Genomic DNA, 72,089 nt, shown 5'->3' on the forward strand with positions numbered 1-72,089 from the left:
GTGTTTGTCGGGAATGGAGGTTGTGGAACAGCCGTGTTAGTTCGAATGTATTGGTTGAACCAATCATTCATCACGCTATAGAAAGCTTGTCTAGCTTCATCATTCGGGTTACTCGCATTAGGTTGAGAGTCCACCGGCGCTGTCCCTTGTGCGGGAGCAGGCGCTACACTCTCAAGATCATCAGCTACCGCTCGGTCGGGATTGGGATCCATTACTATAAATAAACACATTTGCAAATGTCAGAAATCACCACACTATCAATTAATCACATAAAATGGCATGTATAGCTAGACCCCAACACATTACGGTAGTCCTAGAATCGACTAAACCGTAGCTCTGATACCAATCAAATGTAACACCCCGAACCCGAGACCGTCACCGGGGTCGAATACGAGGTGCTGACAGACTTTTAAAAATTTTTCCAGACACTGCCCAGTCTGAGTACTAGTCGCTTCAAAATTCATATCTTGAGTTTCACAACTTGAAAATCAGTTTTGTGATTTTTCCCTGAAACTAGACTCATGTCCCCACCTATATATTTTTTCTAGAATTTTTGGTCGAGCCAATTAGTACAGTTTATTGGTCAAAGTCTCCCATGTTACAGGGGTCGACTACACTGACCTCTTCCCATTACGACTTGGATATCTCTCTGCACAGAGCTTCAATACTGATGCCGTTTGTTTCTATGAAAACTAGACTCAGAGAGGAAACCATGCATATATGGTATGACCCCTAATTATCTCTGGTCAATTTATAGTGAATTTCCAAAGGCGGAACAGAGAATCCAGAAACTGTTCTGGCCCCGTTCCACAAGAACCCGAATATCTCTTACTGTACTGTTCATATGATTGTTTCGTTACTTCCATATGAAAGTAGGTTCATCAAGGTTCGATTACATAATTTATTCACTATTTAATTCCACTCCTACGAATTTATGTGATTTTTCAATTCTACACCACAGTTGCTGTCAAAATCTGTTTTCAAGGTAAACTTTACCTATTTTGTGGTTACCATGGACCAACTAGGGTTTTGCCATACATAGGTCCACATGTGATCATATTTAGCCATTCCAATGGCTGATCATTAGCCCAACACTTCCATTTCAATCCATAGTCACATCGTGAAACCATATATATACATACATAAACACAAATGGTCTAATGCCATACTCCACTTCTACAAGCCATTTTCGCATGGCTTTACACACATACATCACAAAAGAACTTAAACAACAGGGGGTAGTCCTATACATGCCATATCCAGAGTTCAACTAAAGAGTACCAAAAGAGCTTGATAGTGTAGATGACTTCGACTTCGCTGATCCCGAATCCGATAGCTAACGAACAAAATCTATAAAACAGAGAGCCAAAGCAACCGGGTAAGCATTTTAAGCTTAGTAAGTCTCAAGTAATGAAATCGGCTTTAACTACAGTATTACATTCACATAGCTAACTAAGTCACTTTAATAACACACATTTTCATAATCATACTTCATCAACATATATACACAAGGTATCAACCTTTCTAAAAGCCGAAAAATTCGTTAGCCGATCACACGAATACTATTTAAAATGAATCGACTTTTCCAATGCACATGCAAACATACCGTATCGTTCGGGTTGGTCGAGCATATTTATTAAATTAGTTACAGCACAAAACGCTCACATTCAAACCCAAGTTTCTTCGGTATTTAACCGAATACAGCCGCAAACATATTTGCCTTCGGGTCTTAACCCGGACATATGAACTCGCATAATTGCCTTCGGGTCTTAGCCCGGATATATCATCCCGCATAATTGCCTTCGGGTCATAGCCCGGATATATCAACTCGCATAATTGCCTTCGGGTCTTAGCCCGGATATGTCAACTCGCATAATTGCCTTCGGGTCATAACCCGGATATATCAACTCGCATAATTGCCTTCGGGTCTTAGCCCGGATATGTCAACTCGCATAATTGCCTTCGGGTCATAACCCGGATATATCAACTCGCATAATTGCCTTCGGGTCTTAGCCCGGATATGTCAACTCGCATAATTGCCTTCGGGTCTTAGCCCGGATATAATCCAATGTTCATGCACACATATGTCAATAATCATAACACATCCATATCATTTCTTCGTTACTAAGGCTCAAACACAAAACATTTATTAAACCTTTCAAATTTCGGCTCAGTAGCCGCACACAAAGAGCATAATTTCAATTGGCTTTATAACATAGTCTCTAAGCACATTCGACTATCCGTCATAGTATGACTATTCATTTCAATATAATTCAAGTAGGGTCATTACTCGAAGACTTACCTCAAATGTCGTCGAACGACTTCAACGGCTATTCAATTACTTTTTCCTTCCCTTTATCGGATCTAGTTCCCCTTTGCTCTTGAGCTCCTAATAGCTAAAGATGAATGCCGAATTGCTCTAGGTAAGTTTTCCCCTTCCTTTTTTTCTCCTTGTTTCGGCTTGAGGGAGGTATGAGAAGAAGATGAACACCATCCTCCTTCTTCTCTTTTATTTAATTCCTTTTATTTCAATTATTAAATCATATGCTAATACAAAATTATTTTAATTTTTGAATTAGTGGAGCATATTCCTTCCTTGGCCGGCCACTATATTTAACATGGGTAAATTGACATGCAAAACCACTCCTTTCAATGCATGTACTATTAGACCATTGTAATTAGCCTCTCACTTTCCAACAAAGTTTCATATAAGTCCATATAACAAAATTCACATAAAGATGATCAAATTAATGCATGAAACTTTCACACATGCATTTACTCACATTATAAACACAGAATATAGCTTTTAATTATTTATAAGACTCGGTTTAGCAGTCCCGAAACCACTTCCCGACTAGGGTCAGTTTTGGGCTGTCACATAACATTTCAAATTAATCCCTCAAATAGAGAGATTAAGCTATCCCGGTTTCAAAAATACCAAGATTACTAAAAATCGGGACAAGAAAACTTACCCAATTAGGCCTTGAAAGCTTTTTTTCTCTCTCTTAGGGTTTCCATGTATTTTTTTAAGGTTGAAGATGATAAAATAAGATGATATAATTCCTTTCATCTTTTAATTAATTAATATTTTGCTATTTCCAATTTAGTCATTGCCCTTTTTCTATAATTTCATGGATGAGTCACCATAAAATTCTACATACTTTTATTAATGGTTTAATTACTATATAAGGATCTTAAGTTTTGAATTCCATAGCTATTTGATCCTTATAGCTACTAGAATTCAACTTTCGCGTTTTATGCAATTTAGTTTGTCTCGTAATTAAACACTTAATCGATAAAATTTTCATATCAAAATTTTCACACATCATTTCTAACATATCACGGGCCATATGATAAAATAAAAATAAAATATATTTTGGGGTGGATTTGTAGTCTCGAAACCACTATTCTGATTTCACTAAAAAATGGGTTGTTACAATACAAGTTACACATAAGCATATTGTCACATTACATTGAGTACAATAATGACTGATTTATATGCTATGTTTGACTAAATATATTGGCAACATGCATGGTGGATCCATTGGATATAGTTGGCATACCATAGGACATGTGGGTACTCACCTTTATTTGTGACATTATGAGCATATGGCTCTAAGTGGATTGATTTTTTTGGAGTAGATAAGGGAGTGTTTAGCATGAATCTCCACTCAATGGGTTATTTGAGGCACGCTATAAGGGAGTTTGTGCTTTGGCCCACTCAACTTGGTGGACTATATTTGATATTTGTGGGAATTCGAAGATCCATTTATCCAATGTGTGATCACCCTATTAAGCCATCGGAAGTGTCTGCCAATATATTTATGTGTGATTGTTGCTATATAAATTGATGATTGAAAGCCATGAATAATTGATTTTTGGTAGTGAAAATGCTTATGGAAATTAAATTGACATGTTTAATTATTTGGTTGACAATTGGTGAATTATTGATTGTGAATTAAGCATGAATTGGACATTAATTTTCTAGTCGTTTTTATTAACATTCACTGAGCTTTTTAAAGCTCACACCCTCACAATTCGTGTAGATAATCGTCAGGATTGAGGAGCTGATGAGTCGAGCAAGAGAGTTCTAAGAGATTTAGGCTTGGTAGAGACTTTATTATACATTTTAGAGACTGTAATCATGCATTGTGGAACTCCTAAAAATTAGGTTGATTTTGGTTGTAATTGGACTTTGGATATTTGACATTTATTTTGGATGGTTTTATGATAATTTTGAGGCATGTTTGAGTTTAGCTATTGAATGATTTATGGTGTATTGTTGCTTGATAACACGGTGTGTGAAGCATGAAATTTATACTAACGATTGTTTAAACAAAGCTTCCATGGAGTGGTTTACTAGTAACTAAGGTACCCACTTGTATGGTTTATTCGGTGCTTGATGTGCATGAAATTAATTTCCTAATTCTATTTAATTTAGGCTTAATTGATGTCAATGAATTCAATTGAAGTTGTGTGTATATGTATGTTAGTTAATCATAGTTAAATCGGGTTAAATTGGCCATTTAAATAAGCAAAACTGATTTTTAAAATAAGTTTTCCACAAAAATAGGTGTGATGATTTTCAAACAGGCGTGTGCCTATCCACACATGCGTGTGAGGGGCTACACACAGGCATGTAGGTAAGTGACACGGGCGAGTGGAAACTACACTTATCATACACGAGTGTGTGGGATTTCCACACAGGCGTGTGCGATCTACGTAAAATTTTTTTCCAGTGCAAACACGTTCATTCAATGACACACAATCTGGGAACACGACCATGTGGATTTTTGGGGGTTTGAATTTTTATCTTTTTAAATTGGTATTCTAATTTGTTTATGTTACAATTTAGTCCTGAAAATTGATTAGCCTAATTAAAGCCCTAGATGATAAGGAAACTTGGTAAAATTGTAGGATTAGTCTTGTAATAGGTAAAATTTGATAAAAACACACTTAATTAGTAACCTGAAATAGGTCCTGATAGTTTGTAATTGTTACAATTTAGTCCATAATAGTAAAACTTGAATTAGACATAGCAAACAAACTCAATTTAAGCTGAATTTTTTAGGTTTGCATATTTTTGACTAAAAGAAGGTCAATAAATGTTTAGATTTAAAATTGGGTTAGTTTTACCATAGGTGGTAAAATGAAAAAAATGCCCTTAGGTTAAATTACCTTGAAAAAGTTTAAAATTGGCTCGTAATTTGCTTCCGCATTAATAAATAACTAATATTTAGATAAGATTGAGGTGTTATAAGGTCAGGGTGTTTCTTGGGTGGTCGTTAGCCAAGGAGTCACTTAGGTGGCTGATGTAATGCTTCGAATTCGGATCGGTCTATCCTGATTGGGTTTGAGGTTTCACAATTCATGCATGCATAAATATGCACTATCAATAGAATTTACATGTTATAAAAGTTTACATTATATTATTTATTTTTATGTCCATTCACAAGTACTACATAACCATATACCTATATATGAATATATATTACATATATACCTATTTAGAGACCTTTTTCACATCAACTTTAGTATACATTAAAAGTCCCAAATACATTTATGTATATTAGATAATACAAAACCTATAACAACATATGATCGCAGTGATTCGTAACAAGTAATAAATTTTTATAATGAAGATCAAACCTAGACTATCTATTACCACGACGAAAAGGCAAGTGCACCTATCGAATAATAGTATAGTAACGGCAAGATCGGGATATCGTGCCCAAGGGAACCTAAAGTACTAGTAATAACTATCTTTTTATTATCTAGCCTACGAATAAAAGGGGTTTGTTTTAATTAAATAATTATCTAAACTAATTAACTAATTTAATCAAAGCAAAGAGAAAGTTTGGAAAAAGAGTTGACGAAAAGCAATTGATAAATACGACACCCAAGGAGGAATCCACCTAGATTTCACTTATTATCTGACTCTGAACCGGATGATTTATTCACTTGACTTGATCTGTGAGACTCCCTAATCTATGTTATTATCCCTATTCAAGACTAATAATGTCTAACCCCTAGATTGAATAACCGAGACTTTTCTCTAATTAACACTCTAGGGTTGCATTAGCTCGATCTGTGGACTCCCATATTAGGTTTCACCCTAATCTAGAAAAATCTCGTAACCTCATTTCTAGGTGCCCGATTAACTCCGCTTAATTATGCCAAATCTACTCTTAGGCAGGGTCTATTCCTCCTCTGCATAAGCACATCAAATCATGAATTAATACCCGGAATATTAACTCAAGCATTAAGAACACATAATTAAGAACAAATCAAGTATTTATCATACAGTTCAGATAATAATAACAAGATCCATCATAGGTTTTATCCCCCTTAAGTATCTAAGGGGTTTTAGTTCATAATAAAATAAGAGTACATCTCAAAAGTATGAAAATAACAAAACATAAAGAAAACTCTAAAATCCCTGAAGGAATTCTGAGAGAGATCTTCAGTCTTGGAGTAGCACCGGCTTTTAAGATGGATAATCTGGCTTCTATCAAGTAATTTCTAGCATGTGGTTTTGTGTTCCAGAAAGGTTCTGGAGAGAGAGCCCCTTTCTCGGTCATACTTAGGGTGTTTATATAGGCTTTGGGTTGGCTTTCTTGCCCCCTAAGTATCCTTTTTCCGTGTAAAATACAACTCCTTGAAAAAGGGACACGCCCGTGTGCCACGACCGTATGACGTGGTTGTCAGACCGTGTTTAATCCGTTAAATTTCCACGGCTGTGTGGGCTCAATGGCTAGGCTGTGTGAGTCGTGTAAACCTTGGTCGACACCCTCGAATGGCACGGGCGTATGAGCTGCCCGTGTGGCAAGGATTAGGTCGTATGGTCTTCTCGATTTGGTCTGTTTTGTCCCTTTTTAGCTCGTTCTGGGCTCCTTTTGACTCTTGGTGCTCTCCTGAGTACAAAACATGAAATAACTGGATTAAGAGCACCAAAATCCACAAATCTAATAGTAAACATCCATAAATATGCTAAGTATTTGGGGTAAAAACATGTATAATTTGGCGTTTATCAAATACCCCCACACTTAAGCATTTTCTTGTCCTCAAGCAAAATTCTCACTTACTGCTAGAATTCATTCTTTTCAATCACATAATCATTACTAATAATGTTACAAACTATTCCACAGAAATTTATACAGTGAGAATTTAACTATAGGGGCATTAAAAGCCTCAAACAATCTAAATCGGATATCTCGATAATAAAATTATAGGTAAGCTCATTCCTTTAAGTAATTAAGTTTAGTCCTAAATACACAAGAGATGACATCCTCACTAAAGATTCACTCAAATCACTCAAAGTGTTTAAGGGTGAAGATTCAGCACTCGATTGTCTAACATGAAAAGTTATTACCATAGGCTTGCATGAAAATCAAATCTCCACCACTTGTAAATGATATGAGACACTAATCAAAAGGTCTTTGCATGGTTGTAATGGGGTTTAGGTTAGAGGTATGGATACAGGTTGAAGAACAGGGGTTAGAATCGAGATAATTTCAATATGTTACCCCACTATCAAAAACTTAATCACTGAATCACAAACAAATAGCTAGAACTATTTTACATGAGTTCATGACAACTTTAGCTTGCGGAGAATTACACACACATTTTTTTTAAGAACAAATCAAGTTAATACAGTACAGAAATTATACTTAATGATTCAGTAATAAAAAATGGTGAACACAGTGAGGTAACAATATTAAATTCAATCTCGATAAAAAGGGTCAAATTAAGTAAGAGGATTTCAACAATAATGGGTTAATGGGTTAATGACGAGGGTTAATCAATGAAAAAGGGTTAGTAGGCTCAACGGGGGTTCACTAAGGGTTTAATTATGTAAGAAGGATTTTTATGGAGTAAGTGGGTTAAATCCTAAGTGCCTTTATCATCTCAGTATATCAAATCATACATGTGATCTTGACATGTATAATCGAAGCAAGTTCTAGAATAACAGTGTGACAGCCCTAAATTGACCCTAGTCAGGAAGTGGTTTCGGGACCACAAAACCGAGTTATGAAAATAATTAATTGTTATATTCTATGCTTATTATGTGTGTACATGCATATGTGGAAATTTCATTCCCTAATTTTGCCAATTGTATGAGGAATTATTAAATAGGGATCAACATGAGACATGGTGAAATATGATAGGCTAATTTTAAAGGGCTTATTAGTGCATGTCAACACAAAGGTGGACTTGCATGTCAAATTTGCCCAATTCCCTTATAGTGGCCGGCCAAGATGGATTGATGATGGGAAATTTATTTGTTGAATTAGATATTATAATAGGAAATTGGGTTATTGGAGACATAATGAATTAAAGAAAGAATAAAAAAAAAAGAGAAAGGAAGCCACTATCATATCATCTTCTCCATTGTCGAAACTGGAGAAAGAAGAAAAAGAGAAAAGCTTGGCTAAGGTTCGGCCATTGGGAGTTAGATTAAGGTTAGTCTTTTGTTTAGTTTTTGATAATTTTCACATTTTTGATATCATTGCTTTGTGTTCTTTAAAACCCATGGTTCAATTTTGTGAATTGATGATGATTTTGTGTTTTGCCATTGATGAGTGCTTGAGCTTTTTGATAGTTGTTGATGAAAAATGAAAGATATGTTAAAGATTAATATGTTTTGTGTTGAAGTTTTTGGTGATTTTGAGTAGTTAGGGCTAAATTACAAAAATAATTTTTGAAGGACTCAAAGGTGAAATAAATGAAATGTATGGACTTATATGGGTACTAGGAAGATTCGGTCCTTAAGGAGTGTGACCAAATTTTGTGTATTTTGTGTTTTGTGGAATAAAGACTAAATTGTGAAAGTGCGAAATATTAGGGGTAAAAATGTAATTTACCCATTTATGCGTTATTAGACTAAATTGAATGAAAATATGTTAAAATGAGATTTATTTGAATATGTTAAGATCAAGAAACCAAGAAATTGGATTTAGATCGGGGAAAATCGAAAGTAGTTGAGTAGCCGATCAATTAGTCGACGACATCCGAAGAAAGTTTATAAGCAATTAGATATTAAAATTTCGGAATAAATGTTAGTTATATATGCTGAAATGGAAATATGATAAATGTATATATAGCTGAATGTGATATGTGTGAATTATATGTTAAATTAAGGCTTGGTAAGCTAGCTATTAAGGTGAAATGCTAATGTTAGTATTTGATTTGGTAATAATCTGTTTGGGGACAGCAGCAGTAAGGTGATTTTGGAAAATCGCCATAATTTGTAGGAGTTGAATTAGAAGCTGAGTGAATTATGTCATTAAAGCTTGAAGAGTCTATTTTCTTACAAAAGAAACTATAAAAACAAAAGAGTTACCGATCTTGAGATATTTGAAGTATTGTGGGGCTGAGTCAAAATGACTACTAGATTCCCTGTTCTGTTTTTAGAAAATCATTATAAATTGTACAAAAATGATTATAAGATAAAATTTATATGCTTAGACTCCTTAATGAGTCTAGTTTCAAATGAGATCAAATAAAACACATTTTGAATTCTGTAAAATGAGAAATTTGATTCGTAGTGAAGAGTGGTCAGAATAGTCAAACAGTGAAACAGGGGAAACTTTAAGAAAAATCTGGTATTGATTGGCCAAGCCTAAAATTCTAAAAATTTTATGGATGGAAGATATACGAGTCTATATGCAGGGAAAATTAACGGAAAGTGATTTGGAGTTTAGTAGCTCCAGTTATAAATAATTTAGTCACTGCTGCTCAGGAAAACAGCTCGTAGTGAATATGTGATTTTGTTGTAAACATTAATGAAAATTTGCCAATGAATTATTTATTGATTATTATAAAGCTTACTATAATCTATGTGTGTGAAAGTCGGATCAATATATATATTATTCTGAAAGTAATACTTGAATAGTCGATTAATGACTATTTTAAATTTTGTTGAACTTAAGCTCAAGAGCAAAGGGGAACTAGATCCGATAAAGGGAAGGAAAAAGTAATTGAATAGCCATTGAAGTCGTTCGACAACATCTGAGGTAAGTCTTCGAGTAATGACCCTACTTGAATTATATTGAAATGATTAGTCATACTATGATGGATAGTCGAATGTGCATAGAGACTATGTTATAAAGCCAATTGAAATCATGCTCTTTGTGTGTGGCTATTGAGCCGAAATTGGAAAGGTTTAATAAATGCTTTGTGTTTGAGCCTTAGTAACGAAAGTGAAATATGGATGTGTCATGATTGTTGATATATGTGTGCATGAGCATTTGAATGATATCCGGGCTAAGACCCGAAGGCATTTGTGCGATTTGATATATCCGGGATAAGACCCGAAGGCATTTGTGCGAATTGATATATCCGGGATAAGACCTGAAGGCATTTGTGCGAATTGATATATCCGGGCTAAGACCCGAAGGCATTTGTGCGAATTGATATATCCGGGCTAAGACCCGAAGGCATTTGTGCGAATTGATATATCCGGGCTAAGACCCGAAGGCATTTGTGCGATTTGATATATCCGGGATAAGACCCGAAGGCATTTGTGCGAATTGATATATCCGGGATAAGACCCGAAGGCATTTGTGCGAACTGATATATCCGGGCTAAGACCCAACGGCGTTTGTGCGAATTGATATATCCGGGCTAAGACCCGAAGGCAATTGTGCAAGTTGATATATCCGGGCTAAGACCCGAAGGCATTCGTGCGAGTTGCTATACCCGGGTTAAGACCCGAAGGCAATTGAGCTTGTGGTTATATCCGGCTAAATTCCGAAGAAACTTGGGTTTGAATGTGAGCGTTTTGTGCTGCAATAAATTCAATTAATACGCTCGATAAACCGAAACGATAAGGTATGTTTGCATGTGCTTCGAAAAAAAAAAGTCGATTCGCTTTAAATAATATTCGTTCAATCGACTAACGAATTTTCGGCTTTTAGATAGGTTGATACCTTGTGTGTGTATATGTTGATGAAGTGTGAAGTAAGTATGCTTATGAGAATGTGAATTAATAAAGTGATTTATTTAGCTATGTGAATGCAATACTTTAGTCAAAGCCGATTTCATTACTTGAAACTTACTAAGCTTTAAAATGCTTACCCCGTTGCTTTGGCTCTCTGTTTTATAGATATTGTTCGTTAGCTATCGGATTCGGGATCATCGAAGTCGAAGTCATCCACACTATCAAAGCTCTTTTGGTACTCTTTTAGTTGAACTCTGGATATGGCATGTATAGGACTACCCATTTGTTGTGGGTCGTGGACCCTTTGGACTTGTATAAATTTTGGATAGCCATGCGAAAATGGCTTATATGTGTTTGAGTATAATGTTATAATCATTTGGTGTGGATATGCTTGACAAGGATTGGCCACGGGATGGTTAATCACTTTCATAAATTGTGCTATTTATGCAAAAAGGGCTAGTTGAATCATGGAAACCATGAAATAGGTAAAGTCTACCTTAAAGGCAGATGCTGACAGCAGCAGTGATGTAGATTTGGAAAATCACTAAAAATAGTAGGAATGGAATTAAATTGTGAATAAATTATGTAAACAAACCTTGATGAATATACTTTCATAGGAAAGTAACGAAACAATCATACGGACAGTATGTTAAGAGATATTCAGGTTCTCGTGAGACAGGGCCAGAACGGTTTCTGGATTCCCTATTCCGACTTTGGAAATTCATTATAAATTAACCATAGATAATTAGGAGTCATACCATATATTTATAGATTCTTCTCTGAGTCTAGTTTCTATAGAAACAAACGGAATCAGTATTGGAGCCCTGTACAAGGAGATATCCAAGTCGTAATGCGCAAAGGTCAGGGTAGTCGATCCCTGTAACATGGGAGACTTTGACTAATAAACTGTACTAATTGGCCCGACCAAAAATTCTAGAAAAAAATATGTAGATGGGCATATGAGTCTATTTTCAGGGAAAAATCACGAAACGGATTTTCGAGTTGTGAAACTCAAGGTATGATTTTTAAAGCGACTAGTACGCAGATTGGCAGTGTTGGGAAATATTTTTTATAAGGGGTTTAAAGTCTGTTAACACCTCGTGTTCGACTCCGGTGTCGGTCTCGGGTTCGGGGTGTTACATTTGATTGGTATCAGAGCTACGGTTTAGTCGATTCTAAGACTACCGTAATGCGTTGGGTCTAGCTATACATGCCATTTTATGTGATTATCTGATAGTGTGGTGATTTCTGACATTTGCAAATGTGTTTAATTATAGTAATGGATCCCGATCCCGACCGAGTGGTAGCTGATGATCTTGAGAGTGTAGCGCCTGCTCCCGCACAAGGGACAGTGCCGGCGGACTCTCAACCGAATGCTAGTAACCCGAATGATGAAGCTAGACAAGCTTTCTATAGCGTGATGAATGATTGGTTTAACCAATACATTCGAACTAATACGGCTGTTCCACAACCTCCATTCCCGACTAATACAACCCCCGCACCTACAATACCTCTGGTAACTGACCAAATAAGGTCAAATAAGCCCCCAGTTGACAAAATCCGAAAACATGGGGCTACTGAATTTAAGGCTACGGATAGCGACGATGTCGAGCGAGCTTGTAAAGCCGAAGAGTTTAGAATAGAAAAACAAAAAGTTGATGTGAGAACTGGAGAGTTTCGTAAAAGATCCTCGGGAAGGTCTCTTCAACAGGCATCGAAGAAATTTCGAGATGATGTGGGTCGGTCTAGAGGCACTTCGGGCCTTTTTAGACGAGATCGTGATCGACCCCCTGTGGGTACCCAAGGCACTTCGATCGCCAGTGTTGGGAATGAACGTCGAGACAGAACAGAATGTCGATATTGTGGTAAATGGCATTCGGGGAGTTGTAGATTCCATGACCGCTCCTGTTACAAGTGTGGATCAGTTGACCACTTCATTAAAGATTGCCCGAGGATGTCTGAACAGAATGTAAATCAGAGTGAGAAACCGGGTGCTACCACTGCTCGAGGTAGACCATCTAGAAATACGGGCAATGCTAGTGGTGGTCAGAGAGGATCTAGAGATGCTACGACCAGATCCGAGGCTCGTGCGCCTGCTGGAGCTTATGCTATACGTGCCCGCGAGGATGCTTCTTCGCCTGATGTTATTACCGGTACTTTTACTCTCTTTGATACTAATGTAATTGCTTTGATTGACCCCGGTTCTACTCATTCTTACATACGTGAAACTTTAGCATCCAGTAAGACTTTACCTATTGAGTCTACTAAGTTCGTAATTCGGGTGTCAAATCCCTTGAGTCGTTACGTGCTTGTCGACAAAGTGTGTAAGAAATGTCCCCTAGTAATCCGAGGTTCCTGTTTTCCGGCGGACTTGGATGGGTTGCCAGCTGTAATATCCTCAATGTTGGCACAAAAATATGTAAGAAAAGGTTGCCAAGCATACCTTGCGTATGTACTTGATGACAAAGAATTAGAAAAGAAACCCGAATCTATGCCGGTGGTTTGTGAATACCTGGATGTTTTTCCTGAAGAATTACTGGGTTTACCACCTGTTCGGGAGGTAGAGTTTGGTATTGAGCTTGTACCTGGAACTACGCCGATTTCGATAGCTCTGTATCGTATGGCACCAACCGAGTAAAAAGAGTTGAAGGCTCAGTTGCAAGAATTGACGGATAGAGGTTTTGCTCGACCAAGTTTCTCACCTTGGGGTGCACCAGTATTGTTCGTGAAAAAGAAGGACGGAACCATGAGGTTGTGCATTGACTATCGTCAACTGAATAAAGTGACGATAAAGAACAAATATCCGTTGCCGCGCATCGATGATTTGTTCGACCAACTGAAGGGAGCCTCAGTGTCCTCAAAAATAGATTTGAGATCGGGCTATTATCAGTTGCGAATTCGAGATTCGGACATACCCAAAACTGCCTTCAGAACGAGATATGGTCACTACGAATTCTTAGTGATGCCGTTTGGGCTCACTAATGCCCCTGCGGTATTTATGGATTTGATGAATCGGATCTTCAGACCATATTTGGATCGGTTCGTAGTTGTGTTCATTGATGACATCCTGGTCTATTCAAGACATGAGACCGAACATGCCGAGCATCTGAGGCTAGTGTTACAAATTTTGTGGGATAAGCAGTTATATGTTAAGTTCAGTAAGTGTGAGTTCTGGTTAAGAGAGGTTAGCTTCTTGGGTCATGTGATATCCGCATCGGGTATTCGAGTTGACCCGAACAAAATCTCAGCCATACTTAACTGGAAACCTCCGAGAAATATTACTGAGGTTCGGAGCTTTTTGGGACTCGCAAGTTATTACCGACGATTTGTCAAAGGTTTCTCGATGATAGCCACACAAATGACGAAGCTACTTCAAAAGGATGTTAAGTTCGAATGGACGGAGAAATGTCAGAAAAGTTTCGATCAACTGAAAACTCATTTGACTGAAGCTTCAATTTTAGTGCAACCCGAATCAGGCAAAGAGTTTGTCATTTATAGTGACGCATCCCTACTTGGGTTGGGTTGCGTATTGATGCAAGAAGGTCGAGTTGTGGCCTATGCGTCAAGACAATTGAAGCCACACGAGATCAATTATCCAACCCATGATCTCGAACTAGCTGCCATCGTATTTGCTTTGAAAATATGGCGACATTATTTGTTTGGTGAGAAGTGCCATGTATTTTCGGATCACAAAAGTCTCAAATATTTGATGACCCAGCGAGACTTGAATCTGCGACAAAGGCGTTGGCTTGAGTTGTTGAAAGATTATGAGCTGGTCATTAATTATCACCCGGGAAAGGCTAATGTGGTTGCGGACGCCTTAAGCCGGAAATCACTATTTTCTTTGCGAGCGATGAATGTACACTTGTCTGTTCTACCCGACAATGTGTTAGTAGCTGAATTAAAAGCCAAACCATTATTGATTCATCAAATTCGTGAAGCTCAGAAAGTCGATGATGAATTGGTTGCAAAACGGGCTGAGTGTGTTCCGAACAAGGAATCGGAGTTTCAAATCGATGATGATGATTGTTTGAGGTTCAGAAGTCGTTTGTGTGTTCCAAGGAATTCGGAACTCATTTCGATGATTCTGAACGAAGCCCTATTGTAGCCGAATGTCAATTCACCCGGGGAGTACGAAAATGTACAACGATTTGAAACGTCGATTTTGGTGGCATGGTATGAAACGAGACATCTCCAATTTTGTTTCGAGATGTTTAATATGTCAACAATTGAAAGTCTGAAGGTAGCCACAGATCGTCAAAAGTCGTATGCGGATTTGAAAAGAAAAGACATTGAATATCAGGTTGGAGATAAAGTGTTTCTTAAAGTTTCGCCTTGGAAAAAGGTACTCAGATTTGGCCGTAAGGGCAAATTGAGTCCGAGGTTCATTGGGCCGTATGAAATATCCGAAAGAATTGGTCCAGTGGCATATAGATTGATTTTACCCCCCTGAACTTGAAAGGATTCACAACGTTTTTCATGTTTCGATGCTTCGACGTTATAGATCCGATCCGTCACATGTGATTAATCCCTCGGAAGTTGAAATTCAATCTGACTTGAGTTATGAAGAAGAACCGATTCGTATCCTAGCTCGTGAAGTGAAAGAGTTGCAAAACAGAAGGGTTCCGTTAGTTAAGGTGTTATGGCTCAAACACGGGATCGGGGAAGCTACTTGGGAAACCGAGAGCTTGATGAAAGAACGATACCCAAACCTATTTATCGGTAAGATTTTCGGGGACGAAAATTTCTTAAGTGGGGGAGAGTTGTGACAGCCCTAAATTGACCCTAGTCGGGAAGTGGTTTCGGGACCACAAAACCGAGTTATGAAAATAATTAATTGTTATATTCTATGCTTATTATGTGTGTACATGCATATGTGGAAATTTCATTCCCTAATTTTGCCAATTGTATGAGGAATTATTAAATAGGGATCAACATGAGACATGGTGAAATATGATAGGCTAATTTTAAAGGGCTTATTAGTGCATGTCAACACAAAGGTGGACTTGCATGTCAAATTTGCCCAATTCCCTTATAGTGGCCGGCCAAGATGGATTGATGATGGGCAATTTATTTGTTGAATTAGATATTATAATAGGAAATTGGGTTATTGGAGACATAATGAATTAAAGAAAGAATAAAAAAAAAAGAGAAAGGAAGCCACTATCATATCATCTTCTCCATTGTCGAAACTGGAGAAAGAAGAAAAAGAGAAAAGCTTGGCTAAGGTTCGGCCATTGGGAGTTAGATTAAGGTTAGTCTTTTGTTTGGTTTTTGATAATTTTCACATTTTTGATATCATTGCTTTGTGTTCTTTAAAACCCATGGTTCAATTTTGTGAATTGATGATGATTTTGTGTTTTGCCATTGATGAGTGCTTGAGCTTTTTGATAGTTGTTGATGAAAAATGAAAGATATGTTAAAGATTAATATGTTTTGTGTTGAAGTTTTTGGTGATTTTGAGTAGTTAGGGCTAAATTACAAAAATAATTTTTTGAAGGACTCAAAGGTGAAATAAATGAAATGTATGGACTTATATGGGTACTAGGAAGATTCGGCCCTTAAGGAGTGTGACCAAATTTTGTGTATTTTGTGTTTTGTGGAATAAAGACTAAATTGTGAAAGTGCGAAATATTAGGGGTAAAAATGTAATTTACCCATTTATGCGTTATTAGACTAAATTGAATGAAAATATGTTAAAATGAGATTTATTTGAATATGTTAAGATCAAGAAACCAAGAAATTGGATTTAGATCGGGGAAAATCGAAAGTAGTTGAGTAGCCGATCAATTAGTCGACGACATCCGAAGAAAGTTTATAAGCAATTAGATATTAAAATTTCGGAATAAATGTTAGTTATATATGCTGAAATGGAAATATGATAAATGTATATATAGCTGAATGTGATATGTGTGAATTATATGTTAAATTAAGGCTTGGTAAGCTAGCTATTAAGGTGAAATGCTAATGTTAGTATTTGATTTGGTAATAATCTGTTTGGGGACAGCAGCAGTAAGGTGATTTTGGAAAATCGCCATAATTTGTAGGAGTTGAATTAGAAGCTGAGTGAATTATGTCATTAAAGCTTGAAGAGTCTATTTTCTTACAAAAGAAACTATAAAAACAAAAGAGTTACCGATCTTGAGATATTTGAAGTATTGTGGGGCTGAGTCAAAATGACTACTAGATTCCCTGTTCTGTTTTTAGAAAATCATTATAAATTGTAAAAAAATGATTATAAGATAAAATTTATATGCTTAGACTCCTTAATGAGTCTAGTTTCAAATGAGATCAAATACAACACATTTTGAATTCTGTAAAATGAGAAATTTGATTCGTAGTGAAGAGTGGTCAGAATAGTCAAACAGTGAAACAGGGGAAACTTTAAGAAAAATCTGGTATTGATTGGCCAAGCCTAAAATTCTGAAAATTTTATGGATGGAAGATATACGAGTCTATATGCAGGGAAAATTAATGGAAAGTGATTTGGAGTTTAGTAGCTCCAGTTATAAACAATTTAGTAACTGCTGCTCAGGAAAACAGCTCGTAGTGAATATGTGATTTTGTTGTAAACATTAATGAAAATTTGCCAATGAATTATTTATTGATTATTATAAAGCTTACTATAATCTATGTGTGTGAAAGTCGGATCAATATATATATTATTCTGAAAGTAATACTTGAATAGTCGATTAATGACTATTTTAAATTTTGTTGAACTTAAGCTCAAGAGCAAAGGGGAACTAGATCCGATAAAGGGAAGGAAAAAGTAATTGAATAGCCATTGAAGTCGTTCGACAACATCTGAGGTAAGTCTTCGAGTAATGACCCTACTTGAATTTTATTGAAATGATTAGTCATACTATGATGGATAGTCGAATGTGCATAGAGACTATGTTATAAAGCCAATTGAAATCATGCTCTTTGTGTGTGGCTATTGAGCCGAAATTGGAAAGGTTTAATAAATGCTTTGTGTTTGAGCCTTAGTAACGAAAGTGAAATATGGATGTGTCATGATTGTTGATATATGTGTGCATGAGCATTTGAATGATATCCGGGCTAAGACCCGAAGGCATTTGTGCGATTTGATATATCCGGGATAAGACCCGAAGGCATTTGTGCGAATTGATATATCCGGGCTAAGACCTGAAGGCATTTGTGCGAATTGATATATCCGGGATAAGACCCGAAGGCATTTGTGCGAATTGATATATCCGGGCTAAGACCCGAAGGCATTTGTGCGAATTGATATATCCGGGCTAAGACCCGAAGGCATTTGTGCGAATTGATATATCCGGGCTAAGACCCGAAGGCATTTGTGCGAATTGATATATCCGGGCTAAGACCTGAAGGCATTTGTGCGAATTGATATATCCGGGCTAAGACCCGAAGGCATTTGTGCGATTTGATATATCCGGGATAAGACCCGAAGGCATTTGTGCGAATTGATATATCCGGGATAAGACCCGAAGGCATTTGTGCGAACTGATATATCCGGGCTAAGACCCGACGGCGTTTGTGCGAATTGATATATTCGGGCTAAGACCCGAAGGCAATTGTGCAAGTTGATATATCCGGGCTAAGACCCGAAGGCATTCGTGCGAGTTGCTATACCCGGGTTAAGACCCGAAGGCAATTGAGCTTGTGGTTATATCCGGCTAAATTCCGAAGAAACTTGGGTTTGAATGTGAGCGTTTTGTGCTGCAATAAATTCAATTAATACGCTCGATAAACCGAAACGATAAGGTATGTTTGCATGTGCTTCGAAAAAAAAAGTCGATTCGCTTTAAATAATATTCGTTCAATCGACTAACGAATTTTCGGCTTTTAGATAGGTTGATACCTTGTGTGTGTATATGTTGATGAAGTGTGAAGTAAGTATGCTTATGAGAATGTGAATTAATAAAGTGATTTATTTAGCTATGTGAATGCAATACTTTAGTCAAAGCCGATTTCATTACTTGAAACTTACTAAGCTTTAAAATGCTTACCCCGTTGCTTTGGCTCTCTGTTTTATAGATATTGTTCGTTAGCTATCGGATTCGGGATCATCGAAGTCGAAGTCATCCACACTATCAAAGCTCTTTTGGTACTCTTTTAGTTGAACTCTGGATATGGCATGTATAGGACTACCCGTTTGTTGTGGGTCGTGGACCCTTTGGACTTGTATAAATTTTGGATAGCCATGCGAAAATGGCTTATATGTGTTTGAGTATAATGTTATAATCATTTGGTGTGGATATGCTTGACAAGGATTGGCCACGGGATGGTTAATCACTTTCATAAATTGTGCTATTTATGCAAAAAGGGCTAGTTGAATCATGGAAACCATGAAATAGGTAAAGTCTACCTTAAAGGCAGATGCTGACAGCAGCAGTGATGTAGATTTGGAAAATCACTAAAAATAGTAGGAATGGAATTAAATTGTGAATAAATTATTTAAACAAACCTTGATGAATCTAATTTCATACGAAAGTAACAAAAAAATCATACGGACAGTATGTTAAGAGATATTCAGGTTCTCGTGAGACAGGGCCAGAACGGTTTCTGGATTCCCTGTTCCAACTTTGGAAATTCATTATAAATTAACCAGAGATAATTAGGAGTCATACCATATATTTATAGATTCCTCTCTGAGTCTAGTTTCTATAGAAACAAACGGCATCAGTATTGGAGCCCTGTACAAGGAGATATCCAAGTCGTAATGCGCAAAGGTCAGGGTAGTCGATCCCTGTAACATGGGAGACTTTGACTAATAAACTGTACTAATTGGCCCGACCAAAAATTCTAGAAAAAAATATTTAGATGGGTATATGAGTCTAGTTTCAGGGAAAAATCACGAAACTTATTTTCGAGTTGTGAAACTCAAGATATGATTTTTAAAGCGACTAGTACGCAGATTGGCAGTGTTGGGAAATATTTTTTATAAGGGGTTTAAAGTCTGTTAACACCTCGTGTTCGACTCCGGTGTCGGTCTCGGGTTCGGGGTGTTACAAACAGTTCAATGTTGACACACTCAAACCACAAAAGAAGTGAGCAAGAAAGAAAGCTATATGTTCAAAAGGATAAAAAATCTCAGAAAAATTTGGGTTTTTGATGTCATTCCTGTATACTTAAGATTTCAAGATAATACCTCAATTCAGGAAAATAACCTAAAAATTTTAGTTCTCAAATTATCAACTTATCATCTTGATTCTCTAATGTCCTATAATCAAATAATCATGCATAATTCCCTTGGTCTAATTCATGACATATAAATAATAATTATAGATCAATCAAAATTCATTCGATCAGGATTATGAGAACATCACTTAAACACAAGACCAAATTCAGGGATTTGAGAATAATGCAAAAAGTTAGGTTTCATGTTCAGCCCCCCACACTTAAGATGTACATTGCCCTCAATGTAGAAAGATAGACTATTCAACATAAAGAAAATCATAAGAGGGAGAGAGGTGAAACTCCCTGTTAGAAGGATGTGGAGCTTGATTCTGAGGATGGAGTGTTTGGGGAAAATGGTAACGGCCACTGTTCTTGGCTAGATGAAGAAATTGAGTCATTGAACATGGCACTCATTAGGTATTGTTCCCTATTTATTTCCTCATTGCGTAAAATATTCCTAGCAGCTTTGCTTGGAAGTCTATAGAATCATTAAGAGCTTATTAAGAGTTGGTGTGGAAGAGAGTGTAGTGGAAGTACTTGTTAGAAATACCAGAAAATGGAAAATAAAAATTTACTAATATAGATATGTCTTTCAAAATAAGAATAAAATAAGTAAAATAAAATAAGAATAAGAATAAATAAAAATAAAATAGGAGGATTCAATGATCCTTGTCGGTGGGGCTCTCAAGTGGTGCTGCTGGAGTGGCATTGGAAGTACTGGCACAGCTGCTGCATCATGGCCTGCATATCGTCCATCTGTCCATCCCGTCGCTGATCTCGCTCATGGACCATCTCGAACTATGTAGTACAATACTACTCGAAGTGGGTGAGTCGGTCAGAAAGATGTGCCAATGAAGCAGCCGCAGGAACTGGTCATTCCCTAGGTGGCGCAGTCGAAGGCTCCTCGTGCTGTGGGGGAACATCATCAGGCTCAAGATCCTCCTTGTCAATGGCATGCGAGAGACGGTACTGAGGAGGATCGGTCCTACATCGGCACTCTATCATCCACATATGTAACATAGTCGTGATGCCCTGTGGGGACATCTGACCTATCAGGGTAAGCGCTGATGACTGAGCCACGGTGTTGAGGAGGCTGAAGTGTCTGGCAAGGTGCGTCACGTAGGGGCCGATGGAGATCACTCCCTTCCGATACCACTCGGTCTGATGGCGAATGGCGAAAGCAATGAAATATGCCAAGTAGGTCACGTGTGCTTTCGCCATGCACCATAGATAGTAGGCGTCGTGGGTGTTGACGATGCCGGTGCGCTCTCTCTTCCTGGTCAATGTGTGAGCCAATATGGCAAGGAGATAACGGAGAGAGGGGGGAGAGCTGAGGCCTTCGAATGGCTGGGGTCGTAAGTGGAAGAGAGTGGTGCCAAAGCCTTCCAGCACAAGGAGGGGGAGATGTGGATATTGCGTGGTAGTGCATTCATGTCCTCCTCCTCCATAAACTCATCGGTGTAAAGTCCCAGAGCAACTCCAAACTCTGGGACACTCATCGCACGAACTAGACCGCCTAATCAGAAGTGAATGGTGCCTGGGTCATCATTGTTCGTCATCACCACTTGTAAATGAAAAGTAGAGCATAATTCTAAGGTTAGCTCTAAATAAGTGGGCTTGGTAATAGTGAAGAATCGTTCCCATGGGTCTTGTAACACCCCTATCCCGTATCCGTCGCCGGAATAGGTAAAGGGGCATTACCGGACTTGAAACTCATATCAGAACAATAAAATTTTTTCATTTTCTTGAAGTAAAGATCATTCAATTGGATAATTGCTAGACACAACCAGGGATAAAATTTAAAAAAAAACTTATAAAAGTAAACATTCAAAAGATGTCATATTCGCATAGCTTATATACATTAACCAAAATATCCTCCCACTACTAGTCCATTCTATACATGCCATAAGATAATCCAAAACATAGCAGTACCAAATAGTGGATAGTGATAGTGTGACTAGTTGTTGACGATCCCCGAGCCTGTAGCTTCCAAATGAGATCTATAAAACAGAGGAAACAAAGTAAACGGAGTAAGCATTACAATGCTTAGTAAGTTTTAAGCAGTGTCAACAGATAACAATCAAATTATAACATAGTTGTTCGTATTTTTATTTCACTCTTCCTTCGGGCATACCATCCCTTTACCGAATATGCACATCTCATCATATATAATAGGCAGATAAATTCTCACTTGATAGTGATCTCTTATAAACATAGGTACATTACATATTTTCACCTAACTTTCCATATTGACCAAATGCACAATAATCATAGAACAGTCTTATTGCTTTACTCACATATGCATCACATAACGACCTTGTGATTTAGTCCAAATCAAGCTTAAATATAATCTCAAAATACATACCTGACCAACTTAACGTATTGAACGTATTTATTACCAATTGTTACTGTGAAGTCGTATAATCTTATGCTTTGCTCGAATCTTCAGCGAAACCTTTAGCTCGAATAGTCCCCACACGTAGTTATCGGGTCTTACCCAGACAAAATCTCCACACGTAGTCATCGGGTCTTACCCGGACATAATCTCCACACGTAGTCATCGGGTCTTACCCGGAATATATTTCCAAGTTTCATGTACATTTAATCTCATGTTACACCATGCACATCGACTGTCATCTTTGTAATTCATTTGCCTCATCAAATATCTAATAATACACACCTTTCACATTTGGTCATTCGGCCACAATATACACACATCTCCTACATATTTCACATTAGCCATTCGGCTTTACCAAATATACATATCTCATACATATTTCACACTAGCCATTCAGCTTTACCACATATACATATCTCATACATATTTCACACTAGCCATTCGGCTTTACCACATATACATATCTCATATATATTTCACATTAGCCATTCGGCTTTACCACATATATATATCTCATACATATTTCATATTAGCCATTCGGCTTTACCACATATACATATCTCATACATATTTCACACTAGCCATTTGGCTTTACCACACATATATATATTTATCTTGTACATCAATTTCAGCAATAGCTTATAAGCAACTCAAATAGTTTCATCAATGTTTACAACAAAATCACATATTCACTACAAGCTGTTTTCCTGAGGAATAGTCACTAAATTATTTATAACTGGAGCTACAAAACTCGCCGTTAATTTTCCATAAATATAGACTCATATATCTTCCATCCATAAAATTTTCAGAATTTTAGGTTTGGCCAATCAATACCATATTTTTCTTAAAGTTTCCCCTGTTTCACTGTTTGACTAATCTGACCAGTCTTCACTATGAATCAAATTTCTCATTGTACAGAATTCAAAATATGTTCTATTTGATTTAATTTGAAACTAGACTCATTAAGGAGTCTAAGCATATAAATTTTATCTTATAACCATTTTTGTACAAATTATAATGATTTTCTAAAAACAGAACAGGGGATTTCGGAGTCATTCTGACACTATCTCACACAACTTTAAATATCTCTTTATAGGAAATATCTTTGCTTACACGGTCTCTTTTATAATAAACTAGACTAATTAAGCTTTGATTACATATTTTATTCAGCCTATAATTCCACATCAACAATTTATAGTGATTTTCTAAAATCACGTTACTGCTGCTGTCCTAAGCAAATTATTACAATTTGCTCTTAAATTTCCAAGTCTAAAAACTTATGAACTTACCATTTGAGTTTAAGACATATCATGACCACGTCATATCTTATTAAATAACTCATTATGTCCTATTATGATTGAATTTACTCAACGTTTAATCACTTAAAACTTACCTCGGAAGTGGTCGACGACTAGATATCCACGGCTATTCGTTTACTTTCTCTTTTCCCCTATCCGACTTTGATCCTCTTTGCTCTTAAGCTTAAGTAAAACAATAGATTTGCTTAAGTACTTAACTAATATTATTCACTTAACAATCACATTTTGCAACCACATATCATTTAATCTATATCTAAAACAATAGATTTCAATATGTATCATATTTAATAAAACATGGCATGACTCGATTTCATGCTTATTTAATTTATATCTAATTCACATTCACAAGCAAGGAGTCACTTAATTTATCATGCTTCCTTATACATGAATTTAATCATATTGCCGAATGTCCTTATGTGTACATGGTACATACATAAGGCATATATATATATATACCTATATATGACCATTATAATTTAAACATTTAATAATAATCGGCAAGCTTTATTTCAACTATTTAAGGTGCAAACATCAATTAACAAACAAACATTATCAACCCATTTTTATTACACGTTTTCCCCAACTTAACACCCCCAAATTATCAAACTTTAACAAGTTTAAAACTCATCTAATGACCATTTATAAACTAAGGCATCAACCATTCAAATTCAACTCATCACAACATGGCCGAATACACATTTCTCCTACTTCCATTCTAAATAAAAGTTTATCAAGCTTCCATCTTCATTTAACTATGTACCTTTTAGAACTCTCAATACTTTACACCCTTTAACAAATTATAATAAATTTCCAAATGCATCTTTGACAATTTAAACCACACAACTCAAATTCTTACAATTTAAGCTTAGAAATTTCTATTCATGTAAATTTTAGCAACATGGAGTCCATTAAACACTCCAAAATTCCATTTGAACAACAATTTTTCAACATTCTAGCATAATTTCAATTTGGACAGCAAGCATTATTTAACATTCAGGCTGTTTTATTAGACCATCCGAATAGCTTAATTAACACCAATTTATAGCCCCTTGAACAATGAATTAAACCTATTCGATTAGCAACAAAAACTAATATTTAACAACCATTGTTTTCTTTTATTTCAAACATGCAGCAGACCAATTCCTCCACAAATTACAGCACATTCAAATCAGCATTTACATGCTGGAACAATTTGTTTTCAAGCTGCAGTTTCCAGCAGTCATTTATGCATTTAATTGTCAAATTGTTACGTCACTACTAACAACTGAAACTTAGTAAGAATAACATAATATTTTAGCTATTAGACTCAATTTATCAACCCCTAATCGGCATGAAAATAGAACCATTAATTTGTTCAAATTTTGGACAGCATAACGAAGGCACAAAATTGGACAGAAGTAATTTTTACAACTAATCAAAGAGCTTTTCTTTTCTACAACCCGCATTCATGCCTTCCAACCACAATCCATCATCATTTTTCTTTACAACAAAGTTAAAGATAGAGGGGAGCTTAGAAAGCTTACCAACTTAGGATACAACTCTTAAACAAGCTAAATCCTTAGTTTTCTTCAACATGCAAACTGTCTCCATTTTTCTTTTTGTTGCAGCCCTCTTCTTCTTCTTCGATGGATTACCGAGTTACTTGAAATTTCAGCTACCTAACTAGCTAAAATCATAGTTTTTCCTCCTTCTAGCCATCTTCTAAGCCAAAATTTAAAGAAACCCAACTTTTTTCTTTCTCCCTCAAGTCACGGCAATGGAGGAGCAAGGGTGAGACAACTTTGGTTTCTCCTCCCATTAACTAGTATTTTATTATTTCTCACACAACATTTTAACACAAAATGTTTATAATATGTTTTAACCCATAGCATGGCCGGCCACTACCTAACATTTTGGGTAATTTGACATGCAAGTACAAGCATTTCCTAACATGCATTAATAGATCCTTATAGATTAACCTATCACATTTCAAAAGTGTCACACATAAGTCCTATTTAATAAAATTCACTTTCAATTAACAAAATTCAAACATGCAATTTTCACACATGCATATATACATATAATAAGCATTAAGTATGACAGTTAATTATTTTTATGACTCGATTTTGTGGTCCCGAAACCACTTTCCGACTAGGGTCACATTAGGGGTGTCACAGGTCTGTAGACAGGAGGGCACGGATGGCATCAGCGAGCTGGACTTGCTCTATGGCAGCCCAGTCGATGCAACAACCTGTGGTGATGGGTCATGCACGTAGTATTTGAAATAGCTCCTCCTACGAAGCTTGTAGAAATTCAAGGAATGGGTGCCGAACTTCGACTGTAGCTCGTACCGATGAAGAACCCTATCCCCTAAGTCTTTTTGAGGAAGGGATCACGGCCTTCTTACCCCTTGATGATGACATAATATACCAAGGGCTATTGTAAGGCAGTGCACGGGCATGTGATGACGGGCACGGGAGTGTGACGTACAGAGGAAACCGCGTGGTGGGAAAAATAGAGGGTATAAGGAGGGGAAACTGGGGATGAATGCAAGTGGAGCGACTTTGAGGGTGGTTTGGGGGTTGGGGAAGTGAGAATCTACGGAATGGTAGCCGACATAGGGAGTAGAGGTTGGGGGAGGGTAGATTTCGACTAGGTTTTTGAAAGGAGGAAGAAGATGAACAGTGGTTTGTTTATATAGGGGAGGGGCACACGGCCTAGGGCCACACCCTTAAGCTGTACGGGTAGCCCGTATTTTTTGAATTTTTTCAAATGTGGTCGTGCCCTGCTACTATCACACGCCCGTGTGTCTTGGGCGTGTGTGGCACACGGCCATGTCGCACGGCCGTGCCTAGCATTGTTCGCTTCTCCTACGCTCGTGTGTTATGGTACCACGCCCGTGTATTGTTGTACACGGCTGAATGGCACGGGCGTGTCGCACGCTCGTGTCAAAGAAATAGAATCGAGCCTTGTCCCTAGCACGCCCATGCTTTTCTATCCCACGCTCGTGTTATTCCTATCAAGTTCACCCACGGCCATGTAGCACGGTCGTGGGGATTTATCGCACCCTGTGTTTTGGGGAAATCATGTCCTGCTTCAACACAGCCGTCTCACACGGCAGTGTCTCTTCCCCTGTTTGGATACGGCTTCCGCACGCCAGTGTGCCTGGCCGTGTGTGCTGAAAAACTTTGCAATTCAAAGATAAAGTTGATGATTTGAAGTGTTAGAAATTAATTAAAAATAAAGAAATCAAAATATGTTAGTGCTCGGGTTGCCTCTCGAGAAGCGCTTATTTATAGTCTAAGCTCTACTTACCTCTCCGTTGATTTATCATGGTGGTTTGTGGAGTTCACTCCTCGTTCCTGCTGTTAATCTTAAAATAAGCTTTTAATCGGGTGTTGTTTACCTTAAAAGTGCCGAACTTGGGATGACTCACCTATACCTTACGAAATGGAAAAATACTAAGTACCGTAAGAGGGATTTCCTCATTCAGTGTGGTAGTGACAATGTGAGGATTGATGGCATCTAGTAAGACTTTATCGCCTACTGTAAGTTGATTAGGAGAGGTATCGAGCTTGTTTTGGCATAGTTTCAGTTTATCATGTGTTCTCGGTTTGTGTTCTCGCCATTCATCTAGCTCCTCTATCTATAGCCTTCGTTCTTCATGGACGTCTTTGTTCTTTTCATGATAGTAGTGCATTGTCTCTGTTGTCTTGGTTTGAAAAGGTTCCTGTAAGGATGATTGACTATTAGTTTTATCATCGAGAGGTTTTATAGCATTATCCTGAGTCTTAGGGGTTTTGACTAAGTCGCGTGCTTGGAGTGCTACTGCATCGTCACCTGCACGAAGTGCAGCTCCCCGTGCCTACATTAATAATGGTTCTGGCAGTTGCTAAAAAGGTTCATCCTAAAATTAAAGGTACCTCATTATCCTCATCCATATCTAAGATCACAAAGTCTACTGGGTAAATAAATTTATCAATTTTAACGAGAACATCTTCAATAATACCAGTAGGAAATCGAATTGTTTTGTCAGCCAATTGTATGCTCATCCTAGTCTATTTGGGTTTACCGAGACCTAGTCGTTTAAAAATTTTATACGGCATAACATTTATACTTGCCCTTAGATTAGCTAAAGCATTATTCATAGAAAAACTACCAATTAAGCAAGAAATTGTAAAACTCCCTGGATCTTTCAATTTGTTAGGTAGGTTATTCTTCAAAATAGCTGAGCAGACTGCATTTTGTTCCACATGCGATGTAGCGTCTAATTTCCTTTTATTAGCCAGAAGTTCCTTTAAGAATTTTGCTGAGTTGGGCATCTGCGAAAGAACTTCAATAAAAGGTAAGTTAATATGTAATTTCTTTAAGAGTTTGACAAACTTACCGAATTTTTCTTCTATTCTGTCTTTCATCATTGCTTTAGGATATGGCACACGAGGTTCATAATTTGTACTTACCTGTTTAGGATCATCATCATTTATCTCTTCTCGATCTTTGTTCATCGCGTTGTCTTGTTGTAATTCTGGCTCAGGTGTAATGAATCCTTCCTTATCTTGGGCACTAATTGCATTGAGGTGTTCCCTTGGATTAGGTTCTGTATTACTTGGTAAGCTACCTTGTGGTCGCTCGGAGATTAGTTTGGATAGCTGGCCTATCTGAGTTTCAAGTCTTTGGATCAATGCTTGTTGATTCTTAAGTGCTGTCTTGGTATTTTGGAAATGGGTTTCTGACACTGACATGAATTTTGAAAGCATCTCTTCAAGGTTCTACTTCTTCTCTTGTTGATAAGGTGGCTATTGAAAGCCCTAAGGATTTTGTGGCTTTTGATTCCCTTAACCTCCCCAGGAAAAATTTGGGTGGTTCCTCCAACCTGTATTATAGGTATTACTGTATGGGTTATTTTGAGATCGGAAGTTATTGTTACCCATATAGTTGACTTGTTCTTCTTCAGTTGTAGGATTGAAGGATTGGTATTTTGTATGCACACCTCCTCTGCGTGAGTTATACCTCATTACTGGATGTACCTGCGTAAAACCAGGAAAACTATCAATCATTTTATTGAGGAGTTCTACCTGATTAGAGAGCATGGTGACTGAATTGATGTTATTAACTCCGACTATTTTTGTTGGCTTAGTCCTCATGACTTGCCACTGATAGTTGTTCAGTGACATCTCCTCTATGAATTCGTAGGCATCTTTTGATGTTTTATTGTTTATGGTTCCATCAGCAGCTGTGTCAATCATTTGTCTTGTCTAGGGATTCACACCATTGTACAACATTTGAACTTGCAGCCATAGAGGTAACCCATGGTGAAGGCACCTTCTCAATAGATCCTTGTATCTCTCCCATGCATCGTAAAGTGTTTCTAAGTCCATCTGCACAAAAGAAGAGATATCATTGCGTAATTTAGCCATTTTAACTGGCGAAAAATATTTTAGTAAAAATTTCTCGGTCATTTGCTCCCAAGTAGTGATAGAGCCTCGTGGTAACGAGTTTAACCACCATTTAGCTTTGTTTCTCAGTGAGAAGGGAAATAACTGAAGACGGATGTCATAATCAGAAACGCCATTGATTTTGAAGTATCGCAGAATTCCAGGAAATTTGCTAAGTTAGTGTTGGGATCTTCATCCTGCAAACCATCAAACTGAACAAACTGCTGTATCATCTGAATAGTGTTAGGTTTTAATTCAAAATTATTCGTAGCAATAACAGGTCTCACTATACTTAATTCAGTTCCTGTAAAAGAGGGTTTAGCATAGTCATACATAGTACGTGGAGCAGGATTTTGATTAGCTGCAATTACAGGAGGCAACTGATTGTCTTGGTTTTCAACCATCTCATCGGTTGGAGATTGAGTATTGTATTCTTGTTCATTTTCTGTGTATCGTAAACTATGCATTATTTCTCTTTGATTTCTACGAACTGTTCGATCGATTTCTTCGTCAAAAAGTAAAGGTCTTGACGGTTTCTTCTAGTCATAAACTATAAAAACCTGTCAAGAGAAAGAAAAAGTAAATTAATAAATAATAATAAAAAAATTAAATTAAATTGTAAGAAAAATAAATGGCTAAAGTAATAAAAATTTAGTGTTCCTAATATTCCAGTTCCCCGGCAACAGCGCCAATAACTTGATCGCAGTGATTCGTAACAAGTAATAAAATTTTATAATGAAGATCAAACCTAGGCTAACTGTTATCACGACGAAAAGGCAAGCGCACCTATCAAATAATAGTATAGTAACGACAAGACCGGGATATCGTACCCAAGGGAACCAAAAGTACTAGTAATAACTATCTTTTTATTATTTAGCCTAAGAATAAAAGGGGTTTCTTTTAATTAACTAATTATCTAAACTAATTAACTAATTTAATCAAAGAAAAGAGAAAGTTTGGAAAAAGACTTGAAGAAAAGCAATTGATAAAGATGACACCCAAGGAGGAATCCACCTAGATTTCACTTGTTATCTAACTCTGAACCAGATGATTTATTCACTTGAGTTGATCCATGAGACTCCCTAACCTATGTTATTATCCCTATTCAAGACTAATAACTTCTAGCCCCTAGATTGAATAACCGAGAATTTTCTCTAATTAACACTCTAGGGTTGCATTAGCTCGATCTATGGACTCTCATATTAGGTTTCAACCTAATCTGGCAAAATCTCGTAACCCTATTTCTAGGCGCCTAATCAACTCCGCTTAATTATGCCAAATCTACTTTTAGGCAGGGTCTATTCCTCCTCTGCATAAGCACATCAAATCATGAATTAAAACCCAGAATATTAACTCAAGCATTAAGAACACATAATTAAGAACAAATCAAGTATTTATCATACAGTTCAGATAATAATAACAAGATCCATCATAAGTTTTACCCCCCGTAGGTATCTAAGGGGTTTTGGTTCATAATAAAATAAGAGTACATCTCAAAAGTATGAAAATAACTAAACATAAAGAAAACTCTAAAACCCCTGAAGGATTTCTGAGAGAGATCTTCAGTCTTGGAGTAGCTCTTGCTTTTAAGATGGATCGTCTGGTTTCATTCAAGTAATTTCTAGCGTGTGGTTCCGTGTTCTAGAAAAGTTCTGGAGTGAGAGCCCCTTTCTAGGTCATACTTAGGGTGTTTATATAGGCTTTTGATTGGCTTTCTTACCCCCTAAGTATCCTTTTTCTGTGTAAAATACAACTTCTTGAAAAAGGGACACGCCCGTGTGCCACGACCGTGTGACGTGGTTGCCAGGCCGTGTTCGATCTGGTAAATTGCCACGGCCGTGTGGGCTCAATGGCCAGGCCGTGTGAGTCGTGTAAACCTTGGTCGACACCCTCGAAAGGCACGGGCGTGTGAGCTACCCGTGTGGCAAGGCTGAGGTCGTGTGGTCTTCTCGATTTGGTCTGTTTGATCCCTTTTTAGCTTGTTTTTGGCTCCTTTTGACCCTTGGTGCTCTCCTGAGTACAAAACATGAAATAACCGGATTAAGAGCACCAAAATCCACAAATCTAAGAGTAAACATCCATAAATATGCTAAGTATTTGGGGTAAAAACATGTATAATTTGGCGTTTATCATCATATATATTATATATACTAAAACTCACATATATACATTATGTATAGTAGAACTGCACATATATATGTACTATGTATATAGCAAACTCGTACAAATATATTATACATATAACACTCATGCACGTAAATATATTATATATTTAACACCCATGCACATATATATATTATTTATTTAACATCCACGCATGTTAATAAATATTATATATAAAACACAAAAACCCATATATATTATATATACACATACCTTTTAAACTTTCACAACATGTATACTTAACAATTTAGACAAAATTGCAAGAATTCACACCAGGAAAACATCGAGGTTCACATACCATAAGTGGGGGTTCGCAAGCCTCACTTCGACTCTTTAGATCTCATAATTCATACTAAAATACGGCATACAAATGCGCTCATATGTATCTCACCACGACTTTTCAAACTAAACAACTTTGTAGTTGGCTTTATCCTAATTTGTTAATGCTCCACCAATGTTTTCAGCTTCGTACAAAAATATACATATTGCTAAGCATTCAAAAACAATCTAGTGATAAACTATAATTTATACATATTTTTACCCCATGCTTAACGCATTTATAGATGGTTTCTCCTTATAATTGGTGAATTCGATGCTCCTAATCCTTTAATTTCATGTTTTATACTTAGGTGGGCATATGAGAGTAAAAATGTAGAGAAACGGGCCAGAAACGGAGAACATAGACCCACGTGGAAAACCAACATGGCTTGGACTTCTTCACGCGGGCGGGTCACACTGCCGTGTCCCTTTGGGAAGATCGAAGCATGACTTACACGGGTAGATCACATGCCCATGCCCATTTAATAGCCTTGACCACGGCCTTAAGTAATCACACACGGACGTGTCACATAGGCGTGTCCCTACCAAGCCCAAGTTTAGTCCAATTTGGAAAAGGCCAATTTTGAGGGCTCTTAGGCATTCTAAAGCCTATTTAAACACCTGAGGAGGCACTTAGAAGGGGACGCAGAGTAGGAAGCAAGGAATTACTCAAGGATAGCCTATTGATTCATCTCAAGAGCCGGATTCATTATCAAGACTGAAGATCTCCCTTCAAGTTCCTTCAGGAGTTTTGGGTTTTCTTATGTTTTGTTATCTTTATGCTTTTGAGATGTTGTCTTTCATAAATATGAACTAAACCCCCTAAATACCTAAGGGGAATGAAACCTAAGACAGATCTTGTTATTATTATCTGAATTGTATGATAAATATTTGACTTGTTCTTAATTATGTGTTCTTAATTCTTGTTTTAATATTCCAGGAAATTGATTCAAGTTAACGCTCTTATTCAGAGGAGGAATAAACCCTGTCTAAGAGTAAAATTGTCATAATAAAGTGGAGTTGATTACACGCCTAGAATAGGGTAACAAGATTTTGCTGGATTAGTATGAAACCTAATAAGGGAATCCATAGATCGAGTTAATGCAATTTTAGGGTGTTAATTAGAAAGAGATTTCAATTATTCAACCTAAGGTTAGATGTTATTAGTCTCGAGAGGGATAATAATGTAATTTAGGGATTTCTATGAATCAAGTCAAATGAATAAATTGTCTGATTCAGAGTCAAATAACAAGTGAAGTCTAGGTGGATTTTTCCTTAGGTATTGTCTCAATCAATCGAATTTTCCCAAAAGTATTTTCCCAAGTTTACTTTCTATGCATTCTTAGTTAATAATTAGTTTACATAACCAAACCTCTTAATTTTTAGGCTAGATAATAAAAAGGAAGTAAATACTAGTACTCGTAGTTCCTTTGGGTTAGACAATCCGGTCTTGCTAAACTATACTACTGTTCGATAGGTACACTTGCCTTAATTGTGGTAATAAGTTAGTCTCAAGAATGAGTCATTTATAAATCTTTAAAACCTATTACGAATATCACGCATCAAGTTTTTGGCATCATTTTCGGGGAGCTAGGATATTAGGAACACTCAATTTTTATTACTTTAGCCATTTACTTTATTTGCAATTTAAGTTTTTATTTTATTTTCTTTTCTAATTTTTCTCTTATTTTCTTCTGACAGGGTTTTCTAGTTTATGACCAGAAGAAACCTGTCAGGACCACTACTTTTTGATAGTGAGATCGACCGTACAGTTCGTAGAAATAGACGAGAAATAAGGCGAAGCCTAAAAGACACAGAGGACGAGCAACAGGATGATACTTCAACAACAACTGAGGAGATGACTGAAAACCAAGAAAATCTGCTACCTCCTACGATTGCTGCTGATCCAGTAAATCAGAATCTTGCTCCACGCACTATGTATGATTATGCTAAACCTAATTTAACAGGAACTGAGTAACTTATAGTTAGAACACTATTGTTGGAAATAATTTTGAACTGAAACCTAACACAATTCAAATGATACAACAGTTTGTTTAGTTTGATGATTTACAGGATGAGGATCCAAACAATCACTTGGCAAATTTCTTAGAGTTTTGCGACACTTTTAAAATCAATGGCGTTTCTGATGACGCCATTCACCTTCGGTTATTCGCTTTTTTGTTGAGGAATAAAGCTAAACAATGGTTGAACTTGTTACCACGAGGGTCAATCACTACTTGGGAACAAATGACCAAAACGTTTTTACTTAAATATTTTCCACCGGCTAAAACGGCTAAGTTGAGAAATGACATTTCTTCCTTTGTGCAGATGGATATAGAAACACTCTACAATGCATTGGAGAGATCCAAGGATCTGTTGAGAAGGTGCCCTCACCATGGGTTACCACTCTGGCTACAGGTTCAGACACTTTGCAATGGTGTGAACCCCTAAACGAGGCAACTCATCGACGCAGTTGCTGGTGGAACTTTGAATAATAAGACACCTGAGGCAGCTTACAAATTTATTGAGGAGATGTCACTGAATAACTATCAGTGGCAAGTTATGAGGACAAAGTCGACGAAAGCAGCCGATGTTTTAAACCTTGACGCGGTTACTATGCTATCTAACCAAGTAGAACTCTTAAATAAAAAGACTGACGGTTAGTGTGACTACTCAAGTACATCTAGTGATGAGGTGCGATTCGAATGGAGGAGGAGCATGCACAAAATATCAACCCTTCAACCCTTGTAGCGAGGAGGAACAAGTCCAATATATGGGATACAATAACTCTAGACCCCAAAATAACCTGTATAGTAACACTTATAATGCAGGTTGGAGGAACCATCTCAATTTCTCGTGAGGAGGTCAAGGAGATCAAAGGCCACAACATCCTTCGAGTTTTCAACAACCACCTTACCAGCAAGAAAAGAAGCCGAAACTTGAGGAGATGTTAACAAAATTCATCTTGGTGTCAAAACTCATTTCTAGAATATCGAGACAGCCCTTAAGAATCAACAAGCGTCAATCCAAGGGCTCGAAACTCTGATAGGCCAACTCGCCAAATTGATATCTGAACGACCACAAGGTAGCCTACCGAGTATCATTAAATCTAACCCAAGGGAGCAAATCAATGCAATTACCATTCAAGATACGGAAGGGTTAGTTGCAATTGAACCAGAACCAAAGCAAGAAACTATGGTAAGTAAAGGTAAGGGTGAGTTGGACCACAATGACTAGAAACCAGTAAGTAAAGAACACAAACCTCGTATGTCATACCCAAACGTGACAAGGAAAGACTGCACAGAAGAACAATTCAGTAAATTCCTTAAATTATTAAAAAAGTTATATATTAATTTACCGTTTATTGGAGCTTTTAACAAATAAACGAAAGTTTGATGTGGCGTCGCATGGGGAATTGAATGTAGTTTGCTCAGCCATATTATAGAATAAGCTACCTAACAAATTGAAAGATCCACGGAGTTTTACAATTCCTTGTTTAATTGGTAGTTTAGATGTTCATAATGCATTGGCTGACTTAGGGGCAAGCATTAATGTTATGCCTTATAAAATGTTTAAACAACTAGGTATTGGGAAACCCAAACAAACTAGGATGAGCATTCAATTGGCTGATAAAACCAGTAGATTTCCTAGGGGTATCATTAAAGATGTTCTAGTTAAGATCGATAAATTTATTTACGTCGTAGACTTTGTTGTTCTAGACATGGAAGAGGATAGTAATGCACCTTTAATTTTAGGACGACCCTTTTTAGCGACTGCTAGAACCATTATTAATGTTGGCACATGTGAACTCACACCTCGAGTGGGAGACGAAACAATCACCCTTCAAGCTCGTAATTCGAGTAACACATCGAAAATTGAAGGTAGTTGTATAAATCATTCTACTAGTACTGATCATGTGATGAAACCTTCTATGTAGGAAACAGTTACAAAGAACGCATATGAGCCATGTTCAAACAACAACAAATGACCTGTCTATGAAGAACGAAGGCTAAAAATCGAGGAGCTTGATGAATGGAGGATACAAAAATTGAGAACACCCGATAAATCGAAACCGAGCCAGGACAAGCTCAAAACCTCATCAAATCAACTTAAGGTTGGAGACAAAGTACTACTAGATGCAGGAGATCCTCGCATTACCACTTCTGAACCTAATGAAGAAATTCCTCTTACTGTACTTAGTATTTTCCCATATGGTACAGTTGAGGTAAATCATCCCAAATTCGACACGTTTAAGGTAAACAATACTCATCTTAAACCTTATGTTGATAAAGTTTATAGCAAGGATGAGGCGTGTAAACTCCTTGCACCACCTTGACCATGCAGAAGAGAGGTAAGTCGAGCTTAGACTATAAATAAGCGCTTGTCGGGAGGCAACCCGAGCACTAAAAGTGTTAATTTCTTTAATTCTTAGTTTTAACATCTAACATACTAACCGAATCATGGAACGCAGGCTTTCTAAATACCACACATCCAGGTACACGGGCGTGCATTAGGTCGTGTGAAAACAGGGCAAGATTTTTCCCTAACACGGGGTGCGATAAGTTGCCACTGCCGTGCGATATGGTCGTGGGCGAAACTGCCAGAAAAACATGGGCGTGAGACACGCCCGTACCTTGAAACCGTGGTTGAAACTAAGAATGTAACATGCCCAAAGAACACGGGTGTGGGCCGAATGTCAGACACGCCCAAATTCAAAATTCGCGAAACACACGGGCAAAAATTAGGCTACACGGGCGTGTCCCACGGCCGTGTGCCCTAAAATCTATATAACCCCTAACTATTCATCATCTCCCTCCCCAAAAATTCCTAACCCTAGCCACTGCAACTCCATACACCCTACCCCCACGCCCGTGTGCCCCCTACAACACTGATTCCGACGCCCCAAGCTCCTTCTTTTTGCGTTTGTTTACTCTTTTCTCTCTATTTTCTTTAAATATTTTGCTTATTTCATGATTTCTCTACTCTATTGAACTATTTTGAATGAATATTCTAGTTAGAATATTAAAATACTTATGCTTCTTTTATAAAAATTTTGTCATTTTAGTTACTACATTATGCTATACTCCTTCATTTTTCCTTGTTTCATGAAATTTATATTGACCCACATGTATTCATACATTATTCCTATACTTCTATAACTTGATATATTTAGTTACTTTAGTTTGTAGCACCTCGTACAATATTCATATTTAGTCTTGATTTTCTATACTATTCTTGGGGCATATTGGTTGAACTTTGATTTTTCAATGCAGGTACAATGTCGTCCTCACGTGGTAAGAAGACCGCTGTTCTCACCTCGAAGAAGAGGAAAGGAGCAGCATCATCCTCGGGTCCTACCACGGAGATTAGACACCTGTTCCTCCAGGTTCCCTTAGGACCCTAGGAGGAATTATATTAGATATTACGGGCCCGACCCATAGGTGTGGGTCGCTGCATTGACTGGGCCGCACTCGAACAGATTTAATTAGCTGACGCGGTCTGAGCCTTTCTGACAACTGACCCGTGGAGGGTCTTCTTTAAGATCGTCAAGTCAACATATCTCGAGTTCACATTGGAACTCTGCTTGACGTTCCATCTTCAGACCATCATGACCAACTTCGACGATCCTGGAACGGTCCAGTTCTACCTCGGTAGTCTAGTTTGCCAGTTGAGAGTACCCGAGTTCAAGATTGCACTAGTGCTGTACACGGAGGAGTTCATAGATGATAATGAACTCGACACCCTCCACCGCCACATCCACTACTCCCCCTCGAAATGCTGGAGGGAACTCGTCCCTACCTCGGCCACCTACAAAGGCATCAACTTTCCCTCCATCCTTAAGGTATCCACACGCCATTTTGGCTCACACTCTGATAGGGAGACGAGAGAGCACCGGCGTCGTCACCACCCACGACGCATATTTCTTATGGAGGATGGAGAACGGGCACGTCATCGACCTTTCTTACTTTATTTCTTTTGCCATTCGACACTAGACGGAATGGCACAGAAGAGTGGTCATCTCTATCGGGCCCTATGTGACTCGATTAGCTCGGCACTTTGGACTCCTCAACACGGCAGCACAATCATCCTCCCTCACTCTCATCGGCCAGATGTCCCCACAGGGCATCTCGAGCATGCTAAGTATGAGGATGATCGAGAAATGATGTGGCACATACCCTCTTCAGTACCACCTCGCCCAGTCCACTGAGGAGGAGGACCTACAGGATATTACTTGTAACAGTCCAGTTCTGACCCTAATCAGAATAGCGGTTTTGGGAAAACAAATCTGAGTCTGTAAAATATTTTAGTATTATTTTCTGTGTCTGTGAAATGTGAATTTACATTTGCAAAATTTCTATAATTAAATTTGTCTGTTTCTGTGCTTAATTATGAAAAAGGATTAAATCGTATAAAGTGTAAAAGTTAAGTTCTAGATGCTAAAGCACCTATTTGGCTTGGCTTTTAAAACAAAGGTCCTTGCATGTCAATTAGACCATTGGTTCTAATGCATGAACAAGTATGGACACTAGTGGATGGAATTTTTATTTGTTAATTAAAGGCCAAAATTGGAAAATGCATATTAATGTATATTATAATAAAAATAAAAACATGAAATGTGTTCATAATGTGGGATGTTTTGCTAAAAATCAAAGGAAAAATAAAAGAAAAAGAGCTTTAGGGTTTCGACACTTGCAAGCATAAATTGAGGTAGGAAAGTTGTTCGGTTTTTGATAATTTCTACGTTTCTGTGATCGTTGCTTCGTGTTCTTCAAAACCCATGTTTGAATTTCTGCTTCTATTAAAGATTTCTTGAAATGCCATTGTTGATATCATGAGTTTTGTGATGTTTTTGAATGAATTATGAAGCCTTGGTAGATGGTTCATAAGTTTTATCTTTGAGATTTGTTGTAATAGAGTCATTTGGAATAATGTGTGAAAATGGGGTTTTGAATGACTAAATTGTGAATTAATTATGTTATTTGGACTTTTATGGAAAGTATATATGTTTAGCCAAGCTATAGTCTTGGTGCATTTTGCATATTTGTGATTTTGTGAAAAATGGACTTAATTGTCAAAATGTGAAAATGTAAGAGCTACAATACAAAGTGCCCTAACTATGTTTTCATGGATTATTTTGAATGAAATGAATTATTAAATGGTTGAATTTGTATTGAATAGATCAAGCACAAAGAAAATTAGACTTAGATCGGGGGAAGTGTAAAATAGTTGAATAGTTGACTCGTTTTATCCGAAATCCGTCCGAGGCAAGTCAAATTACAATTACGTGCTAACTGAAATAAGTTATGCACATATAAACTGTAATTTGCGTTGGATGGCCTTGAGTTCCTAATGTATATATTTGGAGTAAAGTATGATAATATGTTAATATCTAAAAAACTTTGTATGTTCCTAAGCAAAGTTGACATCTGTCTGTGACATCGTGTAAGACCGTGTCTGGGACACAGGACTTGATTGAGATTTACGTATAAGACCATGTCTGGGAAATTGGCATCGTATCTGATTTCATGTAAGACCCTGTTTGGGACAGAGGCATCGATATTAATTACATGTGAGACCACGTCTAAGACGTCGGCATTGTACTTGTTTATGAGCATCTGTATTGTTTCTGACTCATCTGATGATAATGTATGAAATCTGAGATTGAGTATAAGAAATGTATAACCTATGCAGGTACATTTGTATCGTACTAAATTTCTGAATAAGAAAAAAGAAATCTGTCTCTGTGAAATATGTATGGAAATGAAGCATGACATATATGCAATAAAGAAGTATGGTTAAGTTTATGAATTATTCTATGACATGGTTATGAATCTATATGGGTGAACTTTATTTATATTCTTTAGTAGTTAGACCAATTTTATTTGGCTTACTAAGCTATTTGTGGCTTACTCTATGTGTTTACTCTCTATTTTACAGTTACCGTACCTACTGAAGGCTCGGGGATAGTCGAGAATCATCACCACACTATCGATCTCATTTTGATACTTTTGAAAGTGTTCATATTTTAAAGTATGACATGTATATGCTAGAAGGTTTATGTATTAATTTTTTAATTGTAAATATAGGTTATGTAATGAAAGTTAGCTATCAAATGGTATGTTAGTGTTAAGTTTTGGTATGGATTGAATGAGTTGTTGAATGTTGAGGAAATAGTTATAATGAAGCATGTTTTGAGCATGAAATTGGTTGGGAATTTTGGTATGAATGTTGTATAATATTGCTTGTAGGATTGGACCAAAAAAGGGGTGGCAAATTTGGCTTAAACCAAGCCTGCTTGGTGCCACAAGGTCAGGGGACACGGGCGTGCCTTGTGGCCGCGTGAGAAAAATAGTATTCACCTAAAAATCACTCGGTCTTGACACATAGGCATGTCATATGGCCGTGGGCTAAAGTCAGTAGCTAGCCCGCAATACACGAGCGTCCCTATTGGCCGTGTGAAAAAGTCAGTATAGGACCTATTTTTGGCACGATTGGCCTATATGGCCGTGTCTAGTGCCCGTGTGTGTCACACGACCTACTCACACTGGCGTGTGAGTTTAACAGTTTATAGAATTGGTTAAGTTCTAAAAATTCTGAATAGGTTCGGTTTAGATTCGACATTTCCTTAAATGTATGTTTTAGGTCTCGTAGACCACTTTGATGAATAAATTGGTGTTGAATGCTTCTGTATTATTGATATATGATAATCTGTGATTTTAAATTGGTCTGATATGTTTTGTCTGTCTGGTAATGCCTCGTAACCCAAATACGATGTCGGTTACGGGTTAGGGGTGTTACATTTTATTGGTATCAGAGCTATAGTTTAGTTGGTTCTAGGACTACCATAGTGTATGTGAGTCTAGCTATACATGCCATATATCTGAATCTGTGATAGTGTGATGAATCTTGACAATGAAATGTGCTTTTATATAGCAATGGATCCCAATAGGGCCGTAGCTGACAGTGTTGAAAGTAATGCGCCTGCCCCACGCAAGAGACGGTGCAAGATGATTCACAACTGGCTATGAGTAGCCGTGATAGTGAGGCTAAGCAAGCCTTCTATTAAGTGATGAACAATTGGTTCACTCAGTATATTAGAACCAATCTGACTGTACAACAACCTCCACCCCCGGTTAATCCTTCTCAAACTCTTGATACGCCACGAGTGAATCTGGTACAGTTAAGTAGACCACCAGTTGATAAGGTTAGAAAGTATGGGGCTGAAGAGTTCCGAGCTACCATGAACGATGATGCTGAAAGAGCCGAATTCTGGTAAGAGAATACAATACGAGTGTTTGATGAAATGTCTCTTAATCTTGAGGAATGAGTTAAATGTACCGTTTCGCTTCTGAGAGATACGGCGTATCATTGGTGGAAAACTTTAATATCTGTGGTTCTGAGTGAACGAGTTACTTGGGATTTCTTCCAATCTGAATTTCGGAAGAAATATATCCGTCAGAGGTTCATTGATCAGAAACGTAAAGAGTTTCTCGAGCTTAAACAGGGCCGTATGTCTGTTACTAAACACGAACGTAAATTTGTAAGATTGAGCCAATATGCTCAGGAATGTGGATCAAATGAAGCAATAATGTGCAAAAGGTTTGAAGATGGACTTAACGAAGATATCTGTCTGTTAGTTGGGATTTTGGAGATTAAAGAAATGGTAGTGCTCATTGAGCGAGCTTGTAAAGCTGAAGAATTAAGTAAAGAGAAAAGAAAAGCTGATTTTGAAGCTAGAGATGCTAGAAAGAGATTTTCTAGTAAATCATTTCAGTCTGGGTCAAAGAAATTTCAAGATCATCAGAGTCATTCAAATGCTAATATGGAACATTCGTATCGAGATCGAGCTAAAACGCATTTGAATTCCAAAACTCCTGCTACTTCTGTTACAAGTGTTGGAAATGTTTGATTTGAGAAACCTGAATGTAAACACTGTGGTAAAAGACATCCAGGAAATTGTAAATTGAATGACCGAGCCTATTTTAGATGTGGACTCTGGATCATTTTGTAAGAGATTGTCCTGAACTTGTTGAGCAAGAGAATGTATAGAATCCAAGACCGAGTAACACCTTAGCTAGAGGTAGACCTTCCAGAAATGCAAGAAATGCAAGTAGTGGTCAAAGAGTTACTGGAGATACTGCTGTTAGATCTGAGGCTAGAGCACCTATTAGAGCCTATGCTATCCGAGCTTGTGAGGAAACTTCGTCACCAGACGTGATTACTGGTACTTTTACTCTTTATGATACTTTTGTGATTGCATTGATAGATCCTGGAACAACGTATTCTTATATCTGTATGAATTTAGTACATAGTAAGACTTTGCCTGTAGAGTCTACTGAATTCATAATTAGAGTATCGAACCCCTTAGGCAAAAGTGTCTTGGTTGATAAAGCTTGCAAGAATTGCCCGTTAGTGATTCAAGATATCTATTTTCTTGCTGATCTGATGCTTTTACCTTTCGACAAATTTGATATAATTTTTGGAATAAACTGGTTGACTTTGCATGATGCTATTGTGAATTGCAAACAAAAAGTCATTAATTTAAGATGTAAGAATGATGAGATAATTTGAATTGAGTCTAGTGATCTAAATAGACTGCCAGCTGTGATATCTGCAATGAAAGCACAAAGATATGTGAAGAAAGGTTGTGAAGCCTACTTAGCTTATGTGTTAGATTCAAAAGTGAATGATAAGAAAGTTGAATCAGTGCCTGTTGTCTGTAAATTCTCTGATGCGTTTCCTGAAGAACTACCGGGTTTACCTCCGGTTCGAGAAGTTGAGTTTGGCATTGAATTAGTACTTGGTACTACTCCGATTTCAATAGATCCATATAGAATAGCTCCGACCGAGTTAAAGGAGTTAAAATCTCAATTACAAGAATTGACTGATCGAGGATTTGCTAGACTGAGCTTTTCACCATGTGGTGCTCCTGTTCTGTTAGTAAAAAATAAAGATGGCACAATGAGAACGTGTATTGATTATCGTCAACTTAATAAAGTGACTGTAAAGAACAAATACCCTTTGCCTAGAATTGATGGCTTATTCGATCAGTTGAAACGTGCTACTATGTTTTCTAAGGTAGATCTGAGATCGGGTTACTACCAGTTGCGAGTAAAGGATTCTAATATTTCGAAAACTGCTTTCAGAATAAGGTACGGGCATTATGAATTTTAGTTATGCCTTTTGGATTAACGAATGCACCTACTATTTTTATGGATTTGATGAATAGAATTTTCAGACCGTATTTAGATCAATTTGTTGTTGTATTCCTTGATGACATAGTGATTTGTTCATGAGATGAATCTGAACATGCCAAGCATTTGAGAATAGTGCTACAGACTCTGTAAGATAAACAGTTATATGCAAAGTTCAGTAAATATGAATTATGGTTGCGAGAAGTTGGTTTTCTAGGTCATATTGTATCAGCTTCTGGTATCCGGGTTGATCCGAGTAAGATTTCAACTATTCTGGATTGGAAGACTCCGAGGAATGTATTTGAAGTTCGAAGTTTTCTGGGACTTATCGGTTACTACAAACGATTTGTAAAAGATTTCTCTGTGATGGCAACTCCGTTGAAAAAATTGCTTCAAAAAGATGTGAAGTTTGAATGATCTGAGAAATGTCAAAAAGGTTTTGAGCAGTTAAAAGCTCTGTTAACTGAAGCTCCAGTGTTGGTACAACTGAGTCGGGTAAAATATTCGTTGCTTATAGTGATGCTTCGTTGAATGGACTAGGTTGTGTTTTAATGCAAGAAGGAAAAGTTGTTGCTTATGCTTCGAGATAGTTGAAGCCACATGAGAAGAATTATCCAACACACGACCTTGAGTTGGCTGCCATTATATTTGCTTTGAAGATTTGGCGTCAATATATGTTTGGTGAGAAATGTCATGTATTTTCTGATCATAAAAGTCTGAAGTATTTAATAATGCAAAAAGATTTGAATTTACGACAGAGAATATGGTTAGAACTGCTAAAAGACTACGAACTTGTGATTAATTATCATCTGGGCAAAGCTAATGTTGTTGCTAATGCTCTGAGTAGGAAACCGTTGTCTGCGTTACGTGCTATGAACGCTTATTTAGCACTGTCTGATGATACCTTGGTTTGAGCTGAATTGAAAGCGAAACCCTTGTTTTTACAACAGATTATCGAAGCTCAGAAGGTTGATAATGAGATTATGGCTAAACGAACTCAGTGTAATTTTGATTCTAATTCTGAATTCTAGATAGATGTTGATGACTGTCTGAGGTTCAGAAATAGGATTTTCATTCCGAGAAATCCCAAGTTAATTCAAATGATTCTAAGTGAAGCTCACAGTAGTTGGTTATCTGTGTATCCAGGCAGTACTAAAATGTACAATAACTTGAAACAACATTATTGGTGGTCCAGAATGAAAAGAGATATCTTTGAATTCGTTTCTGAATGTTTGATTTATCAGCAAGTTAAAGCTAAACATCAACTGTCGTCTGGGTTACGACAACCCATTATGATTTCAGAGTGGAAATGGGATCAAGTGACCATGGACTTTGTGTCGGGTTTACCTTTATCACCGAGAAAGAACGATGCCATTTGGGTTGTAGTTGATTGTTTGAAAAAATCAGCTCATTTTATTCCGGTTTGATCTGATTTTTCGCTTGATAGATTAGCTGAATTATACATTTTTAATATTGTGAGATTGCATGGTGTACCATTGTCGATTGTGTCAGATAGAGACCCAAGATTCACATCGCGATTCAAACTAAATGAATTATTCAGATTCTTGAGGACATGTTGAGATGTTGTATTCTTGAGTTTGAAGGTACATGGGAACAGTATTTACCCTTGATTGAATTTGCTTACAATAATAGTTTTCAGTCGAGCATCAAAATGGCACCGTACGAAGCTTTATACAGTAGAAAGTGTAGAACTCCATTATACTGGTCTGAGCTCTGTGAGAATAAGATTTACGGTATTAATCTGATAAAAGAAACAAAACAGAAGGTGAAAGTAATCCGAGATAGTTTGAAAGCTGCCTCTGATCGTCAAAAATCATATGCAGATTTAAAAAGAAAAGATATTGAATTTGAGATCGGTGATAAAGTGTTTTTGAAAGTATCTCCGTGGAAGAAACTGTTCTGATTTGGAAAAAAGGGCAAGTTGAGTCCGAAGTTCATTAGACCGTATGAAATCATCGAGCGAGTTGGACTGGTTGCTTATAAATTGAGATTACCAATTGAGTTGGAAAAGATACATAATGTGTTTCACGTATCGATGCTTCGACGGTATAGATCTGATCCATCTTATGTGATGTCCCTTCTGAAATTGAGATCCAATCTGATTTGACTGATAAAGAAAAGCTGATCCATATTTTATCCTGTGAGATTAAAGAATTACATAATAAGAAAATTCCTCTAGTTAAAGTGATGTGGCATCGTCACGGTGCAGAAGGGGCTACGTGGCAGCCCGAGGATACAATGAGACAACAATATCTGAATCTGTTTAACGGTATGATTTTCGGGGATGAAAATCCCTAAGGGGGAGAATTGTAGCAGTCTATTTTTGACCCTAGTGGGAATAATGGTTTCGGGACTGATTCTGCAAAATATTTTCATATTATTTTCTCTATCTGTGAAATGTGAATTTACATTTGCGAAATTTCTGTGATTAAATTTGTCTGTTTCTGTGCTTAATTATGAAAACGGATTAAATCGTGTAAAGTGTAAGAGTTGAGTGCTAGATGCTAAAGCACCTATTTGGCTTGGCTTTTAAAATAAAGGTCCTTGCATGTCAATTGGACCATTGTTCTAATGCATGGACAAGTATGGACACTAGTGGATGGAATTTTTATTTGTTAATTAAAGGGCAGAATTGGAAAATGCATATTAATGTATATTATAATAAAAATAAAAACATGAAATGTGTTCATAATGGGGGATGTTTTGCCGAAAATCAAAGGAAAAATAAAAGAAAAAGAGCTTTAGGGTTTCGGCACTTGCAAGCATAAATTGAGGTATGAAAGTTGTTCGATTTTTTATAATTTCTACATTTCTGTAATCGTTGCTTCGTGTTCTTCAAAACCCATGTCTAAATTTCTTCTTCTATAAAAGACTTCATTAAATGCCATTGTTTATATCATGAGTTTTGTGATGTTTTTGAATGAATTATGAAGGCTTGGTAGATGGTTCATAAGTTTTGTCTTTGAGTTTTGATGTAATGGAGTTATTTGGACTAATTTGTGAAAATGGGGTTTTGAAGGACTAAATTGTGAATTAATTATGTTATTTGGACTTGTATGGAAGCTATGTATGTTTAGCCAAGCTATAGTCTTGGTGAATTTTGCATATTTGTGATTTTGTGAAAAATGGACTTAATTGTCAAAATGTGAAAATGTAAGAGCTAAAATGCAAAGATCTCTAAATATGTGTTCATGGATTATATTGAATGAAATGAATGATTGAATGGTTGAATTTGTATTGAATACATCAAGAACAAAGAAAATCAGACTTAGATCGGGGGAAGTCCAAAATAGTTGAATAGTCGACTCGTTTTATCTGAAATCCATCAGAGGTAAGTCAAATTGCAATTACGTGCTAATTGAATTAAGTTCTGCACATATAAACTATAATATGTGTTGGATGGCCTTGAGTGCCTGATGTATATCTTTGGAGTAAAGTATGATAATATGTTAATATCTGAAAAACTCTGTATGTTCCTAAGCAAAGTTGACATATGTCTGTGACATCGTGTAAGACTGTGTCTGGGACACAGGCCTCGATTGAGATTTACATATAAGACCATGTCTGGGACATTGGCATCGATATTGAATTACATGTGAGACCATGTCCGGGACATCGGCATTGTAATTGTTTATGAGCATCTGTATCGTTTCTGACTCGTTTGATGATAATGTACAAAATCTAAGATTGAGTATAAGAAATGTATAACCTATACAGGTACGTTTGTATCGTACTAAATTTCTAAATATAAATAAAAAACTCTGTCTTTGTGAAATATGTATGGAAATGAAACATGAGATATATGCAACAAAGGAGTATGGTTAAGTTTATGAATTATTCTATGACATGGTTATGAATCTATATGGGTGAACTTTATTTATATACTTTAGTAGTTAGACCAATTGTATTTGGCTTACTAAGCTCTTTGTAGCTTGCTCTGTGTGTTTACTATCTATTTTACAGTTATCGTAGCTACTGAAGGCTCGGGGATAGTCGAGGATCATCACCACACTACCGATCTCATTTTGGTACTTTCGAAAGTGTTCATATTTTAAAGTATGGCATGTATAGGCTAGAAGGTTTATGTATTAAGCTTTGCATTGTAAATATAGGTTATGTAATGAAAGTTAGCTATCAAATGGTATGTTTGTGTTAAGTTTTGGTATGGTTTGAATGAGTTGTTGAATGTTGATGAAATAGTTATAATGAAGCATGTTTTTAGCATGAAATTGGTTGGGAATTTTGGCATGAATGTTGTATAATATTTCTTGTAGGATTGAACCCAAAAAGGGGTGGAAATTTTGGCTTAAACGAAGCCTGCTTTGTGCCACACAGTCAGGGGACACGGGCGTGCCTTGTGGCCATGTGAGAAAAACAGTATTCACCTAAAAATCACACAGTCTTGACGCACGGGCGTGTCATATGGCCATGGGCTAAAGTCAGTAGCTAGCTAAGTATCACACAGCCATATTACACGAGCGTGCCAATTGGCCGTGTGAAAAAGTCAGTATAGGACCTATTTTTGGCACGGTTGACTTATATGGCCGTGTCTAGTTCCCGTTTGTGCCACACGGCCTACTCACATGAGCGTGTGACTTTAACAGTTTGGAAGAATTGGTTAAGTTCTGAAAATTCTGAATATGTTTGGTTTAGATTTGACCATTCCTTAAATTTATGTTTTAGGTTTCTAGACCACTTTGATGAATGAATTGGTGTTGAATGCTTCTGTATTATTAATATATGATAATCTGTGATTCTGAATTGGTCTGATATGTTCTGTCTATCTGGTAATGCCTCGTTCCCCTAATCTGATGTCAGTTATGTGTTAGGGGTGTTACATTACTGATGATGTCCCTCCACGTCATGAGGATCCACCGACTCAGCCACCACCTCTCTCTCGTCCAGTTCATGCGGCGGCTTGATAAGCTGACATCTCTGAGCGCCTTACTCGATTCGACCAACAGTGTTTTCAGCGCTTCGATAACTTTGATGCTACTCTACAGAAGATTTGTCAGCACTTCCACATCTCATCGCCACCCCTACCTCGCGAACCATCAGCGATGAAGATGTTTAAGAACTTTTATTTATTATTTTATGTTTTTGCTTTTGTTCTATTTTAAGACTACTTTTTATTTTTCTTTAAGCTTATTTTTATTAGGTTTTATAATTAGTATTTTACAATTCTTAATTTCGGCTATTTCATTACGAGTAATTATGCTTCCTTATATTTCCTAAAAAGTTCCTGATTCTATCACACTTATAAAGAGCTCCAAAGCTCACCATTGCATAGGAACTAAAAACTCCACCGGGAAAGGTTCTCCACGACTGCCATGTCTTGCTCGACCACGACCATAGCTACCACCATATATAATATTCTTTTGGCGCAGGACTTATGGACTAATGAACCTCTACCACCATCGGAGTATCCTCCTCCACCCTCATTATTGCTTTGACCGATTATTCTCCATCACTCCAATTTAAGGAGTTAATTCATCATTCAGGAAGTTTCACTTCTCTTCCTATCGTATGATTATAAATCTATCTTTTACAATATTTTTATATTTGTGCATTGAGAGCAATGTAAATCTTAAGTGTGGGGGTCTTTTATATCATCATTAGAAATCCCTGAATTCTTTCTTCTTCTTACGTGAATCACTCATATCACTATTAGAATGAATTTTAATTAACTTATGATTTTTATGGATATGTCTTGAATTAAAACATAGGCATTTATGCATTGATTGTTTAAACCTTAAGACATTAGGGGGGAATCAAGTATGATAAGTTGATTTTTGAAGAATTAAAAATTTTTAGGTTGTTTCCCTAAGTTTAAGTATTATCATAAGTTAAAATTCACAAGTTTGAACATCAAAAAGCCATAATTTTTGTGAGATCTTGAGCCTTTAGAGCATCTATTATTTCTTTCATGCTCACTTTCATTGTTGCTTTGAGTGCGTGAGTATTGAATTGTTATTCTAGAACTTGCTTGATTATGCATGTCAAGACCACACCATTTGATTTGATATGTCAAGATGATAAAGGCACTTAGGTTTAACCCACTCACTCCACAAAAGCCTACCTTCATAATTAACCCTTAGTGAACCCCTTTGAGCCTAAGAAGCCATTAATTGATTCACCCTCAATATTAACCCATAACCCATTATTGTTGAAATCCCCTAATTTGACCCCTATTTTTGTAGATATTTGATTTGACCTAATTACTTAGCTATGTTTTTCTCTTCTATGTATTTAACTTGTTCTTAAAAAAAAGAAAAAAAAAAGAGTGTACTTCAATACATATTAGTTGTAATTTGTCGTTTTTGAGCTTGAGTGTTAATTCAATATTTTGAGAAGAAGCTCACTTGTATTCAATTAATGACTAGTTATTTTTTTTTAGCTAAGTGATTTTTCATTTCAATCTTGATTCTAACCTTTTCTTTCAGCTTGTGAACACCCCCTAACCAAAGTCACATTACAATCCTCTAAAAGACGTTTTTGATTGATGTATCAGCTCAATTTATAGTGGTGGAGATTTGATTTTCAAGCAAGCCTACGGTAATAACTTTTCATATTAACTAATGAGTGCTTTTATTGATATCTTTAAACACCTTGAGTGATTTGAGTGAATCTTTAGTGAGGATGTTAAACTCTACGATGTTTTGATCAAAGGTAATCACTTAGATAAGGGGAGACACCTATGCTTTCGTGATAAAATGCTCAACTTGGAATGTTTGAAACTTTGATGAACTTTTAGTTGAATTTTCAATGCATGAATACTTATGGATTATTTTGAGATATTATTGGTAGGGATTATAAATTGAGAAGAATTTATTTTGATTGTAAGTTGAGGATTTTGCTTGAGGACAAGCAAATGCTTAAGTGTAGGGGTATTTGATAAACCATAATTTATACATATTTTTACCCCATGCTTAACACATTTATGGATGGTTTCTCCTTAGAATTGGTGAATTCGATCCTCCTAATCCTTTAATTTCATGTTCTATAGTTAGGTGGGCATAGGAGAGTAAAAAGGGAGAGAAATTGGCCAGAAGCGGAGGAAATGGACCCACGTGGAAAATCAACACGGCCTGGACTTCCTCACACGGGCGTGTCACACGGCCGTGTCCCTTTGGTAAGATCGAAGCACGACTTACACGGGTAGATCACACGTCTGTTCCCATTTAACAGCCTTGACCACATCCTTAAGTAATCGCACATGGGCGTGTCACATGGGCGTGTCACATGGGCGTGTCCCTGCCGAGCCTAAGTTTAGTCCAATTTGGAAAAGGAAAATTTTGATGGCTCTTAGGCATTCTAAAGCCTATTTAAACACATGAGGAGGCACTTAGAAGGGGACGCAGAGTAGGAAGCAAGGAATTACTCAAGAAAAGTCGATTGATCCATCTCAATAGCCAGATTCATTATTAAGACTGAAGATCTCCCTTCAAGTTCCTTCAGGAGTTTTGGGTTTTCCTATGTTTTGTTATCTTTATTCTTTTGAGTTGTTTTCTTTCATAAATATGAATTATACCCCATAAATACCTAAGGGGAATGAATCCTAACACAGATCTTGTTATTATTATCTGAATTGTATGATAAATATTTGACTTGTTCTTAATTATGTGTTCTTAATTCTTGTTTTAATATTCCAGGATATTGATTGAAGTTAACGCTCTTATTCAGAGGAGGAATAAACCCTGTCTAAGAGTAAAATTGTCATAATTAAGTGGAGTTTATTGCGCGCCTAGAGATAGGGTGACAAGATTTTGCCGGATTAGGGTGAAACCTAATAAGGGAATCCATAGATCGAGTTAATGCAATTCTAGGGTGTTAATTAGAAAGAGATTTCAATTATTCAACCTAGGGTTAGACGTTATTAGTCTCGAGAGGGATAATAATATAATTTAGGGATTTCTACGGATCAAGCCAAATGAATAAATCATCTGATTCAGAGTCAAATAACAAGTGAAGTCTAGGTGGATTTTTCCTTAGGTATTGTCTCAATTAATCGAATTTTTCCAAAAGTATTTTCCCAAGTTTACTTTCTGTGCATTCTTAGTTAATAATTAGTTTAGATAACCAAGCCTCTTAATTTTTAGGCTAGATAATAAAAAGGAAGTAAATACTAGTACTCGTAGTTCCTTTGGGTTCAACAATCCGGTCTTGTCGAACTATACTACTGTTCGATAGGTACACTTGCCTTAATCATGATAATAAGTTAGTCTCAAGAACGAGTCATTTATAAATCTTTAAAACCTGTTACGAATATCATGCATCATCTAGCTTACCCTCTTTGTGTTCATACAATAACTTTCCACTCACACATACTTATTCGGCTTATTTTGTACAATCTATTTTGCTTATTTTTTTATTTTTAACTTCATTAAATCCTTAATTTTTACCTCCTAACCCCTTAACTAAGGTTTAATTACAAATCTAGACCTTTAACTTTGCTCAATTGTTTTAATTAATATTTTTCAGAAAAACATTGTTCATCCTCATTCTCGTCAAAATATACTAAAAATAATTTTAAAACTTCTTTTAGCTCTTTATTATGAGATTCATCATTTTTATGAAAAATATATTTAAAACCGTGGATCATTAATTTTCTTGTTTAGATCTACGAAAATTCAAATTAAAAACACCTAATAAAAGTTTAATACATAAGAAAACAATAGATTTACCTTTAGTTCGAAAACCTCAACAAATTTTTATCAATTGAGCAAAAACGAGTTAAATTTAGGTGAGAAATTGGAGAACAAAGAGTGATTTTCTAGAAAAATTGAAGGAATATAGGGTGTTTGATGCCATGAAAATATAAAAGATGCAAAAAAAATTTAGAGAAAATTTTTCAATCTGGATCTAACAAATTTTTAAAATGAAAAAAATATAGAGAGAAATTGGGCGGTAGGTGACTTTTATAGCCACCTATTTTTTCTTTAAAATTGAGCTATTTACCCTCTAAACACTCTCTTATTTCTCCCTTATTCTAATAGCTCCCTTTCTAACAACTAGTCTTAATTTACACATTTAACCTCTACTTTAACCACTATTCCAAATTAGTCTCTAAGAAATTTTTCTAATGCCCCAATTATTAATAAAATTAGTATTTAATTTATTTATTATTAATTTTACTATTATTAACTAATTATTTATTTTATCCTTTTTTAGCTTCTACTACACAAAACTCGATCTTTGTCTCAAGCCCACAATCGAATGCCCATCTATACTAACCTGGTATTCAAGATATGACAACTCTCCCTCAATAAAAAGAATTTCGTCCTTGAAATTACCTAAATCAAATAAATAAGGATACTCATCCAATCCTTGGTTTCCTATTTAGCCTATTTGGTTTTGTTATTATGCCACAAAACCTTTACTGAAGGTATGCTCTTGTTACGCAACACCTTAACCTCACAAGATAGGATCTCGATCGATTCCTCCTCATAGGTAAGACCAGGTTGAGCCTCAATCTCCTCTATAGGAACAATATGCGATGGGTCGAATCAGTACTTTCGCAACATAGACACGTGGAATACATCATGTATACGCTCAAGTTCAGTTTACAACCTGAGTTGATACACTACCAGTTCGATCCTCTCAAAAACCTCATAAGGTCCAATAAATCTAGGATTCAACTTTCCTTTCAGTCCGAATCTTAGAACCTTCTTCCAAGTTGAAACTTTAAGGAACATTCGATCCCTAACCTAAAACTCGGTATCACAACATTTCAGATCAACAAAAGACTTATGTCTGTTAGAAGCGGCTTTCAATCTATCACTTATTAGTTTTACCTTCTGCTCAATCTTCCGAGTAAAATCTGGACCCACAACACGCCTCTCATCCAACTCCAACCAACACAGAGGTGTCCTACACCTGCTACCATATAGTGCCTCGAATGGTGCCATCTGAATACTCGACTAGTAGCTATTGTTGTAAGCGAACTCCACTAAAGGAAAATATCAGTCCCAACTTCCACCAAACTCAATGACACAACTACACAACATATCCTCGAGTACTTGAATTACCCACACTGACTAATCATCTATCTGGGGATGATAACTTGCACTAAAGTTAAGCTTCAAACCCAAAGCTCCTTGAAGACTGTCCCAAAATCTCAAGGTAAAACTCAGATCTCTATTAGAAATGATCAAAACTAGTACACCATCAAGTCAAACTATCTCCCCCATGTACAACTCAACAAATATCTCCATCGATAATAAGTACGCACTGCCAAAAAATGGGCACTCTTCGAGAATCAATCAATAATCACCCAGACCGAATCCTTCTTTTTCAGGGTCAGTGGAAAACCCGAGACAAAGTCCATTGTGACCCTCTCCCATTTTCACTTTGGAATTTGTATCGGCTGTAACAAACCCAAAGGATGTTAATGTTCTGCCTTCACTCTTTAACAAACCAAAAATCGACCCACAAAGTTGGTAACATCCCACTTTAATCCAAGCCACCAGTTTAATTCCGAAATATCCAAATAGCTCTTGATGCTACTGGGGTGCATAGCATAAGGGCCACTCTGCACCTCGGTAAGAATCGTGTGCCTAAGATCCATATCAATAGGCATACACAGTCACCAACAGAAACTTAAGATACTTTGGGATTCAACTCAAAGTCTCCACCATTACCATCATCAACTTGTCGGATCATTTTTTCCAAAAACTCATCAACCAACTGTCTCTCCTTAATCTGATGTGATAGAGTCGGCTTCAATTGAAGTTCAGCTAACAAACCACCATTATTGGTTAAACTCAACTGTGCAAAAATGGCTTGCAACTCAATCATTGACTTCTGACTCAAAACATCAACAACCACATTCGCTTTGCCGAGATGATACTCAATTAGCAGTCATAATCTTTCAGTACATCAAGCCAATACCTTTGTCTCAATTTAACTCCTTCAGTTATAGGAGATACTTAAGACTCTTGTGATCGATATAGATAACACACCTCTCACTATATAGATAGTGACACCAAATCTTGAGCACAATAGCTAAATCCAAATCATGGGTTAGGTAATTACGCTCATGTGCCCTCAACTACCTCAAAGCATCCGGCATCAAAACACACCTAAGTCCCATATACAATGCATCACTATAAACCACATATTCTATCCCAGAGTCTGGTTGAACCAATACTGGTGCCTTAGTCAACATTGTCTTAAGCTTCTCAAAGCACTTCTACCTCTCCTCGGTCCACTCAAACAACACATTCTTTTGAAGTAGCTCTGCTAAGGTGCAGCTATGATGGAGAACCCCTCAATGAATCTACTGCAATAACCAGCTAATCCTAGAAAAATTCAAACCTCAATAACATTCCTCGACTGCTTCCACTCTAGAATAGCCTCGACCTTCTTTGGGTCAACATTGATCTCCTTAGAAGATACCACATGACTAAGAAAGATCACCTCTCAAAGCCCAAAACTAATGCTTACTCAACTTCGCATACAGCCGCTTCTCACACAAAATCTAAATAACAAGTTGTAGATGTGTATCATGATCATCCTCATTTTGGGAATACATGAGAATGTCACCTATAAAGAAAAATACAAATTAATCCAGATACGAGTGAAAAACCCAATTCATTAAGTCCATAAATGCTACAAGTGCATTCGTCAACCAAACGGTATAACCAAAAACTCATAATGCCCATACCGAGTCCTGAAGAAAGTTTTCAGGATATCAACCTCTTTCACCTTGAGCTGATAATACCAATACCTCAAATTGATCTTCGAAAACACCATCGCTCCCCTTAACTGATCAAATATGCCATCAATTCGAGGCAATAGATATTTTTTCTTGATGGTTAACTTGTTTAGCTATTGATAATTGATATACAAACTCAAGGTATCATCTTTCTTCTTTACAAACAACACTAGTACACCCCAAGGCAATACGCTTGGTCAAATAAAATCTCGATCTAACAACTCTTATAGTTGGATCTTCAGCTTTTTAAGTTCTTTCAATGCCATACAATAAAGTGCAATAGACACCAATACAGTATTAGGATAAACCTCAATACCAAACTCAACTTCCCAATCTGGCGGCAAAATGGGTAGCTCCTCTAGAAACACATCAGGAAAATCCCTTATGGTGCAGATATCCTAAACCCTCAAATCCTGTGCAAATATCCTAAACCCTCAAATCCTTACTTCCCAAACTTAATACATAGGCTAGATAAGCTTCGTAACTTTTACTCAACAGCTTTTCAGCCTTGGTTGTTGATACCATATTAGAGAGGAATTTGAGTCTCTCCCCAACGAACACAATCTCCAATCCATCTTCAACCCTCAAAGTAAGTCGCTTCGTCTCCAAATCTATCTTTGCCCCATGCTCGGCCAGCAAATCCATTTTGATAATCACATCAAACCCACAAAATGGTAACTCTATCAAATCTAAGGAATACCTCTAGGCTATCAATAGACACCTCTGATAGATGCGATCAGCTAGAACACTCTCTCCCAAAGAACTTATCACTATCATACGCTACCTAGTGGTCTCTACTGGAATGCCTAATTCACCAACCAGATCACTCACGTTATATGAATGGGTGGAACCTAAATCTACTAACAAAACTAAAGAAAAGGATCGCAATATGAATGTACCTATAATCACATTCGTCAACTCGCGGTCTTGTGGCTCCTTCACAGTGTAAACACGAACAGGTCCACCGAACTAAGTCGGGTCAACTACTATATAAGAAATTATCCTCTGACCTATCGGTCTCCCGTTACCACCACGACCTCAACCTTGACCTCTTACAGGTGCGGTAATCTGAGCCAATTCAACTCTTTTTTAGTAGTCCTATACTCGATGCTCCATTGACCTACAACGTAGGCACGCCCTCGACACTCTCCAACACACTCCTGAGTGCCCATGTCTACAATGTTCACAAGTTGCTACCTTAGTCGATCCACCCTTAGAAACTAGTACAGTGCTTTGTGGTCCAATTTGGCTTAGTCGAGTGTCTCGTCAAGCACCTCTATCAGACTTCTAAAAATCGCGGCCTCTCTTCCCTGGCCCTCTCGATGATCCCGATCGATCGAAGCCCCTCTTCCTACATTCAGATACAACTGGTCTTGTTGGCTCGATCAATGTCTCCTCTATTTCCCTAGCCTTCTCTACGAAATCATCGAAGGCATCAGTGCTCTATGTTACTAGATATACTTGAATGTCCCGATTTAGCCCAAACCAAAACCTCTTACACCTCTTCTTTTCATAGACCACCATCTCTAAAGCATACTAGCTAAGCCATAAAACTCGTACTTGTACTCATCCACAGACATACTTCCTTAGACAAGATCTCCCAAGTACTTCTTTTAGAAGAACTCCGAAAGGAACTACCAAGTCAAGTGATCAGTAGCGATCCCTCTCTTTACCACATTCTACCTATGATCAGCTTCACCATTTAGTAAGGATATGATGCAATGCAATTTCTCCTTATTCGAGCAACTCATTTGCTCAAAGATCCTTTCAATATTATCCAAACAATATTCAACAATGGTTGAATCGACTTCTTTAGCTCCCCAAAATTCTTTACCACCCAAAGCTCGGAGTCGTTCGAGTGGAAACCCTTTGGCAGTTGGGGCAATTTTCCCACCAACTATCCTCTGAAACACCCCAATCATCGCTTGAACCAACGACTCAAAACCAGTTACAGCTGCAGCTTACCTCGGGGGTGGTTCCATTGGTGTATTAATAGTTGGATGCCCATGTCTAGGAGGCATTTTATTTACTATTTACATAAATTTAAATAAAACGGGAAAGTGATAAGTGGCAAGTGATCCAAGGAAAATTTTCAAGAAAACACTTTCAAGAAGGCAATGTGCTCTCATTCCTACCCCATTTACACCTAATTTTCATACAAGGTTATTTTTGTCAAAAAGGTTTAAACATTTCCATTTCTTAATTTCCAAAATCAACATATTTATATTTTCAAAAATGCTAATTTGTCGAAAGCTAAGGCTCCATCCGAGTTTTTATAAACCAGGCTCTGATAACACTAAATGTGACGCCCCAAACCCAGTTGGAATGGTTTGACCCAAATTTTGAACATCACATTAGCCATCGAGGTGACTCTCCATTTAAAACTTTATAAACCACACCAACCAACCATAAACACCACGCATTTGCAGAATATTTCATATAAGAAATTAGCCCTACGTGCATCCTTTTATAAATTAATCATTTCATTCACACAAACAGAAAGTATAAAGTGTACCTTAATACTCGACGGTCTCCCTTAGCGTCAAAAATTTGTTAGTTCATTTAATTATCATCACATTAATCAAGTAATAAAACCATCCAAGCAAGCAATTATAACATTAAAAAAATCCCCCAAAAAACAATAGTCTACAATGTCCGTTTACAACTCGTTGAAAATTTTATTTAAAAAGTTTAAGTCTAATTCTAGTACTAAACCCCTGGAATGACCCACAAAGCCTTCACTTTAGAGTTTAAAACCTTAACACACAGACTTTAAAAAAATGCCTTACAACGGATCATTAATTTGCCACCCGCCTCGCTAACCCATGAACTATTTATCTGCAAGGTAAAGTAGGGAGTGTGAGCTTGGTAAAGCTCAGTGATTACACAAGCATACAACATAAGTAAACACATCAAATATGTAAGGATTTGAACATACTTGAACAATTCACATATAACCCAATTCTCATGCTCAACACAGCGATATATTGGCAATTCGTGAATATGAAACATAGTCAATTATATACTCATGGGATAAATAGATCTCGAAAGCACACCACATGACTAATAAAGTTGTTCACTATCTCCATGTAAGTGCAGCACGTACGCTCGAACTCTCCAAACACATCACACTATCTGCAGAGAATGGAGTTATGCTTGACATTCCCTTATCTCTCCACCGCTATCTCAAGTCCACAATGGGCAATACATAAAAAGAGGATAAGTATTCATAACCCTATGGCATGCCAATGATATCTAATGGTTTTAAGTGCTTACATTGACAACATATCTAATTAATCACATTTTATTACACAATATAATTGGCTTACACTTTTGTTGAGCTCGCACTTAGAATTTCACAATAATATAGTTTTGCATTAATTAGAACTTGCATTACCGTAAAGCTCATAATACACATACGGGTTCATGTATGCATAAATATGCACTATCAATAGAAGTCACGTGTTATAAAAGTCCACATTATATTATTTATTTTTATGTCCATTCGGAAGTACTACATAACCATATACGAATATATATTACATATATTTACATACCTATTTAATGACCTTTGTCACATCAACTTTAGCATACATTAAAAGTCCCATATACATTTATGTATATTAGATAATACAAAACCTATAACCGCATATATATTATATATAATAGAACTCACACATATATATTGTGTATAGTAGAACCGAACATATATATGTATTATGTATATAGCATACTCACGCAAATATACTATACATATAACACCCATGCACCCAAATATATATTATACATATAACACCAATACACATAAATATTTATTATATATTTAACACCCATGCACGCAAATAAATATTATATATATAAATAACAAAACCCTACATATACCTTTTAAATTTGCACAACATGGATACTCAATTATTCAAACAAAATTGCAAGAATTTACGCTAGGAAAAAGTTGAGGTTCGAATACCATAAGTAGGGGTATGCAAGTCTCACTTTGACTCTCTAGATCTAGTAATTCATACTAAAATACGGCATACAAATGCACTCACCTATATCTCACTATGTCTCATCAAACTAGACAAGTTTTTGCTTGCCTTTATCCCGATTTGTTAAGGATCCACCAAAATTTTCAACTTCGCACAAAAATATACATATTTCTAAGCATTCAAAAACAATCTAACTTACTTTCTTTGTGTTCATACAATGACTCTCCACTCACACATACTTATTCGACTTATTTCATAAAATCTATTTCGCTTAATTTTTTATTTTTAACTTAATTAAATCCTTAATTTCTAGCTCTTAACCCCTAACTTAGGTTGAACTATAGACCTACATCTTTAACTTTACTCAATTTATTTAATTAATATTTTTCAGAAAAACGTTATTCATCCTCATTCTAAAAAGAAACCATTTAATTCATGCAATTACTTAAGGATTTTGATAAATTGAATTTGTAAACATTCTAATCTCGTCTAAATATAATGAAAATCATTTTAAAAACATCTCTTAGCTTTTTATTATGAGATTCACCATTTTTATGCAAAAGATGGATTTAAAACCATAGATATTTAATTTTCTTACTTAGATCTATGAAAATTCAAATTAAAAACACTATAGCAAACTAGGTTTTTAGCTGCATTTTTTTGGCCCTATAATGGTGCTTATAAGTGCCACTAAAATTTGTGGCACTTATATGGAAAAACACTGCTATAGTACATGACTTTTAGTAGTGCTTTCCCCATAAACACCACTAAAGAACATGACTTTTAGTGGCACTTTTCCCACAAACGTTGCTAAAGGTCATGTTCTTTAGCTGCGTTTTTAGTAAAAGCGCCGCTAAAAGTCATGTTATTTGGCAGCATTTGTGGTAAAACGTCACTAAATTTAGCAAATTTTTACCAACCCATTTTCATTCGTATAGAACTCAAATTGTCAACATAATTTCTTGTAACATCAAATCCAGGCAAAAACTGCAAATCTAAATGATACTTCAAATCCAACAAAAGAAATATGTATATAATCTAAATTAATAAATGAAATAACAAAATTTATTATATTCAAAAGTTATATTGTTAAAATATTCTCACAATAAGGAAATAAACGTCTAAGATGGCGGATTCTATGACTACTGAAACATCTTCATTATATTCTGAAGCTGTAACTAGAGGTCGTTATATTTTCTGTTTGCCTTTACTTCCCTCGCTATTGCCTCCACTTTAACTTGTAGATGGAGTTCTTCATATTTTCTTTGACCCTCTGCTTCTCTCGATGTTGCCTCCGTCTTAAGTTGAGTAATTTTTTCAACAGTGCTCATTTGCATCTAAGTCATCTAGTCTCTTAACCTCTAAACTTCAGCTTGAGTCTGATTCCTCGAAGGCATGTATTATTGTGAGCTGGATCCAAAATATTGGGTTCGGTTAACAAAAGATCCTTGAAATCGAACCTGGCCATGCCTTTCATGACCCAGAACTTCAATAAGAATTTGGTTATCAATGTCGTCAAGATCAGAACTATCACTTGAAGCGATCGCTTCATACTCCGCCCTTTTATCCTTTAGTTTCTGCTAATAAATCAATCAAAGAGTTAGAAAGAAATATATAATCAAAACAAATGCAACATAACTTAAAATTATTTGCATTACAAATGACGAATTAAACCATTATAATTAAACATGATAAATATTTAAAATAATTTAAATTTTATTAAGTAAATATATCATAATTTCTGCAGCTTCAGTAGTCATAGGAGATCCATCTTTCTTTGTATGTGTAATGTTAAAAAGCTTAAATATGATTGCAAAGGTTATAATTTAAAATTTATTAAGTAAATGTTTTAAATACATGAAATGGTTACATGATTGCAAAAGTCATAAAATTGTAAGTATCATTGGAATAATGAAAATCGATGGATACATGTTATTTTTCGTACAAGAAATATGATTCTGCATATGTTGCAGATAGGATTTAACTCGGACAAGTAATCCTGATATAACTCTCGAGCATCTCGATATATATATAGTTCTTGCGAGCATTCTAATCAGTAGTGATCTTGCATTTGTTACACATTACTGTAGCTCTTTATAAGCGTCCTGACATACAATCGGTTGTGATCCTGCATATAATGCGGACACAAACGCAGCTCTTAATGAGCATCTTGTTAAGCTCGTTTGAACTCTCTATTACCTTCTCAAAAGCTCTCTGATAATATCTCTTTGAAGATATCTGAAAGGCTCTTTGAGCTTCTTGAGTAAAACTCTTATGAGTTCCCTGATTAGCTAGGATAAGTGTCTTGTTACATGATTACATGGCTCATTTGAGCATCCTGACATGCGGCTCGAGAGTATGTTCCCTGAATAAGAAGTGATGGTTTATAGATATGTACACCTTCAGTGTACTATTTGAGTATCTATCGATATTTCAATAATTCAACGAATAACATTATTGACATGAGAAAATGATGAGATAAATAGAGATATACTCTTAATGCTTTTGAAATGTTTGATAAAGGATTATATGATGAGCTTATATATGTTTATTTAATATTTACATGTATTATATGACTAAATTGCTTGATTGAGTATGAGTTTAGGTAAATTTGTCAAAATGATGAAAGCATGTTCATTGAATGCTTAGTGTTGTTAAATGTGATTGGTAAGTTTCAATTCCTTTTATACGAACTTACTAAGCATATAATGCTTACTAGGTTTTATTTTCTCTATTTTATAATGCTCAGAAGCTGGCGAAGGTTGGGAATAGTTAGAGCACCATCACACTATCCACTAGCTTGTTTTAGTATAAATAGAAACCTCATTTTGGTATAATGGTATGTATAAGTAACTTGGCCTTTGATGGCATATAAATGTGGTTTGTAAACTAGCTATTGGAATGGCTAGTAATGTTTTGTTTGGTATAATTATAAGGTTTTATTAAAACAAATACCTACTATTAAGTTTATTAAATATTATTGATCAAGTTATGCTTAATCTATAAGTAAAACAAAGGTAAGATTATAACCATGATTGCATATGATAAAATATCATATTAGATGCTAGAATTGGCTTGATTTTAATGCTTGAATTGGGCTGGTTTATATTTGTAAATTTTAGTATAGGTTATTGGCAAATTTGAGTGAGAAATAAAGCTAGGAAATGGTTTTATTTTATCCATACGGGTAGACATACAGGCGTGTGTCATGACCGTGTGTGACACATGGTCTGGTACATGGGGATGTGGTTAGGCCGTGTGTCCCCTGTACTTTAAAATTGAGAAACAGAATGCTCAGAATTGAGTACACGGGCAGAGACATAGGCAATTGTTTCAGCTGTGTGTGATATACGGCCTATAACACGGGCGTGTGTCTTGGCTGTGTAAAACCTACACTTAATTTTTGAAAATTAAATAGATTACATGGCCTATTCACATGGGCATGTGGCTAGCCGTGTGGAACAAGTTAGAGAGTTATATAGTATCAAACACAGTCTGCAGTATGGGCATGTTTTAAGGCCACACGGGTGTGTCCCTGGACCACACGGGCGTGTCCCTGGACCACACGGGCGTGTGTGCCTTGTATCTAGGAAAATTTTAAAAATTTTGCGAAAAATTCTATGAGTTCCCGATTTAGTGCCGAATCGATTCTAATACTCATATTGGGCCTTGAGGGCCCATTTAAGGGAGGTTATCAATAATCCTAACAAATGAGTAATAAATGACATGAATTATCTGTAAATATTTTGTAAACTTCGGTAATACTCCGTATCCTATTTTAGCAACGGATACGGGTTAGGAGTGTTACATTTACTGGTATCAGAGCTATGGTTTAGTCAATTCTTGAATTGAACATAGCAAGTATGAGTTTAGCTATACATGTCATTATATAATTTGTGATAGTGTGATATCTCCTAACCATTTTAAATGTGTTTTTCATATAGTAATGTCATTCAACCAAGCTAGAGCTAAAACCGAGGAAGCTGAGAGTAATGCTTCAGCTTCAATTTAAAGAGCTGCATGGAAGGCCCGTATCTGAAGGCCGAAGTGAGGGGGCAAAACAAGCCTTCTTTCAAATCATGAATGAATGGTTCACTTAGTATATAAGAACAAATCCCGCTATACAACAACCTCCCCCACCTGCTCCTCAACCGGTTCCTGAAGTACCACAAGGTGCTGAACCTATTATAACTGGTAAGCCTCCGATAGATAAAAGCTGTAAGTATGGGGCAGAGGAATTTAGAGCTACTGTAGAGGATGATCCAGAAAGATCTAAGTTTTGGTTGGAAAATACCATCCGAGTTTTAGATGAATTATCTTGTACACCAGCTGAATGTTTGAAATGTGCAATTTCTTTATTGAAAGACAAAACTTATCATTGGTAGAATACCATAACTTCTGTTGTACCAAGAGAAAACATTACATGGGAATTTTTCTAGACCAAATTCAGAAAGAAATATGTTAGTCAGAGATTTCTGGATCAGAAAAAGAAATAATTTTTAAAACTCAAACAGGGAAATATAACTGTATCTGAGTATGAGCGAGAATTTGCTCGGTTGAGCAAGTATGCCACAGAATGGGTTCCAACTGAGGCTGATATGTGAAAATGTTTTGAAAAGGGTTTAAATAAAAATATTAAGCTGTTAATTGGTATTCTTGAATTAAGGAAATTTGCGGTACTGGCTGATCAAGCACATAAAGCTGAAGACTTGAGTAAAGAAAAGAAACAAAGCTCGGGTTTCTGGTAAAATAATTATGAAAAAGTAGCAATCATCTACTTCTAAGAAATCAAAGAAGTATTATGATCATTTTACAGCATCAGTAGGATATTCTAGAAAAGAGCAAGGCTCTAACACTCTAACTCGAGATCCTCATCTCCATCTGTAACCAATGTTGGTTTTGTCGGTAATCCTAAATCAAAATATAAATTTTGTAACAAATTTCATTTTAGGGAATGGTGGTTGAGAAGTGGAGAATGTTATAAATGTGGCTCTCTTGATCATTTTCTTAAAGATTGTCCAGAAAGGGTTGAAAAAGATATTGAACAAACTTCAAAGCTGAGTAATCCTGCTTTAAGAGGCAAACCACCTCGTCATTCTGGCAATATCAGTGGTAGCTGAGGTACTACAAAAGAATACAACAGTTAAATTTGAGGCACGAGCACGAGCAAGAACATATTCTATATTCGTGCTAGAGAAGATATCTTTGCACTAGACGTCATTACTAGTACATTTTCTCTACTTGATACTGATATTACTTCTTTGATTTATCCTGGTTCCACATATTCATACATATGAACAAATCTAGTGTCTATTAAAAATTTACTTGTTGAATTCACTGAATTTATGGTTAAAGTTTCAAATCCCCTGGGCCAGTATGTTATGGTGGATAAAGCCTTTAAAAACTGTCTGTTGATGGTAAAAGGTTATTTCTTTTTGGCTGATTTGATGTTATTGCCATTTGATTAATTTGATGTGATTTTGGGAATGGAGTGGTTAACCCAACATGATGTAGTGGTGAATTGTAACTAGAAATATATTGTATTGAAATATCAGAGTGGTGAATTACTCCATGTTGAATCTGATAAATTAAATGGGTTATCTAATGTGATTTCAACAATATCAGCACAAAAATATGTCAGAAAAGGTTACGAAGCTTATCTTACTTATGTGTTGGACACTAATGTATCTGAGTCGAAGATCCAGCCAGTTCCGATTGTATGTGATTTTCTTGATGTGTTTCCGGAGGAATTACCTGGTTTACCATTGGTTAGAGAAATGGAGTTCTCTATAGATCTTTTACCGGGAACAACACTAATATCTATAGCACCCTAAAGAATGGCTCCTACCAAATTAAAAGAGTTGAAAGCACAGTTGCAAGAACTAATTGATAGAGGTTTTGCTCGACCTAGTTTCTCACCATGGGGTGCACCGGTTCTGTTTGTAAAGAAGAAAGATGGATTTTTGAGGCTGTGCATTGATTCCAGACAGCTCAACAAAGTTACAATAAAGAACAAGTATCCATTGCCTCGAATTGATGATCTATTTGACCAGTTGAAAGGTGCTACTTTATTTTCAAATATTGATCTTTGTTCTAGCTATTATCAGCTAAGAGTAAAATATTCTGATGTGCCAAAGATAGCTTTCAAAACTAGGTACGGACATTATGAGTTTCTTGTGATGCCATTCAGTTTAACAAAAGCACCTGTAGCGTTTATGGATTTGATGAACAGAATTTTTAAACCATATTTAGACAGGTGTGTGGTCGTATTTATAGATGATATTTTCGTTCACTCTCGAGATGAAAATGAACATGCAAATCATTTGAGAATTGTTCTGCAAACACTATGTGAAAGAAAATTGTATGCCAAATTTAGTAAATGTAAATTTTGGTTACGGAAGGTTGGTTTTCTCAGACATATTGTATCTGCAGAAGGTATTCAAGTAGATCCAAGCAAAATTTCAACTATTGTAAATTGGAAGCTAGCAAAAAACATGTCTGAAGTCAGAAGTTTTATGGAACTTGCTGGATATTATCAGAGATTTGTAAAAGGCTTTTCAATGATAGTTTCTCCGATGACTCGTTTGCTGTAAAAAGATGTGAAATTTGAATGGTCTGATAAATGTCAACAAAGTTTTGATAGGTTGAAAGCTTTATTGACAGAGGCACCTGTGTTAGTTCATCCTAAATCGGGTAAGGAATTTGTAATTTACAGTGTGCATCGTTAAATGGTTTAGGTTGTGTTTTGATACAAAAAGGTAAAGTAATAGGTTATGCTTCAAGACAGCTAAAACTACATGAAAGAAATTACCCAATACATGATCTTGAGTTAGCTGTAATTGTATTTGCATTGAAAATATGGCGACATTATCTGATTGGTGAAAAATGTCATATATTCACCGCTCATAAAAGTTTGAAGTATTTAATGTCACAAAAAGATTTGAATTTAAGACAGCACAGGTAGCTTGAGTTATTGAAAGTTTATGATTTGGTTATTGACTATCATCCGGGAAAAGCCAATGTGGTTGTAGATACTCTGAGTAGAAAATCCCTATTTCCTTTACGAGAAATTAATACTTGATTGATATTATCTGATGGTGGTTCAATCATGGGTATGTTAAAAAGCTAGACCGATGTTTTTGCAGTAGGTTTCTGAAGCTAAAAACGACGATAGTAAGTTCCAAGCAAAACAGATTCAGTGTGAATCGATTCCTGGTTCAGAATTTCAGATCAGGACTGATGGTTTTTTGTTATTCAGAGGTAGAAGATGTGTACCAAAGAATTCAAAACTAGTATAGAAGATTTTGAATAACGCTCATAATGGTAACATGTCTATTCATCCTGGTAGTAATAAAATGTATAATGATTTGAAAAATATGTACTGGTGGCTGGGAATGAAATGAGATATTTCTAAGTTTGTATCAAAATGTTTGGTATGTCAGCAAGTAAAATCTGAGCATCAGTTGGCTTCGGGATTGTTACAGCCAATTACAATACCGGAATTGAAATGGGAAAGAATTACCATGGACTTTGTATCAGGATTACCCCTGTCTCCTAAGAAGAAAGATGCGATTTGGGTAATCGTTGATTGGTTAACAAAATAGGCACACTTTATTCCGGTATGTATGGAATATTCTTTAGATAGACTGGCTGAAATATATGTTTCTAAAATTGTTAGATTACATGGAGTGCCTGTCTCCATTATTTCTAATAGAGATCTTTGATTTACATGTCGATTCTGGAGCAAATTACAAGAAGCTCTGGGTACACAGTTACATTTTAGCACTGCATTCCATCCCTAGACAGATGGTCAATCTGAATGTGTGATACAGATTTTAGAAGATATGCTTCGGTGTTGTATTTTGGAATTTGAAGGTAACTAGGAAAAATATCTACTTTCAGTTGTATTTGCTTACAATAATAGATATCAGTCTAGTATCAAAATGGCACCATACGAAGCTTTGTATGGTCAAAAATGTAGAACACCATTGTATTGGACAGAACTTAGTGAGAAAAAGAAAAGGTGAAAGTAATTCAGGATAGTTTGAAAGTAGCCTCTGATCGCCAAAAGTCCTATGCTGATCTTAAACGAAAAGAAATAGAATTTCAAGTTGGTGATAAGGTATTCTTGAAAGCATCACCTTGGAAGAAAGTTCTTCGGTTTGGCCGTAAAGGAAAATTGAGTCCACGGTTCATTGGGCCATATGAAATCACAAAAAGAATTGGATCTGTTGCATATCGGTTAGCCTTACCACTAGAACTTGATCAGATTCATAATGTTTTTCATGTGTCAATGTTACGAAGGTATCGGTCAAATCCTTCACATGTTATTTCTCCAACAGAAGTTGAGATTCAGCCTAATATGACTTACAGTAAAGAACCAATTAAAATCTTGGCCTATAAAATGAAGGAATTAAGAAATAAAAAGGTGGCTTTAGTAAAAGTTCTTTGGCAATGACATGGTACAGAAGAAGCTAGGTGGGAACCGAAGGATACCATGAGAAAGCAATATCCAAATCTCTGTACTAGTAAGATTTTTGAGGACGAAAATTCTTAAGGGGAGAGTGTTGTAATTACCCATTTTCAGTGAAGTCGAAATAGTGGTTTCGGGACCACAAATCCAAGTAGGAAAGAAAATGTATTTTTATATTTTTGCATGGTTTCAATTATGTTAGGAATGTCATATGAAAATTCTGATAAGAAAATTTTATCGATTAGGTACTTAATTATGGAAATGACCAAATTGCATAAAATACAAAAGTTGGATTCTAGTAGCTAGAAGGATCAAATACCTATGGAATTCAAAACTTGAGGTCCTTATACGGGAATTAGACCATTAAAGAAAAGTTAGTAGCTATTTTTGGTGATTTATCCATGGAAAAATTAGAAAAGGTTAGGGACTAAATTGGAAAGTAAAATAATTAAAAGATGATAAATAATTAAAAAGAAAATATCATCTTATTTTATGTCATCTTCTTCCCCAAATACATGGAAACCCTAGGAGAGAGAAGAAACTTATCAAGCTTAATTGAGTAAGTATTCTTGTCCCGTTTTTAGTAATTTTTATATTTCTGAGATCGAGATAATCTAATCTATCTATTTATGGGATTAATTTGAAAAGTTATCAAAGTATAGAAATTTTCTCATGGATGAATATGCTGAAATTTTGAAATTTATGGTAGGAAATGATAGGTGTTGATAGATAAACAACTTTTACAAAGTGAATTTTAATGAAAATGTGATTTAAGGACTAAATTGTAAATTTGTAAAAATTGAAGAAAAAATTTGAATTTTATAGAATATATGTGCTGTAAATCTTATATTGAAATTTTGATTAGGCTTGGAATGAGAACTAAATTGCATAAATTTCATTTTTCGAGCCTAGGGATGAAATTGGAATTTATGAAAAGTTTAAGGGCAAAATGGTAATTTTTCCTAGGGTGTAAATTGAGTCCAATTGAATGTGAAATGTAACACCCTTATAACCTGTATCCGTCGCCAGAATGGGTTATGAAGTGTTACCAACCCAAAATATCACATTTGTAAAATCACATTGACATAAGAACATTAACTTTTATATGCATTCAAAAACTTTATACAAACATTCAAAAGATGCCATATTCGCATGGCCCATATACAACAACATCTCAAAAATACCATTCACTTAAGTCTATTCTATACATGCCATACTAGCTTCAAAACATAGTAATACCAAAATGATAGATAGTGTGACGAGTTGCTGATGATCCCTTTCCGAGCAAGTGACTGGAGTTAACAATCTATAAAACAGAGAAACGTAACAAACGGAGTAAGCTTTCATAAGCTTAGTAAGGTTTAAGCAATGCAACAAATAAACTCAATTATACATCAATTATTCAATTTCTTAAGAGGTCATTTTATAGATATATTACCATTTGGCCGAATGTACACAAGAACATAATGCACAATTAGCATTCTAATTTCACTTAATCTGAATTCATATGGCATAAATAAATCGAATATTTTCGCATACTTTCACACCTTGATCGAATGTATCATGATCATAGATATAGATATAACATTTATTTACGTATGTATCACATTATACACTTATGATTCAATTCAAATCATACTCACATATAAATACATAATACGTACCTGGCCAACTTACCGTATTGAATGTATTCATTTATCGTTCTAACATGAGGTATCTTAGTTTTAGACTTTTATCAAATCACCGGCATTCAGCCTGCTAGATTTAAAAACCTGAATTCATTCACCGGTATTTCGCCTGCTAGGCTCGAAGCCCGATATCATTTCACCGGCATTATAGCCTGCTAGGCTCGAAAGCCCGAATAGTATCTCACCAGCATTATAGCCTGCTAGGCTCAAAGGCTTGAATAGTATCTCACTGGCATTATAGCCTTCTAGGCTCAAAGGCTCGAATAGTATCTCACCGGCATTATAGCCTGCTATGCTCAAAGGCCTGAATAGTACTGTGCGATATTCAAATCAACAAGTTTCATATAACACAATCACACCAAATTGAGTACAAGCATTATTCGAATATATCATCCTACATTTTATTAACTTTTATCTCATTTCATCACTCACATTCAACATTTGATAGTTTACACATAACATCTTACTCATATTCATCTAACACTATCATTTGATCATGAAAGCATATCACATTTTACTTCTATTACAATTGTCATTCAGCCATATACATATATGACAAGTAATACTTAATTCTCATAATCTGTCATGTCATTATCGAATATTATATATATTTAACAACTTAAAACTTACCTCGAATATATTTTCGAACAGTCTCGGTTTGGCTATTCAACTACTTTCTCTTTTTCCCTGTCCAAACTTGGTTCTCTATCCTCTTGAGCTAATTCAAACAAAATTTAATTTATTAAGGTCCCATTAGGCTATTCATTGTATACTTAGTTCACATACACAAACACAAAACTCATAAGGCTTATCATATTTTCATATATATATCTTTACCTTATAGCCGAAGATATATATAGCTCATCAAACAGGTATTTATTTATGTTTCCCTTTTAACATATATTGATAAACTAGTCCATGCATTAGCCATTGACACATTCGGTCATTAAAGCAATAACCTGTTAACATTCAAGCATTTTATACCAAAATTTCTCCCAACGCCGAATTCATCTACAACCTTTAGTACATATACAAAGTTTATATTAATTTATACACACACCATTAACCTAGTATCAATTAACTAAGTACTTTAAAATTTTCTTTAACTAAGTAACTTATCCGGAAATAATAAGGGAAAATTTAACAAGCTTAACTAAGTAACTAATCCGAAAATATTAAGGGCAAATTTAACAAGCTTAACTAAGTAACTTATCCGAAAATATTAAGAGCAATTTAACAAGCTTTAAATTCAACTTATAATTTGAGCATAACTCATCATGGCATCCACTCTAATTTACTATCCAAACATCCATAGCCCAATACACATATTCTTTCATTCATTCTTAACAAAATTCTATCAAGCTTAAATCTCCATTTCATCATTTTAAAACGTAACATTACTCAATGTTATCTAAATTCACATTCGGCAACTACACATACACACAAGCCGATTTCACCTTCTTATCTAATGCACCTATATGAACATTTAGCTAGCTCAAAATTCACTCATCCACAATTACTCATTAAAACATGAAGACAACAACCATTCCCTTCAAATTATTCCATAGCCGATTACTCATATCACCACACAATTCAAAATTTTGACATGGGCTAAGTAAGGGACTTAGTAACTAGCTTAAATTATGCTAAAATCTCAAAAACTAACATGAATTACTTACCTTAATTCCAACTCAAAGGTGACCGAATGGCTATCTCCCCTTTTATTCTTTAAGATTTGGCTAAGCTAAGGAAGAAGATGAACCAAAACATTTTGTTTTTCTTTTTATCATCTTTTCTTATTTTAATTAATTTGTATTTCATAATTTAAGCCATTAACTATTATAATATTAATAAATAATGCATATATTGCTTCTCATCATCATTATGGCCGGCCACTACAAATTAAAGTGGAAATTTTGACATGAAAATCCACCTATTTTACACCATAAATTATTTGGCCACTTCAAATTAACCTATCACATTTTCAAAAATTTTCACATAAGTCCTATTTAATAATTTCACAAACAAATGACAAAATCAAAGCATGAAATTTTTCACACATGCACTTTCACATATAATAAGCACAGAATATAACATCTAATTATTTTCGTGACTCAGTTTGTGGTCCCGGAACCACTTTCCGACTAGGGTCAAATTAGGGCTGTCACAACTCTCCCCCCTTAGGAAATTTTTGTCCCTAAAAATCTTACTAGTGAAAAGGTTAGAATAACGTTCTTTCATTGAGTCCTCTGGCTCCCAAGTTGCTTCTTCAACCCCGTGTTTGAGCCACAGTACTTTCACTAATGAGATTTTCTTATTTTGTAGTTCTTTTACTTTCCGAGCCAAAATACAAACCGGTTCCTCTTCATAACTCAAATCAGACTGAATTTCAATCTTCGATGGACTAATCACATGACAAGGATCGGATCTATACTGACAGAGCATCAAAACATGAAAAACATCGTGAATCTTTTCAAGTTCAGGTGGAAAAAGTAGTTTATAAGCAACCAGCCCAATCCATTCTAAAATTTCGTATGGTCCGATAAATCTCGGGCTCAATTTGCCTTTACGGCCAAATCTGAGTACCTTTTTCCACAGTGAAACTTTAAAAAACACTTTGTCTCCGACTTGATACTCTATATCTTTCCATCTCAAGTCTGCATACAATTTTTGACGATCTAATGGTGCTTTCAGACTTTCACGGATCACTCTTACTTTCTGTTCGGCCTTTTTAATCAAATCAACTCCATAAATCTTATTCTCACTGAGTTCGGTCCAAAACAAAGGTGTACGACATTTACGACCGTACAAAGCCTCGTAAGGTGTCATCTTGATGCTCGAATGAAAACTATTATTATATGCGAATTCAACCAAAGGCAAGTATCATTCCCACGAGGCACTAAACTCAAGGATGCAACATCTCAACATATCCTCGAGTATCTGAATAATTTGCTCGGATTGACCATCGGTCTGGGGATGAAAACCGGTGCTAAAATGCAACTTAGTACCCAATGCTTCTTGCAATTTCTTCCAAAACCGCGATGTGAATCTCGGATCTCTATCCGACACAATAGAAGTAGGTACCCCGTGTAACCTTACGTGAGAAACATACAATTCGGCTAACTTAACAAGTGAATAATCCGTACGTACCGGAATAAAATGAGCCGACTTTGTCAATCTATCAACCACAACCCAGATCGCATCTTTCTTGTTTGAAGACAATGGCAACCCAGATACAAAATCCATCGTGATTCGATCCCACTTCCACTCGGGTATCATGATCGGCTGAAGTAA

General features: G+C 36.2%; 2 non-coding genes across 2 annotated transcripts; one reads left to right on the forward strand and one right to left on the reverse strand.

Annotated features, from left to right (window-relative positions):
• The first annotated feature begins 29,104 nt into the window (after positions 1-29,104).
• Positions 29,105-29,211, forward strand: LOC121205297 (small nucleolar RNA R71). The gene has a single exon (XR_005900381.1). It is a non-coding gene; the product is annotated as a small nucleolar RNA R71 (small nucleolar RNA).
• Positions 29,212-34,011: 4,800 nt separating this feature from the next.
• On the reverse strand, positions 34,012-34,118 carry LOC121205742 (small nucleolar RNA R71). Its single transcript, XR_005900817.1, has one exon. It is a non-coding gene; the product is annotated as a small nucleolar RNA R71 (small nucleolar RNA).
• Positions 34,119-72,089: the final 37,971 nt, after the last annotated feature.

Source organism: Gossypium hirsutum, chromosome A08 (genome assembly GCF_007990345.1).
Source record: "Gossypium hirsutum isolate 1008001.06 chromosome A08, Gossypium_hirsutum_v2.1, whole genome shotgun sequence".
Lineage (NCBI taxonomy): Eukaryota > Viridiplantae > Streptophyta > Magnoliopsida > Malvales > Malvaceae > Gossypium > Gossypium hirsutum.